The sequence below is a fragment of the Chiloscyllium plagiosum genome, unplaced genomic scaffold, assembly GCF_037043375.1.
Source record: "Chiloscyllium plagiosum isolate Xiang-an unplaced genomic scaffold, Cpla_swu_hap1 HiC_scaffold_35, whole genome shotgun sequence".
Classification (NCBI taxonomy): Eukaryota; Metazoa; Chordata; class Chondrichthyes; order Orectolobiformes; family Hemiscylliidae; genus Chiloscyllium; species Chiloscyllium plagiosum.
The window spans coordinates 10,331,906-10,403,994 of NW_028270173.1; the positions used below are offsets into that span (position 1 = coordinate 10,331,906).

The 72,089-nt window shown below is 44.3% G+C and overlaps 1 protein-coding gene across 2 annotated transcripts; it reads right to left on the reverse strand.

Annotated features, from left to right (window-relative positions):
• Window positions 1-6,855: 6,855 nt before the first annotated feature.
• Window positions 6,856-46,108, reverse strand: LOC122541475 (proline-rich transmembrane protein 1-like). 2 transcript variants are annotated; one of them, XM_043678262.2, is made up of 5 exons: window positions 45,955-46,108; window positions 23,993-24,291; window positions 14,913-15,098; window positions 10,797-10,988; window positions 6,856-9,552 (listed from the first exon to the last, which is right to left on the reverse strand). In XM_043678262.2, exons 1-4 carry the CDS (start codon window positions 45,971-45,973, stop codon window positions 10,812-10,814), a joined length of 681 nt encoding a protein of 226 aa, XP_043534197.2. In that variant the 5' UTR covers window positions 45,974-46,108; the 3' UTR covers window positions 6,856-9,552; window positions 10,797-10,811. The 2 variants fall into 2 exon arrangements, with proteins under 2 accessions (XP_043534197.2, XP_043534195.2); XM_043678260.2 differs by having other exon boundaries at window positions 6,856-10,988.
• Between the last annotated feature and the right edge of the window lie 25,981 nt (window positions 46,109-72,089).

Below are 72,089 nucleotides of genomic sequence, written 5' to 3' on the forward strand. Positions count from 1 at the left end.
GTTGAGAGGTTATGTTGCGGCTGTACAGGACATTGGTTAGGCCACTGCTGGAATATTGCATGCAATTCTGCTCTCTTTCCTATTGGAAGGATGGTGTGAAACTTGAAAGGGTTCAGAAAAGATTTACAAAGACATTGCCAGGGCTGGAGAGCTTTGAGCTATAAGGAGAGGCTGAATAGGCTGGGGCTGTTTTATCTGGAGTGTTGGAGGCTGAGGGGAGACCTTTTAGAGGTTTATAAAATTATGAGGGGCATGGATAGGATAAATAGACAAACTCTTTTCTCTGGGGTGGGGGAGTCCAAAACTAGAGGGCATAGCTTTAGGGTGAGAGGGGAAAGATATAAAAGAGACATAAAGGGCAACTTTTTCACACAGAGGGTGGTACGTGTATGCAATGAGCTGCCAGATGATGTGGTGGAGGCTGGTACAATTGGAACATTTAAGAGGCATTTGGATGGGTATATGAATAGGAAGGGTTTGGAGGGATATGGGCCGGGTGCTGGCAGGTGGGACTAGATTGTGTTGGGATATCTGGTCGGCATGGACGGGTTGGACCGAAGGGTCTGTTTCCATGCTGTATATTTCTTTGACACAATTACTGTATAAACAGATTTGGTGAGGGAGCTGGTGCTGGGGTAAAATATTTATATAGAGAAATCTTGAAAAAGATTGGCCTGAATCATCAACCATGCGTGTACTTTCCCTCCTCCCAGGAGGTGGGTGGTCAATTTAAAATACGTCACTAGCAGTCACTGGATAATGCAGAACTTAAATACTGATGAACATACAGACACATTGCTGAAAGGTTCTATTTAGATTCACCAGGATAAATGCAAGTCTGCTAAATTTTAATTTACCACAATAATTTAAAGTACAGAAGAAAAGTGTTAGTTGGTTGGTGAACTCTAGTTGGCTGAGATGTTGATTTTAAAAAACTCAGTAGGGACTATGGATTCTTCAAAGATGCTGGTAACAAACAAAACTTTATTTTTAAAAGTCATGATTTGGAGATGCCGGTGTTGGACTGGGGTGTACAAAGTTAAAAATCACACAACACCAGGTTATAGTCCAACAGGTTTAACTGGAAATTGGGTGCTTCCAATGAAACCTGTTGGGCTATAACCTGGTGTTGTGTGATTTTTTACTTTATTTTTAAAATGTATTCTTTCTCGTTGCAAAGAACAGGTCCTTGTGTACGATCGTATGTCACTTCTAATATAAATTAACCATTGTTTGGGCTAAACAAATGATCTTTAATTCATTATTATGAGCACACTCAAGCTTGAGCAGCAAGTGCTGCCCAATTGTAGACACTGGTTGAGGAATAAATAGTGACCAGGAAGGTGGTGGGGTGAGGGAGTTGTAAATCCCCTCCTCTTCCTCAAAATAGCCCAGACAGACAGACAGACACGCATTCTCTCAGTACTGCACTGGGTGATCAGTGGTCTTGTACCTGGATATTTCTGTTTATTTTACCATGGCCGGGATTCTTAAAGGGCTCCTGATAGAAAAAATGTCTCTACTTTGAAAAGTGGGCATACTCCTCTGTAAAGATGATATCCCAACCTAATCTAGTCCCACCTGCCAGCACCCGGCCCATATCCCTCCAAACTCTTCCTATTCATATACCCATCCAGATGCCTTTTAAATGTTGCAATTGTACCAGCCTCCACCACTTCCACTGGCAGCTCATTCCATACACGCACCACCCTCTGTGTGAAAAAGTTGCCCTTTAGGTCTCTTTTATATTAGATTTAGATTACCTACAGTGTGGAAACAGGCCCTTCGGCCCAACAAGTCCACACCGACCCGCCGAAGCGTAACCCACCCAGACCCATTCTCCTACATTTACCCCTTACCTAACACTACGGGCAATTTAGCGTGGCCAATTCACCTAACCTGCACATTTTTGGATTGTGGGAGGAAACCGGAGCACCCGGAGGAAACCCACGCAGTCACGGGGAGAACGTGCAAACTCCACACAGTCAGTCGCCTGAGGCGGGAATTGAACCCGGGTCTCTGGCGCTGTGAGGCTGCAGTGCTAACCACTGTGCCACCGTGCCTCCCCTCTCACCCTGAACCTATGCCTTCTAGTTCTGGACTCCCCCACTCCAGGGAAAAGACTTTGTCTATTTATCCTATCAATGCCCCTCATAATTTTGTATACCTCGATAAGGTCACCCCTCAGCCTCTGACGCTCCAGGGAAAATAGCCCTAGCCTATTCAGCCTCTCCCTATAGCTCAAATCCTCCAATCCTGGCAACATCCTTGTGAATATTTTCTGAACCCTTTCAAGTTTCACTACATCTTTCCAATAGGAAGGAAACCAGATTTGCACGCAATATTCCAACAGTGGCCTAACCAATGTCCTGTACAGCCGCAACATGACCTCCCAACTCCTGTACTCAATACCCTGACCGATAAAGGAAAGCATACCAAACGCTTTCTTCACTCTCCTATCTACCTGCGACTCCACTTTCAAGGAGCTATGAACCTGCACTCCAAGGTGTCTTTGTTCAGCAACACTCCCCAGGACCTTACCATTGAGTAAATAAGTCCTGCTAAGATTTGCTTTCCCAAGATTCAACACCTCGCATTTATCTAAATTAAACTCCATCTGCCACTTCTCAGCCCATTGGCCCATCTGGTCCAGATCCTGTTGTAATCTGAGGTAAGCTCCAATTTTGGTGTCATCTGCAAACTTACTAACTATACTTCTTATGCTCACATCCAAATCATTTATATAAATGACGAAAAGTAGTGGACCCAGCACCGATCCTTGTGGCACTCCACTGATCACAGGCCTCCAGTAAGAAAAACAACCCTCCCCCACCCACACTGTTTTCTACCTTTGAGTCAGTTCTGTATCTAAATGGCTAGTTCTCCCTGTATTCCATGAGATCTAACCTTGCTAACCAGTCTCCCATGGGGAACCTTGTTGAACACCTTACTGAAGTCCATATAGATCACGTCTACTGCTCTGCCCTCATCAATCCTCTTTGTTACTTTTTTAAAAAACTCAATCAAGTTTGTGAGACATGATTTCCCACGCATAAAGCCATGTTGACTATCCCTAATCAGTCCTTGCCTTTCCAAATACATGAACATCCTGTCCCTCACGATTCCCTCCAACAACTTGCCCACCACTGACATCAGGCTCACTGGCCTATAGTTCCCTGGTTTGTCCTTACCACCCTTCTTCAACAGTGCCACCACATTAGCCAACCTCCAGGCTTCCAGCACCTCACCTGTGACTATCGATGATACAACTATCGCAACAAGACATCCAGCAATCACTTCCCTAGCTTCCCACAGAGTTCTAGGGTATGCCTGATCAGTTCCTGGGGATTTATCCACCTTTACACGTTTCAAGACATCCAGCACTTCCTCATCTGTAATATGGACATTTTTCAAGATGTCACCATCTATTTCCCTACAGTCTATATCTTCCATGTCCTTTTCCACAGTAAAATACTGATGCAAAATACTCGTTTAGTATCTCCCCCATTTTCTCCGGCTCCACGCAAATCTTTGAGGGGCCCTATTCTCTCCCTCGTTACCCTTTTGTCCTTTAATGTATTTATAAAAACCCTTTGGATTCTCCTTAATTCTATTTGCCAAAGCTATCTCATGTCCCCCTTTTGCCCTCCTGATTTCCCTCTTAAATATACTCCTACTGCCTTTATACTCTTGTAAGGATTCACTCCATCTATCCTGACATATGCTTCCTTCTTTGTCTTAACCAAAACCACAATTTCTTTAGTCATCTAGCATTCCCTATACCTACTAGCCTTTCCTTTCACCCTGACAGGAATGTACTTTCTCTGGACTCTCATGATCTCATTCCCATTTTCCATCTGCCCCGAATCAGCTTTTGAAAGTTCTTATCTAATACCAATTTAGAATTCCTCCAATTTTGAACTTCAACTTTTAGATTTGGTCTCTCCTTTTACATCACTATTTTAAATCCAATAGAATTATGGTCGCTGGCCCCAAAGTACTCCCTCACTGACACCTCAATCACGTGCCCTGCCTTATTTCCCAAGAGTAGGTCAAGTTTTGCACCTTCTCTAGTCAGTCATACTGAATCAGAAAATTTTCTTGTACATTCTTAACAAATTCCTCTCCATCTAAACCCTTAATACTATGGCTGTTCCAGTCTATGTTTGGAAAGTTAAAATCCTTGACCATAACCACCCTATTATCCTTACAGATAGCTGAGATCTCCTTACAAATTTGTTTCTCAATTTCCCTCTGACTATTAGGGGGTCTATAATACAATCTGAATAAGGTGATCATCCCTTTCTTATTTCTCAGTTCCACCCTAATAACTTCCCTGGATGTATTTCGGGAATATCCTCCCTCAGTACAGCTGTAATGCTATCACTTATCAAAAACACCACTTTCCCTCTTCTCCTGCCTCCCTTTCTATCCTTCCTGTAGCATTTGTATCCTGGAACATTAAGCTGCCAGTCCTGGCCATCCCTGAGCCATGTTTCTGTAATTGCTATGATATCCCAGTCCCATGTTCCTAACCATGCCCTGAGTTCATCTGCCTTCCCTGTTAGGCCCCTTGCATTGAAATAAATGCAGTTTAATTTATCAGTCCTACCTTGCTCTGCTTTGTCCCTGCCTGCCCTGACTGTTTGACTTGCTTCTGTTCTCAACTGTACCAGTCTCAGATTGATCTCTTTCCTCACTATCTCCCTTTTCCCCCTTCCACTAACTACCATCCATCATATCCCCTTGCTGTTGCAAATCCCTCATTGCCTCTAACTGTCTCACCAACCGATCCATTTGATCTGATAGGGTTCACAACCAATGGCATTTATTGCAGATATAATCCTCAATAACATGTAAACTCTCCCTAAACTCCCACTTCCGTCAAGAAGTGCATATCACTCTACTAAAGGCCATTTTTGCTTCTTTCAATCTACAGACCCAGAAAATAACACAGTCTTATTCCTCTACAAAACACTACTCCAGGTTAAATTAATACTTATGGCATATATTTTAAATTTAATCAAGAGACATATAATCAAGAAAGAACCCACTGTACTCATTACTGCAGGCCATTCTTAAAAATATTCACTTTCCTGTTTCTGTGCTGTGACCTCACCCAAATAGATTCCTCGAAGAACAGTTGTGAATTTCACTGTTTGTTAATTTTTCCAGACGCACTCCGATATCCAGCGATACATGAATTCAAACAGCAAAGGCAGTAACTGTGCAGGTTCACTGTGGTGTGTTTTTTTCTCTCTCTGTCTCTCCTGCACTGACCTCACCATGTGCTTCCTTTGTCTGTTCCTCTCCCTTTTAAAAGTGCTGTTGTTTTGACTTTTTTTTTCTCCAAAGTTCCAAAACAATGCAATAGCATATGAAACAGTCATTGCTGCTCCCGGAATTTGAGGAAATCACCTCCAACACATAAATACCTCAAAAAAGGAGCAGCTGTTACAGCCAGAAATTTTTACCATCCTCCATCTTGGATTATCCAGAATCCTTTTCAAAGTGGGCATCTTTTGAAGGGACTTCACAGTGGTACAAACTTGGTTAGAGACAAAAAACTGCAGATGCTGGAATCCAAGGTAGACAAATATCAGAGCTTCCTCAGAGGGTCTCAGTGGGCCAGGGTTGGATCTGGAGGCAGGTGGGTGCAGAACTTTGTGCTTGTGCCCTCCTTCCCCAGCTCCAACTTGTACAAGGCTCTTTTCCTGGATTTGAGGTGGGTAGGGGAGATGTGGTGATTGGTTCAGGTGGTCCACCTGCCCACTAGCCCTACATATCCCTAGATGGCCAGCTGGTCCAATTGAAAGCCACTTAATGGAGGGCAACTGAGATTTCCCAGTCAGTCTTCTCCAGAGGCATGAGGGTAGGATAGATTCAGATTAATTGCCAGGAGATAGACCACTTGTATAGAGTCCCAGTACAGAGTTCCCTGATAACCTTCTCCCCAATCCTATCCTCAGAGATGGGTATCCTGCTGATGCTTTCCAGTGGGGAAAACCCAAATTGGCAGGTAAGCCTACCCTCTGGGCAGCAGTTGGCATCTCCCCGGAAAATCACATCGAGACTGTTCCACACAGTGTGGGATCCTCACCATCCCCACTTCCTCCAATCTGAAACTACCAGAGCAGTTCAGAACCCACCTCTCAGGAAAACCCTGCCTTTAGAAACATTGAAAATAGGAGCAGACTTCGAACAGTCAGCCCATCAAGCCTGTTCTGCCATTCAATATGATCATCCAAGTCAGCATCCCGTTCTTGTTTCACCCTCACATCCTTTGATCCCTTTAGCCCCAAGTGGGTTATCCAATTTCTTCTGGAATCATACATTGTTTTGACACCAACTGTGGTTTACGTGAGCAAATTCCACTCACTGGGTGAAGAGATTTCTCCTCAGCTCAGTCCGAAATTGATTACTCGGTAATCGGTGACCCTCCCGCAATGGATCTGGACTTCCCAGTTATCGGGAACATCCTTGCTGCGTTTACCCGGTCTAATCCTGCTGGAATTTAGGAGAGCAGAGTAGAAAATCAAAAGAAAAGAAATCCCAAAAGCAATATTTGTTTGCACGTCACCATGGCAACCAGCACCTCATGCATTTCCATTTTGATGTAGAGACTATAGGCACACTAGAGTTGGGAATGAACATTTGAAATTAACACACGCCATTCATTACAATTTGTTTCTCACTGCTACGTTAATGAAGGTGCTAATCCAATTAACCAAATTAAACATATTACTAATACTTCACTAGTGTCTGCTCATCCTCATTGGTTTGGAGATCTAGGCCCTGATTGTACAAAAAAATGACAGAGTAACTGGTTTAAGAGAAATAACATTGGAATATAGAAACAATTCAATCTATTGTATTGGAGTTGACAGTATATAAAACGTAGGATCAAACAGGATTATTATAAACAACCTCAAAGTACAGAATAAATAGATTTATGACAGGAACTTTCAGTATATAGAATATAGGAATAGATTAATTTATGATGTAGAAGTTCATGTACAAAATATATGGAAAATTTGACTTCTAACATACAGTGTTACTCTCTGAAATATAGGAATTATTCAACTTTTGGATACAGGAAACAATAGTATATACAATACAGGAGGAATTGAATTTATGGTGTAAGATCAATCATAAATACAATAGAGAAGGAATTCTGATTTATTATATGAGGTGTGACAGTATGCAACATCAAAGGAATTGTATTACTGACATAGCGGATAACAGATTATGGTCAAAGAATCAAAACAAGCCAAACTAGATTGGGTCAGCAAACACACATCTAACAAAGTATCTAGCTGACCATTCTGGTGCCATTCATACAGAGGATGGAGGGATTGGATGTTCCAAGGTTTATCCCTTGGCCATGCAAGAACAAAGCAGGAGGAGGGCATGCAGTTCCACAAGCCTGCTCTGTCAGTGAAGTAGCCCATGGCTAACCAAGCAATGGAGCCCACTACTGGTCTAGCAACCCGCCTGGTCTATTAGTTTCCAGTCCTGCACTTGTTCCGAACCATAGTGGAGAGAGTGGCATGTCCTTACATCGCACATTACTGCAAACCAACCACCCCAACCCCTGGGGTCAGTTTCTCACCATCATTTAACCAAAAGCACTCTGCACTCCTTCAATTCTGTTTTTGTTACTTCCAGACTCGACTATTCCAATGCATTCTCCAACCTTGAGTCGTTTTTGAATTTGAACCCATCTAGAACTCTGTTATCTGTGTGTGTGAACTCAAATCAATTTCTATACACGAATTACCCTGTGCTGGGTGACCTACATTTACATTCTATCGACATGTGCTTGCAATATGAAGGTACACACGGCCGAGTGTGGGAATATGGCAACAGAGTGCCTTCTCTTGTGCCATAGACCTTTACAACTCTCTGACTTTACATTAGCTTCCAGTCCAGTGATGCTTTGATTTTGAAATTCTTATCCCTGTATACAATTTGCTCTAGAAGCTCACCATTTCCTCTGGAATGTATTTGCTGCTCCAACTCCAGGCTCCTTAGGCATTCCCAATTTTATTTGATATATTCTGCCATGGGGACGGGGGCATTGCTGGCCAGGCAAATATTTGTTGCCCATCTCTAATTGTCTGGAAGTCAATGGCTTGCTCGGCCATTTGGTAGGGTTGGCAAGAGCCATCCACTTTTCTGTGGATCTGGAGTCACATGTAGGTCAGATCTGGTAAAGATGGCACACATACGGGCGGCACGGTGGCACAGTGGTTAGCACTGCTGCCTCACAGCACCAGAGATCTGGGTTCAATTCCCACCTCAGGCGACTGTCTGTGTGGAGTTTGCACATTCTCCCCGTGTCTGTGTGGGTTTCCTCCGGGTGCTCCAGTTTCCTCCCACAGTCCAAAAATGTGCAGGTTAGGTGAATTGGCCATGCTAAATTGCCTGTAGTGTTACGTGTAGGGGAATGGGTCTCCGTGGGTTACTCTCCGGAGGGTCGGTGTGGACTTGTTGGGCCGAAGGACCTGTTTCCACATTGTAAGTAATCTAATCTAATTTCCTTTCCTAAAGGGCATTAGTCAACTAGATGGGTTTTTAATGTCAATTAATGATGCTTAGCTGGTCACCACTACTGACACTAACTTGTAATTCCAGATCTTGTCTCCCCCATTGACTGGTTTGCTTACACTCATGTCGGTCCTGCATTCGGCTATCCCCTCAATTATCTTCACCTACCTATTTAACTTAACAAACACTGTTAGGCTGAATGGGACTCATAGAGGCATCATGCTTCACCACCTTATATAGCTCACTATCAGTTTTTGATCTTAGCTTCACTCCTATGTAACACGTTGGGGCCCCTTGCTACATTAAAGATAAATATAAATTGCTCCTGTTGTAAGGCAGGGAAGAAGTGGGTGCAACTGTCTGTAAATTCCAGGAACTTGCACAAAATCTCATCATTTACCTTGCAGCATATAGCAGGAAGTAGGTTGACCATGGCAGGAAGAGCAGGTATTACAGTGTATACAACTAATAACATGTCTTCACAGTGAATTATTGAAAAGTGTACCCCTTTTATATGAGCACATAAATCTAACTTTTCAATAATAAATTTGAACTGAAAGTTGCTTCGATTTTGGTGTCAGACCCTGTGAAAGCTGTTCAGGGAATTTTCAACATAAACTAACACAATGCTTGAAGGAACAAGTGCAGCCGAGAATACCTGAAGCACATTCTTCCTGAAGAACTGAAATATCTCGTAAACGCAAGGAAGAGAAACAATATTGTAAATGATATAAATGCTTGATTTGGTTAAGGTTTAGGTTTTTTGCATGCACAAGCCTTGTTTTACAACTGATTTCATAAGTATCTCTGAACACACTGATTTGAGATCGACACTCCTGTAATTTACCTAAATCACAATCACAGGATCTCCGAGACTGGAATCTCAAGCAGTCAGTGTGTTGATGCGAACATTTAAAGGGGCACTCCTGACCCAGTGCACAGAGACAGGAGTAGGGTCACCTTCATCAAGGTGCACTTCATAGAGATTCTTAAAAATTGATCCTGTGGATTAAATAGAGAGGTTTCATCAGGGCATTGTAGACAAATAGACACTGTTTGCTGTTGGGCAGTGTTTCAATAGACTCTATTTCCTTGTGGATGCAGTTTTTAAACAGATTTGGTTTGCTCTCGGGCAGCCTTTGATTGGACAGGAGGAGCAGAATTTAATACCTCCCTGGTGGTAAGCTTGGTGAGCTGAGGTGAGGTGGGGCTTTAAATTGGCAAATTTATGGGAACAGCCTTTAAACACCTTTTTCCAGCCAACTCTGATTGAGGCCTGTTAACGAGTACAAGTTATTCTACAATAACGAGCGTTTCGTTAACACAAACTCACTATAACACGATTGACGATTTGGGGACAATGTTTCTAAATTACAAAATTTTAAAGGGTGCATTATAACACAATGCTGGCCCCATTAGTTTAAATCGTGTTGCCATGACTTGATTTCCTTATAACACGGGACTGCACAAAAATGGAATGCTGTGTTAAAGCAGACCTGTCTGTCAATCACCCCAATTTAAGGAGGAATCTGCCACTGAGGAACACCAATAAGTTTGCTTATGGGTTTCCAGGGGCCAGTGTCTTATCCAAAGGCGCTGATCGAAGGATTTGGCATCGGAGTGGAGGGGGATGTCCGCTCTGAGCTGCACCTCACTTTGCCATTGCTGTTGACAAACCTCCTCCTCCGTGACCCCCACCTAACCACTCCCTCCCTCACACGCCTTGGGTCTGGGTCCCCTCGGCGATTCGGGGCCTCCCCGTGCATGCATTGCTGGCAGCCATCACTGTCACCAACAGAAAACAGCCAACCCCAGATTACCCATCAGCCCTCTGGCAGGGAACTGACGTGAGGGAGTGGGAATTATTTTGGCCCTTGGAATCCCTAATCTGATGGAAGACCTGTTGCAGTATAAATTTAAGGATTTGATGAGCACGAAATATCAGTGGGCCTTCTCCAACAGAGGCTCCCACTGGTTTTCGAGCTGGTGCTAAGATTTCCATGGCGAGTATTAAATTCTGCCCAAGCTCTTCCCCCCAGTACCCCCCACCCCAACTCCATGACCAATACCTTTGGATTAATAACTGAACATGCTCTGAGAAAAACAAGAAACCATTTTGTTCTTGGCACCCCCTAAGTGTTTCTTTTGTCCGTGTCACAGTGTCCAGAGGATTAATCTTTCACTCCTGGAGGTTTCAGAGGAATTCTGGAGGCTTTGGAACCTGATCAGAAGTGTGCCAGAGTTACCTGCCCTGACCCCCACTACGGGTCCCATTCAGAGTCGCGGTGTTTGGCCTCAATCACTATGACAATGACCAAGATGGCACAGAGGACCATAGCAGCAATGCCCACAGCCAGGCTGACGAAGGAGTAGTTACGAGCCTGTCGGGAGGCGATCTCCGCCGATAGGTGATCACCTCGTGTCACCGCTGCCCGTGTCTGCACAGGAGAGAATAAGGCTGGTTAGTGACTGTCCTGTGCCCATTGACCGTGCCCTGCTTCGTGCCAACTCCCACCCCCCTGCTCACTGGCCAGACGCTTGGACAACTTCCCGTGTTCCTCTCCAGGACTGGATTTTATTCACCTACCTAAGCAAGCATACAGGTCCAGTGTGATAAGCGCCCAGTAAAGACCACACCCGTGGGAGTACAGAACTAGCCCATTACTTCAGTAGGACTGCAGGTGTCAGAATGGGACTTGAACCTACAACTTTCTGATCCAGGAGATATGAAGTCTATCCACTGAGGCTGGGCTGATACAAGTTTCATCCCCTTCCAGAAAGAGTTCATTCTTGCTCCAGCCTTTTCCCCTTAATAATCATTCACTGCTTGGCCTCTCTCCGGCCAGAGGGAATTTGTTTTGTCAAATCTATCAATCCTGGGAGATATATTGACTCTGATGAGTACTGTCAGCAGGAACAAATCTGCTGTAAACTTTAGGCAGAGCTGTGGTTATTTCAGCTGCTGACAGGTATTGAAGTTAATGTTTTTGGTTTCAAAGGGAAATGTGCAGAGACATGAGTTTCTATTCATAGTAGCTGTCAGATGACCAGAAAATGAAAGGTGGTTCACCCTGTCACATACTAAACTTCATTAAACTTGATGAGAATCATATACTGTCCTGGAATCAAAGCTTCAGTCCAGACTTAGCAGAATAAACAGAGAGGAGCAGAAAGAGCAGAGATATTGATTTTGAAACATTGATTGCAATGAACAACCACAACATTTATTCACAGAACACCTCTAATCCGCTAAAACATATGAAGGCATTTCAAAGGAGTATTATAAATCAGATCAGACATATGTTGTTGGGACAAATGGCCAAGGAAATAGATATCAACTTATTTCAAGTAAGAAAAATGGATGTAATGCTAACAGGTTTAGGGAGGTAATTCTGGAGCTTAGGGACTCAACACTGAAGTCATTGCCACCAATGCAATTAAAATCATAGGTGCTCAAGATGCTAGACTTAGATGAGTGCAGAGGGCTGTGGAGTTGAAGGAGAGTACAGACACAGAGAATGGGTAAGATCATGGAAGAATTTGCAAACAAGCATGAGAATATTAAAGTCGAGATGACACTCGATGGGTCCTCACTACATGTCAGCAAGCACAGGGGTGAAAGGGACAAGTTAAAGCACAGAGTGCCACAATGTTAAATGGCTTTGTTTATAGAGATTGACATTTTCACAATTAGCAGTAACAAAGACAAACCTCAGGCTTTCAGATAAACTGATAAAGAACTGAAGTGAGGAGAGTTTGCAAAGTTAGAAATAGTGTTGCCTTTATTGGTCAGTGCATTGATTAAAGGAGTTGGAAGGTCATTTTGAGGCTGTACATGACATTGGTTAGGCCACTTTTGGAATTCTGGTCTTCCTGCTGAAGGATTTGTGAAACTTGAAAGGGCTTAGAAAAGATTTAAGGATGTTGCTGGGGTTGGAGGGTTTGAGCTATAGGGAGAGGCTGAATAGGCTGGAGGCTGAATAGGCTAGAGTATCAGTGGCTGAGGGGTGACCTTCAAGAGGTTTATAAAATCACAAGGAGCATGGATAGGGTAAATAGACAAGGTCTTTTCCAAAACTGGAGGGCATAGGTTTAGGAAAGATTTAAAAAGGACCTAAGGGGCAACATTTTCATGCAGAGGGTGGTGTGTGTATGGAATGAGCTGCCAGAAGAAGTGGTGGAAGCTAGTACAATTACAGCATTTAAAAGTCATCTGGATGGGTTTATGAATAGGAAGGGTTTAGTGGGATAGGAGCCAAGTGCTGACAAATGGGACTAGGTTCATTTCGGATATCTGGTCAGTATGGACGAGTTGGACTGAGGGGTTTGTTTCCGTGCAGTACAACTCTGTGACTTTATCGTGGCAATGTGGATATGCAGATGCTCACCTCGAGGTCAAAAGTGACACAAAGTGATAAAACTGCTGGGTTTAGTCTGAGACAGTTCAAGAAGGCAACTCACCACCAACTTCTGAAGGACAGGCAATAAATGCTGGCCCAGCCAGTGATGCCCACATCCCACAAGTGAATTTTACAAATTGCTCGAGAAGAGAGGTGCAGTTGGTTATTTGTGAATATATATTTGTAAGAAATTTCTGTTCAGCCTGTTTTGGATATCAGATGACTAATTTGATAATCAAAGCAAGGATACTCCTTTAATATACAGCAGAATATTCCATTACCTGCTATTTCAACAGATATGCTAACCGTTTTCCATAATCTGTTTCCAGCTCAGTAATACAGACATATTTACTTGTGATGAGTGATACATTTACACTTGCATGATAAAATACTGAAAATAAATCCATGAAAAAGCAAAATTGACTGTCCACCGATCCTGTAAAATGGCCAACCAATTTTAGTTGACAAAAATCATTTTATTGATTCAGAAAAGATTTACAAGGATGTTGCCAGGGTTGGAGGATTTGAGCGAAAGGGAGAGGCTGAACAGGATTGGGCTGTTTTCCCTGGAGCATCGGAGGCTGAGGGGTGACCTGCAGGGGCAGCACGGTGGCTCAGTGGTTAGCACTGCTGCCTCACAGCATCAGGGTCCCAGGTTTGATTCCAGCCTCGGGCAACTGTCTGTGTGGAGTTTGCACATTCTCCCTCTGTCTGTGTGGGTTTCCTCCGGGTGCTCTGGTTTCCTCCCACAGTCCAAAAATGTGCAGGCCAGGTGAATTGGCCATGATAAATTGCCCATAGTGATAGCTGCATTAGTCAGAGGGTGGGTTACTCTTCGGAGGGTCGGTGTGGACCTGTTGGGCTGAAGGGCCTGTTTCCATACTGTAGGGAATCTAATCTAATTTTGTAGAGGTTTACAAAATTATGAGGGGCATGGATAGGATAAATAGACAAAGTCTTTTCCCTGGGGTCGGGGAGTCCAGAACTAGAGGGCATAGGTTTAGGGTGAGAGGGGAAAGATATAAAAGAGACCTAAGGAGCAACGTTTTCACACAGAGAGTAGTACGGGTATGGAATGAGCTGCCAGAGGAAGTGGTGGAGGCTGGTACAATTGCAACATTTAAGAGGCATCTGGATGGGTATATGATTAGGAAATGTTTAGAGGGATATGGGCCGGGTGCTGGCAGGTGAGACTAGATTGGGTTGGGATATCTGGTCGGCATGGACAGGTTGGACCGAAGGGTCTGTTTCCATGCTGAACATCTCTATGACTCTATTTAGCATTGGGACCATTCTCCTAGAGCTTTTTGGTGCTTTCTTAGTTCAAAAGATTTTACCTTGTCAGGTGGGACTTTAATATTGGAGTCAGGTTGTGAATCAAATATAATAATTTCTACAATTTCAGATGTTACCAAATTGGGAGCAGAGGGAAATAGTCAATACTAAGAACAGCAAGAAAAGTTTGATCTTAAAAAGCGAATACTGAGAGATAATCAGCAAGAAATGCAATAGAGAACACAGACGCAACATCTTTACCCAAAAGGTGTGAGAGTATGGAACTTGTGAACGCAGGAAGTGGTTGAAGTGAACAACATGAATGCATTAAAAGGAAAGCTGGGCAAGGATTTGAAGGAGAATTGATTAAATTGTTTCAATGATAAATTTTGACAGGGAAAGATGGGAAAGAGACTTGAATAGTGCAGTAAGGATTGACTGGACAGAATGGCCTCTTGCTGTTCTATAAATCCTATATTGTCCAATGTCATTTTCATGTTGCGTTGTTGGATTTTAATATTGCAAGATCAAATTGTAATGGCAAACAAACTAAACGAAAACTCGATTAAACACAAACCATTGAAGCTGTCACTTGAATGTATCTCAGAGCTAGAATAAGGCCAACTGACAGGCTCTCTTTCCCTCTGAAAATTTGCTTCGAGTGAGTGGAGTGATGAAGACGTTTACCTCCAGTGCTTTAATAATAGCAATGATCCCGGTTGGCCAGAAGCAGCACACTGTGGTCAACACTGCGATTGGCAGGTAGTCATGAGGCGGCCTTTGCGGTTCCAAGATCCGGAATCCTGAAGGGATCTGAGACTGCTGCATGCCCGAAGTGATCCCAGTGTATCCCGGCAAGTAGGGCGGAGGATGCTGGAATGAAATAAGAAAGTGTCGTTTGATAACCTTTGCAGCTGTAATAACACTGCGGATGGATTCACTGTCAGGAGTCACACAAAGCATCGAGAGTTGTATTGATATGACAGGAGCCGGTGGGATCTCAGTTGTACAGCCCCAGCCTAATCTAACTATCCAGTGACTTTACTAAATCAGAGCAGGGTGTGAAGTCAGCAATGTACCCAATCCCGTCCCAAGGTGTGGGTCGGCTAAAGTGGCTTTTCAGTGAACCTGCTGCTCACTTCACACGGCTCATAAACCCCTCCTCTGACGGCAGGATTTGCTCTGGTTGACCTTGGAGGTATTTTGTGGATTCTGCAGGTCATTCGCGACGCTCCAGCTAACTCGCTTCCTCCTGGACATAGATTTTGTACGTTCAGTTAGAAAGAAAACACAGGCGCAGAGTGAAACAGGCTGCCAACACGTCAGAGGTCCATCTTGCAATCTGACCCGGTGGTGCCTGAAGTCAGAGTCAAAAAGTGTGGCACTGGAAAAGCGCAGCTGAACGGGCAGCATCCGGGGAGCAGGAAAGTCGTTGTTTCGAGCATAAGCTCTTCATCAGGAACTTTTTGACTCGGATCTCCACCATCCACAGTCCTGACTTTCTCCTGGGCCTGACGTCAGCCCAAGATAAATTGCTACAAAAGTAGAAACTGCTGAAGAAACTCTGCACCTATCGGAAAGATGTTCTAAAACTTGACAGGTGTCAGAAAAGATTTACAAGGATGTTGCCAGGATTGGAGGGTTTGAGCTACAGGGAGAGGCTGAATAGGCTGGAGCTGTTTTCCCGGGAGCATTGGAGGTTGAGGGATGACCTTATAGAGGTACATAAAGTCATGAGGGGCATGGATAGGGTAAATAGACAAAGTCTTTTCCCTGGGGTGGGGGAGTCCAGAACTAGAGGGCATAGGTTTAGGGTGAGAGGGGAAAGATATAAAAGAGACCTAAGGGGGAACTTTTTCACACAAGAGGGTGGTACGTGTATGGAATGAGCTTCCAGAGGAAGTGGTGGCGGCTGGTACAATTGCAACATTTAAAAGGCATCTGGAGGGTATATGAATAGGAAGGGTTTGGAGGGATATGGGTTGGGTGCTGGCAAGTGGGACTAGAATAAGTTAGGATATTGAGTTGGATCAAAGGGTCTGCTTCCGTACTGTACATCTCTATAACTCTATCTGTGGAGAGAAAGCAGAGTTAACATTTTGGGTCCAGCGATCCTTCTTCAGGATGACATTGCTACCTTGAATGGAAAGTTTTCCCTTCATTACAGGAACTCTTGACAATATGGAACCATGTGCAACAAATAAAATCCCATTCAGTTGTAATTTTGAGCAAGATCCAGAGCCAGATTTGTATTGTACATTCCTGCATATCCCCGATGCCCTGGGTCATCTAGAATGCATCTATCTCTGCCTTAAAAGTATTGAAAGACTCTGCATCCACAGCCTTTGAAGAAGGGAATTCCAAAGACAAACTGCTTTTTCCCAAAAATAATGTAACCTGCAACAAGAACAAATCTGTGATCCCTTCAGATTCTAAGAAACATCTCATATACAGTGTTTATAAATTGAATTGAACAAAATAGAAACATTTGAAAGTAAATCTAATCTTCTCACAGCGTTTCTGTTTGTATTCCTTCCTGTACCATCTCCCACTCTTCCAACCTCACTACTGCCTTGCTGAAAGGGACATTAGCTCTGCATCTGGAAAGTGAGGATGACAAGAGAAATACTTGTTGGCTTCATGTTTCCTCTCAAACTGAACAATCTTACTTCTCCCCAGAGGCAATTCACTTTTACAATCCATTAGACTGACATGACTGATGTAGTGTGTGGTCATCTCAGGTCAAAGACATCTCATCATGAAATGACAAACACCCATCTAAACATTTTTAATTGCAAAGCTATACTTTATTTATTAAAAAAAATTGATATACATAGACAGTCACTAGAGTGGCTCAATTCTGTACGTTTTTTGTATTAATGAGAAACAGACAAACAGTGGAATATAACTTTCCGGAGGTTCCAACAAAACAAACCCAAATCATGTCTTACCCAGGCAAGATAATAGTTACGTGAGGCACCGAGAGGATCCGAAAACTTAACGAACTCCCATTGTACTTGGGCCAAGACCTTGGACTGTGGTCTTTTCCCACTGTGCCTTGCCCCAGGCATTAGTGTGTCCCTCAGCACCTTGGAATGTGCCAGTCTGTATCACTAAATCAGGGTCAACTCCTTGGTCTGAAAGATCAACAAGTTTTGGTCAGACCAAAGAGCATTTTTCACTGAGTGGATGGTCCTGCAGGCGCAGTTGACGTTTGTCTCGGTGTGTGTCCCAGGGAACAGCCCATACAGCGCGGAGTTCCGTGTCACAGAGCTGCTCAGGTCAAACCACGACAGTAACCACTGCAAATTTCTCTCCCTCTCCGTCTCCCTCTCCCTCTGCCTCTCCCACATTCCTGAGGCCAACAAAGCTATGAGTGCACTCTCTCCTCCAGCCTAGCATGGTGTCTGCCCTCCCTCAGTTCACCAGCAATTACTCGGAACTCAGTGGCAGTGACTGGTGTCAGTCATTCCACGGAATGCAGACAGACGCTGCAGGCTGCTTGTTTCAACAAAACCTGCGGCAGGTTGGAGGAGGAAGCCTTCTCCTGCTGCTTTTCTCCCAGCCGCTTCATGTGGGAGGGTGAGGGATTTGCAATGAGAAGATTGCCCATTTGTTAAAACTGAGAAGTTATGGGGTGGGGGAGGCAGGTTTTATAGTCGAACACCTGCAGCCCCTATGTTGTGAAGTGACTGTTTACAGATTGCTCGGTCAGTTCACAGCTGCCAGCATCAACGAAGGAGAGCGTGGAGTACTATGTAGGCCAGACAAAGTGTGGTCTGACAGCTTTTCCTGCCCCCAGGAACATGACTGACTCAGTTTGTTTTATCTGACAATCTGGCTGTTGTTAATGATTTATTGCTTTCACTTTCATTACTTGTCAGTGTGGGTTTGGAATGCACAGCATCTGGGCTGCTCATCCAGTGCCACCATTGTACCATAACCCACACAGAAGATGTCGTGCTGGGTGAAATAAGCCAGTTAAATAAGCCATTTCACTGTACAAACTAAATGGACAAGTTCCTGAAACCCCTCCCCACTGAGATTGATTCCAAGTCGTCCATTTGTTGCTGCACTTGCTCAAACACCCTCCTTTCTTTGCAATCCCTTCACAGAGTCCCACATTTGTTCTGCAGCAAGGGGATGGCCATTCAGCCTATATTGTCTGTGCTAGCTCTACAAATGAGCATTATGACTTTGTGTAATTCCCCTGCCTTTGCTGTGCAATCTCGTTCATTGCTTCCACTCAAATAACCATCCTAAACCTTCTGATATCAGCCTTGATTGAACCTGCCTCCAGGAGAAAGTGAGGTCTGCAGATGCTGGAGATCAGAGCTGAAAATGTGTTGCTGGAAAAGCGCAACAGGTCAGGCAGCATCCAAGGAACAGGAGAATCGACGTTTCGGGCAGGAACCTGAAGAAGGGCTTATGCCCGAAACGTCGATTCTCCTGCTCCTTGGATGCTGCCTGACCTGTTGCGCTTTTCCAGCAACACATTTTCAGCTCTGAACCTGCCTCCACCAAAGTTCCTTTCAGTGAGTTCCAGATCCTAACTCCTCACGTTGCGATAAAGGAGTTTTTTCTCTCACGTCACATTAGCTCCTGTTGCAAACAACTTTAAATCTGCGTCCTCTAGTTCTTGATCTATTTACAAACAAGAACAGTTTTGTCCTCTCTACTCTAACCGGATTCCTCATGACCTTGACTGAAAACTTTGACTAAGTCTCATCTCAGTCTCCCCCTCCCCAAGGAACAGCCCAACTTCTTCCATCCATCCTCAGATTCAGTTACATGATTAAACATGATTTTCCTTAAGCAATCCCTAGTTGCTTTTCCTAATCAACCCACATTTGTCCATTTGACTATGGATTTTAAGCCAAATTGCTTTTTTCTTGCCTGTTTAAACTTTACTGAGGTTGTTATTAACCACTTAATACAGCGCACTTCATGCAAAGATTCAACTTTCCAACAATTAAACTGGACCTAAAATCACCAGACATGACAGAACTATTAGGAGAAAGTGAGGACTGCAAATGCTGGAGATCAGAGTCGAAGAGTGTGGTCCTGGAAAAGCACAGCAGGTCAGGCAGAGCTTATGCTCAAAATGGTGAATTTCCTGCTCCTTGGATGCTGCCTGACTGGCTGTGCTTTTTCAGCACCACACTCTTCAATGACAGAACAATTCCCAACCATAACTTCTTAACAGAGAGAAATAATTTTCCTGATTGTTTGGAGCCAATATGGATTTTCTGTGTCCAATGCCAACACAGGCCAAGAGATATAGGACAACACTCAGGGGATTGATAGGAGTCTATAACAGAAACGTTCATAAACCAGTTATAGAGTCATAGAGTCGTACGGAAACAGATCCTTCGGTCCAACCCATCCATGCCAAACATAATCCCAACTAAATTAGTCCCACCTGCCTACTCCTGACCCACCCCTCCGAACCTTTCCTATTTATGTATCCAACCAAATGTCTTTTAATTGCATCCACCAATTCCTCAGGAAGTTCATTCCACACGCGAACCACCCTTCATGTAAAAAAAATTGACTCTTATGTCTTTTTTAAATCTCTCTCCTCTCTTCTTAAAAGACTGGTGCTCCCAGTCTTGAAATTCCCCATTTGGAGAAATGACAACTACCATCAACTCTGCCTGTACCCCTCATGATTTTATAAGCTTCTATCAGGTCACCTCTCAATCTCCTACGCTCCAGTGAAAAAAGTACCAGCCTATCCAGCCTTTCTTTGTAACTCAAACCTTCCATACCCGGCAACATCCTGGTAAATCTCTTCTGTACTCTCTACAGCTCGATAATATCCTTCCTATAACTGGGCGACCAGAACTGGACGCAGTATTCCAGAAGAGGCCTCATCAATGTCATGCACAGCCTCAACATGACTTCCCAACTCCTATACTCAAATGACTGAGTGATAAGGGCAAGTGGGCCAAATGCCTTTTTAACCATCCTGTCCTTTTGTGACACAAACTTTAAGGAATTATGAAACTGCACCCTGAGATCCCTCTGTTCTACAACACTACCCAAGGCCCTCCCATTAATTGTATAAGCCCTACCCTTATTTGTTGTATCAAAATGCAATACCTCACATTTATCCAGATTGAACTCCATCTGCCATTTTTCAGTTCATTCAACTCAATTTAGCAGAAGGGTGACCACAGGAATGGAGTACAGAATTTCTTATAAACACATTAATTTTTAATTTCTCTTTCTTATTTCCAAATTCCATATGAACAAGAGTAGGTCCTTCAACCTTTGGGCCTTTCAATAAAGTTATGGCTAATCTGATTCTAACCTCAACTCTACATTCCTGTATATCCCCATCATCTTTCATCCCCTTGGTCATTAGGAATCTCTTCCTTAAAAATATTTCAAGATTATGCATTCGGTGCCTTCTGAGGAAGGAAATTCCAAAGATTCATGTCCCTCTAAGAGACCTTTTCCCACCGTATCTCTGAAACTCCCGCTGCAACTTGCACTCTCCTCTAATTCTGGTGTCTCAAGCGCCCCAATTTAATAATTTAACCACCCAACTTAACCACCTGTCATTGGTGGCTGCATCTTTAGTTCCCGAGGTATTAAAGAGTCATAGAGATGTACAGAACGGTCGAACTCATCCATGCCGACCAGATATCCTAGCCTAATCTAGTCCCATTTTCTAGCATTTTGCCCATATCCCTCTAAACCCTTCCTATTCATATACCCATCCAAATGCTTTTTAAAAGTTGTAATTGTACCAGCCTCCACCACTCCCTCTGGCAGCTCATTCCTTCACGCACCACCCTCTGTGTAAAAAGGTTGCTCCTAAGGACCTTTTAAATCTTTCCCATTTCACCTTAAACCTATGCCCTCTAGTTTTGGACTCCCCACCATGGGCAAAAGATCTTGCATATTGTAATGATGCTGCCCATTTAACAAGGTTATTGGTTTTTATCAAGAGCCCCGTAAAGGCAGAGGTGCCGATGTGTCTGGGTAGGTTTATTTTGAGCAATGGCAGGTTTTAATTTAGTTTGGTGTGTCTTAGTAAATGGTTGAAAACTGCTGGGGACCAAGAGAAGCAGATATGGTGAAAAAAGGTTCCATGCTTCATTGGAAGTATTATCTAAACTTTCTCTCTGAAATCTCTCCAGCCTGTAAGAACCTGTGTTTGAATTTAACATTTGCCAAGGGGCGTCTTTACGGGATGTTGCGGGGATTGGAACAGCTCCTTCATTAAGTTGCGATAGAGTTGGTTGGGTTATCAAATAAGTTAAGCTATTCTGAATTTTGTGTTTTTTTGTCATTTGTGTTTCATCCAAAGTGTTTAAATAAATTCTGTTTTGCTTAAAGCTGAGTGGTTTGACCAGCTGCATCTCTCCTGGAACATCCACATTATGTCTGCCTGAAAAAAATAAAACATTAGGGTCTGGGCTACCTTCTTAAAGCATTTGAGGGGGTCTGGCCTAGTCCATAACAATATTCATCCTATCCATGCCTCTCAAGATGTTATAAACCTCCATAAGGTCACCCCACAGCATCGATGCTCCAGCGAAATAGGTCCCAGCCTTTCAATTTCTCCCTATAACTCAAACCTTCCAGGCAACATCCTTGTTAGTCTTTATGCACCCTCTCAAGTTTAGCAACTATTTAAAGTTCAGGCATTTCCTCCCTCGACCTCAGTAGTTCTCCATCTATCTTTCCTCCATGAAGATGCTCCTTAAAACAGCCACCTTGTCATCAGATCTTCCCAAGTGTTCTTCCAGTGCCCTGTTTATATGCTCTGTATGAGAAATTGAATTGAATTGAATCAGCTTGATTGTCAGGCGAGACAGTGAAAAGTTTACAGGTTATCACTTACAGTGCCATCTTAGGTACAAAGATACCTAGGTACAAATTCTTGAAGACAAATTCTTAGGAAAGATAAATAGAAAAATAAAGAAATAAGAATTCCAGCATTACAGAACATCGAAAGTTCAAAACTTTGCAATAAATTAGAAAAGTAAAGAAATAAAATGTTCCGAATTACAGTCCTTCCATGATATTCTGCAAATTGGTGGTCTCTGAAGGGGCTTGAAACCTCTGACTGCAACAAATGTTTTGTATAACTGTAGATTAATTATTAATATTCATTCCCAATGCCCACTAGGAGTGTTACTGCGGAGAATTCCAATTATGGAATTTACAAAACTAAAAGATAGAGACTTCCCCAACCCCAACAGCTCATTGTGCAGCACTAATTCTGAATCTCTGATGTAGAGAAAGAGAGAGAGAGAGAAAGTACAGGTGAGTAGGAAGTGCTGGTTAAAGTCGGAAACAAATAACCGATGAATAATTCAGCATTTCTTACCAGCATTACCATCCTGAGCAATGACATTTGCAAAATAGAGCTGAATGAACTCCTTCTTTCAATTATACATTAGCAATCTCCAATCAGATGAAGGTGCTGAGTGGTTTCCAGGTGCACAAATGACCCACCCACTCTTCGCCTCCTCAGCCCCATTCACCACCTGCTACAATGGAGCATGAACATGTGAATTTTGTATTTAACAGGATGGTGAAATGTTAGCAGCAAGACCAAAGTGAGGACTGCAGATGCCGGAAATCAGAGTCTAGATTAGAGTGGTGCTGGAAAAGCACAGCAGGTCAGGCAGCATCCAAGGAACAGGAGAATCGACGTTTGATGAAGGGCTTATGCCCAAAATGTCAATTCTCCTGCTCCTCGGATGCTGCCTGACCTGCTGTGCTTTCCAAGCACCACTCTAATCTAGACAAATGTTAGCAGCAGCAAGGTGAATGCACTTAATACCAGTGTAAACATGCTAGTTTCGATAGTTATATGCAGAATACAACTGCTCAGTTTTAACACAGGAGACGCCCCCTCGATACAACAACCTGCATTTGTGTACCTGACCTTTCTTGTAGTAAATGTCTGAAAACAAATGTGCTGGAGATGACAGAGTGTCAGGCAGCATTCATGCAGAGAGAGTGCAAGATAATCTTTCGAGTCTAGATGACTCTTCACCAGAGCTGATGTGATGTGTGAAACGGGCAGCACTTATGCAGTCGTTGGCAGGTTGGAGTGCTGGGGAAGAAAGGATGTTGGAGACAATAAGGACTGCAGATGCTGCAAGTCAGAGTCAACAGATTTGGAGCTGGAAAAGCACAGCAGGTCAGACAGCATCCGGGGAGCAGGAATGTCAGCGTTTCGGGCCAAAATCCTTTATCAGGGCTTCAAAAAGATGTTGTTAGTTCAGATTAAGTGATCAAACTGTGAGAATGGCAGTACAATGGTGTGCCTAACCGCCAGACTGGAAAGGACAGACAGTCCCATTGGAAAGTACGGGAGAGAAGAGAGAGAGAGAGAGGACATGGTGACAGAGAATGAAACAAATAAAGAAAGGGAAGGAATGAGAGTGGGTTCACAATCTGTAGGTGTTGAACTCAATATTGAGCCCAGGAGACTGGCCTAACCAATGTCCTGTACAGACGTAACATGACCTCCCAACTCCAAAACTACATGCAGAACGAGATAGCAGAGGAGATAGCCCTCCTTCACTTTGATGGCTCACTCCTACTCCCACATCTATCAAGGTCTCAGGCATCACTGATAATGTGTACTATTCATGAACATAATGGGTCTTAATTCCCATTACATACGTGTGCTTGCTTTCCCGTATTAATTAATATTAACTTGACCAAATTTCAAAACTGAATGTAAATATCCATAGCAAACATGTTTTATAATTCCAAGATGGCAGAGTACTCACATTCCCTATGGGATATACAGGGACCAGTGTTGTGTAGGGTTGAAGCTGTACAGCGTAGCCTGGTGGGGAGATGTAGGTTCCCGGCCCCATGGCTCCATGTGGCATCACGGCAGTGTATCCTGGTGCTCTGCCGTGGAACTGCGTCTCCTGAACTGCGTAGCTCTGTACGCCCATAGGAAGGGGAGGCAGTTGTGCTGGCACGGAATATCCCGGTGACGTGGCGTCGTGATGTGTTTCGATGACTTGGCTGTAGGGAGGAGGTGAAGAGGGCTGTGTGGCTCCATCCGATGAACCTGAAACTGCACAGGAAGGGGAAGTGAGTTATGAGCTGGTCAGCCTATGTTTATTATCAAATGCGATGTATGTCATACCCAGTATACAGAGGAGCCCACATTCTACGTGCCAAGACTATGAACACCAATACTGCTGAAGGGAAATCTTGCTGAAGCCTTTTCATCCACCAGGACAAATGCAAAAGTGCCAAATTTCAAACGATCATAACTATTTAGACCACATGCCAAAAAGATGCTGATTGGCTGACAATTCAATTCTGATTGGCAAAGCACTGGGACAATGGGGTACTTGTGCTCCAAAGGTTTGATGGTAGATGTAAAGCTTGATGTATTCTTTTCATTTGGTGAGAACAGATCCCTATGTTTAAATATATGTCTTTCCAGCAATGTTAAATAAGTCATGCTCTGAGCTCCACTAAATACCCTAAATCAGTTGTGAGCACACTCAGGATTATGTGGCCCAGTATTGCTCAAGTGCAGAATCATGTCTAATATGTTGAGTATGGTCTGTATTCTGCCCCTTACGACCAATAGGAGCATGCTGTTTGGCTCAGTCAGCCAATCACTGGCTGGTATGACACTGGCACTGAAGTTCATACAGGACACTGCTCAATTCCGTGGTAAGCAGACCATTGTTTACAGACGTGGTAAAGATCTCTTATGTAGCCACTACATAATAATAATTCTCCTACACTGAACTGGAATCTAACAGCTTAGGATCACTTTCTGCTGCATGTGTATGCACCTGACTGTAGGTACAAATGTGCATTGGGTAAGATTAATGAAGTAGGTGAGACTGATAGACAGATAAACAGATATAAATACACATGGTCTCAACTGCGGCTCAGTGGGTAACATTTCTACTTTTGCGCCTGAAGAACCAGATGATTGTAAGGGTCCGGAAATCTCTCTATCAAAGGGCAGTAGAAGTAGCAACCCTTAAATGATTTAAAAGATGCCTGGTTATGCACCTGAATTCAGGTTCTGGGCCACACACCAAGTGGTGAAAGATGGGAGGAGGCTGTGTGGCACATTTTGTGGCAGGCACTGATGTGACGGACAGATTGGCCTTGTTCTAAATATTCAAAAGCTTTGAAGAGGAGGAATGTGCAGGAAGTGCACCTTTGAAGGTCCAGCGCAGGCACGACAATTCAAATGGCTTTCCTATTTGCAATAATAATTCTGTGAAGATTCTGGATTCAAGCGCTATTGCAGGACCTGGGCATAACGTCCAGCACTGATCCTCCCAGCCTAGTTCTGGGAGAGCACTGCATTGTTGGAGGTGCGTCTGCCTGTGAGATTTTAAAGCTGACTGCTTTTTCAGCTGGACAACAAAGATACAATGATGCTGCCCAAGAGGTCACCCAGAAGATGCTTGCCTTTATCACCTGGGACGTAGAATGGAGGAGGAGCATGGTGATACTGGAATTTTACAAACCACTAGCTTGGCTCTGGCTGCATGCATTCTGGTCATAGTGCATACTGAAGGTTTGACTGCAGTAGAGAGGGAGCAGAGGCGATTTATCAGGGTGTTGTTTACTCTGGAGAATTTTTGTTTTTAGTATGGTTAGTGTCGTTTATTTTGGGAAAGAGGAGGTTGAGGGGAGATCTAATTTAAATGTACAAAATTAAGAGGGGTTGCTATGCAGCGGATAGAAAGACCTTATTTCCTTTAGAGTCATAGAGATGTACAGCATGGAAACAGACCCTTCAGTCCAACCCGTCCATGCCAACCAGATATCCCAACACAATCTAGTCCCACCTGCCAGCACCCGGCCCATATCCCTCCAAACCCTTCCAAATGCCTCTTAAATGTTGCAATTGTACCAGCCTCCACCACATACTCTGGCAGCTCATTCCAAGGATAGATTAGATTAGATTACTTTACAGTGTGGAAACAGGCCCTTCAGCCCAACAAGTCCACACCGACCCACCGAAGCGCAAACCACCCATTCCCCCACATTTACCCCTTACCTAACACTACGGACAATTTAGCATGGCCAATTCACCTGACCTGCACATCTTTAGACTGTGGGAGGAAACCGGAGCACCCGGAGGAAACCCACGCAGACACGTGGAGAATGTGCAAACTCCACACAGTCAGTCGTCTGAGGCGGGAAGTGAATCCGGGTCTCTGGCGCTGTGAGGCATTAGTGTGCCACCGTGCCACCCACAACATTTTCTTTTAGATTGTATAAATTTGTAGACTGAATCTAGTTTATAGATTAGATTAGATTCCCTACATTCGGCCCAACATGTCCACACCGACCCTCCGAAGAGCAAACCAGCTAGACCCATTTCCCGCTGACTAATACACCTAACACTATGGACAATTTAGCATGGCCAATTCACTTGACCTGCACATCTTAGCACTGTGGAGGAAACCCACCCAGACACTGGGAGAATGTGCAAATTCCGAGGCTGGAATTGAACCTGGGACCCTGGTGCTGTGAGGCAGCAGTGCTAACCACTGAGCCACCATGCTGCCCATACACGTACCACCCGCTGCGTGAAAAATTTGCCCCTTAGGTCTCTTTTATAACTCTCCGTCTCACCTTAAACCTATGCCGTCTAGTTCTGGACTCCCCGGCCCCAGGGAAAAGACTTTGTCTATTTATCATATCCATGCCCCTCATAATTTTGTATAACTCGATAAGGTCACCCTCAGCCTCCGATACTTCAGGGAAAACAGCCTCAGCCTGTTCAGCCTCTCCCTGTAGCTCAGATCGTCCAACCCTGGCAACATCCTTGTAAATCTTTTCTGAACCCTTTCAAGTTTCACAACATCTTACTGATAGGAAGGAGACCAGATTTGCATGCAATATTCCAACAGTGGCCTAACCAATGTCCTGTACAGCCGCAACATGACCTCCCAACTCCTGTACTCAATACTCTGACCAATAAAGGAAAGCATACCAAATACCTTCTTCACTATCCTATCTACCTGCGACTCCACTTTCAAGGAGCTATGAACCTGCACTCCAAGGTCTCTTTGTTCAGCAAACCTCCCTAGGACCTTACCATTAAGTGTATAAGTCCTGCTAAGATTTGCTTTCCCAAAATGCAGCACCTCACATTTATCTGAATTAAACTCCATCTGCCACTTCTCAGCCCATTGGCCCATCTGGTCCAGGTCCTGTTGTAATCTGAGATAACCCTCTTCGCTGTCCACTACACCTCCAATTTTGGTGTCATCTGCAATCTTACTAACTGTACCTCTTATGCTCACATCCAAATCATTTATATAAATGAACAAAAAGTAGAGGACCCATTGAGGGATCCACAACGATTGGCCATTGATTCAGGATGAGATAGGAGGGGACTAAAGGAGAAATATTTACACCCAGAGAAGGGTAACTATCTGCAACGCACTCTCTAAAATAGTGGTACAAACAATGACTGCAGATGCTGGAAACCAGAGTCTAGATTAGAGTGGTGCTGGAAAAGCACAGCAGTTCAGGCAGCATCCGAGGAGCAGTAAAATCGACATTTCGGGCAAAAGCCCTTCATCAGGAATACAGGTCGAGAGCCTGAAGGGTGGAGAGATAAATGAGAGGAGGGTGCGGGTGGGGAGAAAATAGCATAGAGTACAATAGGTGAGTGGGGGAGGGGATGAAGGTGATAGGTCAGGGAGGAGGGTGGAGTGGATAGGTGGAAAAGAAGATAGGCAGGTAGGACAGGTTATGGGGCCAGTGCTTAGCTGGAAGTTTGGAACTGGGGTGAGGTGGGGGAAGGGGAAATGAGGAAACTGTTGAAGTCCACATTAATGCCCTGGGATTGAACTGTTCCGAGGTGGAAGATGAGGCGTTCTTCCTCCAAGCGTCTGGTGGTGAGGGAGTGGCGGTGAAGAAGGCCCAGGATCTCCATGTCCTCAGCAGAGTGGGAGGGGGAGTTGAAATGGGCCACAGGGCGGTGTTGTTAAAGATGCCCTCCAACGCATCTCGTCCACATCCCGCACCTCCGCCCTCAGACCCCACCCCTCCAACCGTAACAAGGACAGAACACCTCTGGTGCTCACCTTCTACCCTACCAACCTTCGCCTAAACCAAATCATCCGCCGACATTTCCGCCACCTCCAAACAGACCCCACCACCAGGGATATATTTCCCTCCCCAACCCTTTCCGCCTTCTGCAAAGACCATTCCCTCTGTGACTACCTGGTCAGGTCCACGTCCCCCTACAACCCTCCCTCCCATCTTGGCACCTTCCCCTGCCACCGCAGAAATTGCAAAGCCTGCGCCTACGCCTCCTCCCTCACCTCTATCCAAGGCCCTATAGGAGCCTTCCACATCCATCAAAGTTTTACCTGCACATCCACCAATATCATTTATTGTATCCGCTGCTCCCGATGCGGTCTCCTCTACATTGGGGAGACTGGACGCCTCCTAGCAGAGCGCTATAGGGAACATCTCTGGGACACCCGCACCAATCAACCACACCGCCCTGTGGCCCAACATTTCAACTCCCCCTCCCACTCTGCCGAGGACATGGAGGTCCTGGGCCTCCTTCACCGCCGCTCCCTCACCACCAGATGCCTGGAAGAAGAACGCCTCATCTTCCGCCTCAGAACACTTCAACCCCAGGGCATCAATGTGGAATTCAACAGTTTTCTCATTTCCCCTTCCCCCATTTCACCCCAGTTCCAAACTTCCAGCTCAGCACTGTCCCCATGACTTGTCCTACCTGCCTAGCTCCTTTTTCACCTACTCACTCCACCCTCCTCCCTGACCTATCACCTTCATCCCCTCCCCCACTCACCTATTGTACTCTATGCTACTTTCTCCCCACCCCCACCCTCCTCTCATTTATCTCTCCACCCTTCAGGCTCTCTGCCTGTATTCCTGATGAAGGGGTTTTGCCCGAAATGTCGATTTTACTGCTCCTCGGTTGCTGCCTGAACTGCTGTGCTTTTCCAGCACCACTCTAATCTGGACCCTGTCTAAAATAGTGATAGAAGCAGAAATGTTCATAGCATGGAAGAACTTGGATTATTTGCTTGAAGTATCGTAACCTACAAGGTCATGTACTAAAAACAAGGAAAATAGAGAGAGATGGCTACTTGGAGAGAGTGAGGACTGCAGATGCTGGAGGTCAAAGTTGAAAAGTGTGGTGCTGGAAAAGCACAACTAGTCAGGCAGCATCCGAGGAGCAGGAAAGTTGATGTTTCAAGCATAAGCTCACATTCCTGCTGAAGAGCTTAGGCTCAAAACATCAACTCTCCGGTTCCTCAGATGCTGCCTGACCGGCTGTGCCTTTCAGCACCACACTTTTCAACCATAAATGGCTACTTGCCCATTACATGGGCACAATGGGCCAAATGGCCTCCTTTGTGCATAGATTTTGATTAATTTATTTCGACAATCTATTTCAAAGAAGAGCAGCAGGATTTTCCTCTCAGTCCTAGGCAGTAGTTAGGCCGATAAAACAGATGATCTGGTTATCATCGCGTGATTGAAGGGGAATCTGCTGCGAGCAACTTGACTGGTACATTTCCTCCATTAGTCTATATTGCATGAGTGCTGCAGTGGTCAAAAAGCACTTCAGGATGCTCCGTGATCAGAAAAACAGAAATGCACATCTCTGCTTTCTCTGTATGGAGAAAGCTGCTGTAGTCATAGAGGATACTCATTTTGTAACAGACAGAGAGAGAGAAAGAGAACTGAAGGGGAGTTTATCCTGAGGATTAGCAAAGGGTGAGGACTAAGTAGCCTCAGGTAACTTCAGCCAGAACAGGAATTAACCATGTAGTGTTAGCAATTGCTCAGACATTGCAAACCAGGTCTCCAACTGACTGGGCTGACCAAACAGCCTGCCCGCCCCCTCCCCCCCCACCCCCCGCCCCCATCCATTAATGAGTGTATTATGTTAGCTAGGCAAATGAAAAGATAGTCAGTTGATAGAAATACTGTTTTGTTTGAGAAGGATCAAGAAAAAAATCATTCAAAAGGCAACTTCCAGTACATTGGAGTTCATTGTACAATATGTGTGTTTTGGAACCCAACAGGGAAGTAATTAGATTATGCTTCAGCCAGCCATCTCCCACTGCTCCTCTCTGGGTACAACATCCTCCAATCAATTATCACCTCTCTTCATCACTGGCACATCTCCATCAACAGCAGGCACTGCCATCACCTTCACAGAAAAAACAGGGAGGGCTCCCTCTGCAGCAATATGACAGCTGCTCCATGTTCAGTGCTCTCAGCGCACACAGGTTGAATCCTGTCATAGCTCACACTCATACCACTACTTCCCCTTCACTGGGCAAAACGAGTTTTATACTGAAATGGACATTTGTTAATGTTGTATTATCGACATCCCAATGCCAACGTTACTTCCTTGACAAATTTCAAATCATTTTTTTGTTTTAATTCGCTTGTGGATCAGCACTTATCGTCCATCCTTAATTCTCCTTGAGGAGGCAGTGGAGAGCCACCATCCTGAACTGCTGCAGTCAGTGTGGTACAGGTAGACTCTCTGTGCGGTGAGGGAGGGAGCTCCAGGATTTTTAATCTCGCAACAGTGACAGTGAAAGAATAGCCAGCAATACAACTCAAGTCAGGACGGTGAATAGTTTGGAAAGGAACTTGCAGTGGCCGTTGCTCCCATAAGTCTGCTGCCCTTGTCCTTCTCAATGGTTGGGGTCACGATTTTAGAAGGTGCTGCCGAAGAAACATTGGTAAGCTGCCACAATGTGTCTTGTTTGCCATACATACAGTACCCGAGATGGAGGAAACAGATGCTTCAGATGTTGGATAAGGTGCCAGTCCAACCGCCTGCTTTGTCCTGGATGGTATTGAATTGAATTAAATTGAATTGAATTAAATTTATTGTCACATGTACCAAGGCACAGTGAAAAGCTTTTTCTTGCAAGCAATGCAGGCAGATCACAGAGTTAACTAGCATAGATAGTAAATAATAGGTAAACAGCGGCAAAAACAAAAACACAGGTACAGGTGAATGTTAAGAGTTTGTAGTCCTTTCTAACAACAGTAGGGTAGAAAGTGTTTCGAAACCGGCTGGTGCGTGTGTTCAGGCTTCTGTACCTTTCCCCGATGGTAGAGGTTGTAGAAAAGCATTGCCAGGGTGGGATGGATCTTTGAGAATGCTGGTGGCCTTTCCTCGACAGCGGGCCTGGTGGATGGTTCTGTAGAAGGGAGGTTGGATTTTGTGATTGTCCGGGATGAGTTCATCACTCTCTGTAACTGTCTCCAATCTTGAATGGTACAGCTGCCATACCAGGTAGTGATACATCCAGACAGAATGCTTGAGCTTGTTGTGTGTTGCTGCAGCCATGCTTACTGGAGAGATACATTGGAAAATATCCCATCACATTGCTGACTTGTACCTTGTATATAACGTGTGGACAGCCGCCTCTGCGATGTGAGTCATTCACTGCAGAATTCTTCTGCCCTTTTCCAGTCACAATATTTCCATGTCTTCTCCAGCTTAGTTTCTAATCAACATTAACTCTTACCCCAGGATGTTGACAGGGTGCAGTGTAATATCACTAGACTAATATTCCTAAAGCACTCGGGATGAATGGTCAAATCCTACTGAGGAAGCTGGCAGAATTTATATTCAATTAACAAATAATTTTAAACATCATGAATTGCTGGCTAATTTCCTTAATGATGATTTTGAAACTCATCTGGTTGAGTAGTGAGCTTTAGGAAGGAAATCTACCATGTGAGAATATTCTGAGTTGAACATGACACTTCTACAGAACAGAAGCAGAGTTACATATGCTGTGAACTGCTAAATCTGTCTCTCTCCCCTCAGCTGCTCTAACACCTGCTGAGCACTTCCAACATGTCTTTTTTTCTCAAGGGGAGTTGAAAAAAATGATAGTCCTTCTGGCCTTTGAAGACTGTCCAGTGAGGGGGAGGTTGAGGGGAGAATGAAGACGGAACCCTATAGATTTTGCTTTCAATCTCGGCCACCCACCCCATGTAATACTGAGAGCGTGTGCTTTACTGTCAGAGAGGCTATCTTTCAGAGGAGATCTTAAACTGAGGCCCTGTCCATCCTTTCTGGTGGATGTAAAAGGTTCCATGATGATTGTGCCTTAAAAAGGGATTTGTTCTGTCCTGTTTCTCTTAAAAACAAATGTTATAAACCTGGCGCCAAGGTGTCTGCTCCATACAAAGTAGAGTAAATGGCTTTAAGTTCTTTTTGAAAAGTAGACAAAAGTACCATGAGTGAATGGAGTCAGGTTCAGGCAGACCCAGGGTTTGGGGTTTTATTTTCAGTTGTTGAAGCTGGGGCTTTTGTAGTTGGAGCTGTGAGATACAGCGTTCTATCTGCTGATAGACTGTTCTTTCAGTATTTCATTCTGTTAGATAGATTTAGATTACTTACAGTGTGGAAACAGGCCCTTCGGCCCAACAAGTCCACACCAACCCTCCAAAGAGCAAACCATCCAGACCCATTTCCCTACATTTACCCCTTCACCTAACACTACGGGCAATTTAGTGTGGCCAATTCACCTAACCTGCACATTTTTGGACTGTGGGAGAAAATCGGAGCACCCGGAGGAAACCCACGCAGACACAGGGAGCATGTGCAACCTCCACACAGACAGTTGCCTGAGGCGGGAATTGAACCCGGGTCACTGGTGCTGTGAAGCAGCAGTGCTAACCACTGTGTCACCATGCCGACCGGGCGCGGTTGGTTAGAGTGAGAAGACAGTATGTGAGAATAACACTATTTTGCTGAATTAGCCTTTGCCAAGGGTGTGTTTGTGGGCTGTTGCTATTTTGGAACAATTGATGAGTTGTAGTTAAATACATTATTTTCTTAAGTCTATTAATAGACTTAGGGTTATGCCATTTTTTGTTTGCATTTTAACTGTAAGTGTAAGCATTTTTGCTTAAAGCCTAATGGTTTGACGAATCTAATCACATCTGTAACACAGCGACTTACACTTGCCTTTAAATAAAAGTTAGAAGTTGAGTTATCTCCTTAATATGATTTGAAGGAATTTGGTCTGATCCATAACAATGCAAATTTAAAACAGAGTAAGGAAGATTACCCCAGGGTCCTGACCAATACTTATCCATCAATCAGCATCACTTAAAAAAAATGGTTGTCTGACTGTTGTAATGTTGTTGTTTGTGGGAGCTTGCTATGCACATACTGACTGCCATATTTTCCACCTTATACCAGTGACCGCACTAAGAGGTGGCCATGCTTTGTGACTTTCTGAGATTACTGAAAGGTTTTTATTTATAAAATGCATTTTCTTGGATGAATGAAGTCTGGCTGTATCCATTGATTTCACATTGCTACACTCACTGCCTGGGACCAAACATAATGAGTTTGAGAATTGCGGTAACCTCTGGAATTTTTTTCAGCATTAACCATTGACACCATAATATGAAGTGAAGAAATAGGAAAACCAGAGATGTCATTTTGCAGCCCGTGTATGATAAAATGTGAAGGAAATTTAAATTCAGTCCTTTATTCAATGTGAATGGAACCTATTTAAAGCAAAAACAAACAGTAAAATTTTGCCATTGGTTTTTTTCACCCACTTGTGGAATATTTAGAGTGGCAAAGTTCTTCACAGGAAGAGCTGAACCATTTGTTTGATAAAACAATCTGTCCGTATCACACTATTAAGCAAGGTGAATGTATTTTAATTTTTGAGCACTTATCCTGACGTCCCTTTGAAATTGGAAGCAGCTGAAGATAACCTTTAACTAAGGAAGGACTTACATTTATAAACACTTTTCAGCCAAATGTCTTCAGTGTCAATTCCGCACTTTTGCAGTGTTGTCATAATTTTAATCAGAACCAGTGCCTGTGACATTTTGTATTCTCAAAAGATGCTGGATAATTACAAGTTGCTGGAGCTGAATCAGTCAAATTGAATGTATTCCCACCAACAGCTAGAAGGTAATAATCATATTTAGTGACGTCGGTTGGGTGATGACCATTAGGCTGGGCACGAGGGAAAACTCACTCGCTCAACTTCATAATAAAACCACAGGATCAAACATCCAACTGACAGGGAAGACAGGACTGTCTATTTTATGTCTCATCTTATAAAACAGTATTTCCAACAGTACAGCACTCCATCCAAATGGCACTGTGAGTGCCAGCTTCGATTTAACTCTTTGAAGTGGCATCACTATTCTCCGACTCAGACACAAAAGTACAACCCAGACAGCTAACAGTGACCGCTATGATCCAAAGCACACATGTGGACTGAAAGGCAGTGAGTTCTTTATAATGATTCCTTTCTCAAACCACCCATTCTGTTTAGGATGAACATTTAGACCACAATCTATTACAAACACAGGAGCAGTAATTGATTACTCAGAGCAGCTCATCCTCTTCTGTTTGTTAGTATGACCTGTTCCTGTTGGGACATCATCTCCCTAACATGTACCTGTATAATGAGAGTTGGTTAGCTTGGATGGCTGGATTGCAATCCAGAGTTACACCAACAGTGTGGGCGCAATTCCCAAATCAGCTGAGGTCACCATGGAGGTCCTACCTTCTTCACCTTGTCTGAGCCATACTGACTGTCCAGTTAAATTCACCCACCGGTTGTCTTGCTCCAATGAGAGAGCAGACTAATGGGTCTCCTGCTGCCTCTATAACTCCACTTCCAGATTAAGGATCTACCTGTCACTCACATCCCCTTATTGTCTTTAAGTCTAAGGGATGATTTTATAAATCAGCAGGTGCTCACAAACAGCAATATCAGATGTGATATTCCAACAAGTTTAAATATAGCCTTGTTCGCCAGCAGTATGGAATCAAAGGGATTAAAATGGGCCACCCATCTATTCCAATGTTCAGTTTGAAAAATGACAGCGGAGTTGAGCATCAAGTGTGTGTTATTGAATGAGAGCTCATTTCAATCCTATAACATAAAGTCTCCAGGATGTCCTCTGACATCCACTTCAATATTCTCATTTCTGCAAAGAAGGATGTCTGAACACAAATTCTGAAACAAATTTATCCTTCTCAGTCCACTAAATCTATGGTTCTCTATGGAACACTCCAGTCTGGCCCTGTGCCCTGAGTTCTCTTCCCTGTGGCCAGAGCCTGGCATAAGCCTTCACTCATGTGCCCATCCAATTTCTTTTTGACATCATTCACTTTCTCCGATTCTGTCAAAATCCTACTTTCAAGTCATTACCCCCTCTGCATAAGAACCTTCTTCCTCACATTTTCTTGTACATCTAAAACCTTAAATCTTTGCCTCCCAATCCTTACACCACCAGCAAATGAAACAGGGTTTTCTGTGTCTACTTTATTTAAACTTGTCATAATCTTGCACACCTCTGTCAGATCCTGCCTCAACCTGCTCTACATCAAGGAGAACAATCCCAGCTTATTCACCTTGCCTTAGTCACTAAAAATCATCTCCAGAGCCATTCTGAAGAATCTGAGCTGTCAATGTCCAAGGACAGCAAGATCTGATAATACTCAAGCTTGGGCTGAAAAGTGATAAGCAACATTCACATCACAGAAAAACCATCTCCAATAAGACAGAATACAACCAACATCCATTGACTGACAATGGCAACATCTTCACTGAAACCCCCATTATCAACCCTCTGGGGGTAACCATTGACCAGAAACTGAACTGGACTAGCGATATAAATACAGTAGCTACGAGACCAGATCAGAGGCTAGGCACACTGCAAGCATATATTTCACCTTCAGACTCCCCAATACTTGTTCACCATCTGGAAGGCAGAAGACGGGCGTGTGATGGAATTTGCCAGGATGTATGCAGTTCCAACAACACTGAAGAATCTTGACACCAACCAGGACAAAGCAACCTGCTTGACTGGCACCAAATCCAAAAACATCCACTCCCCCACTACAGATGCTCAGTAGCAGCAGTGTGTACCATCTACAGGATGCACTGCAGAAATTCACCAAAGATCCTCAGACAGCACCTTCCAAAAGCACAATCACTTCCATCTAGAAGGACTAGCGCAGCAGATACATGGGAACACCACCACCTGCAAGTTCCCCTCCAAGCCACTCACCATTCTGACTTGAAAATACATTGCCGTTCCTTCACTGTCACTGGGTCAGAATCCTGGAATTCCCTCCCTAAGGGTATTGTGGGTCTACCTACAGCACATGGACTGCAGCAGTTCAAGAAGACAGCTCACCCCCACCTTCTCAAAGGGAAACTGGGGGTAGACACTTAATGCTGGCCCAGTCAGTGACGGCAGAGCCCTATGAATGAATAAACAAAATCTCAAGACATTTTCAAGGACATTCAAAGCTTCCTTAAATGTGAAGAATAGAACTGGACACAATACTTTAATTGCGGCGAACCCATTTCTTATATCATTTCAGCATAACCTTCTTATTATTCTTAAGCCTAATGGGCTTTGTTAACCACACTCTCAATATATCCTGCGACTTGTGCATTAATCCAAAGCGCCTCTACACTTACACACTCTTTAGATCTCTGCCGTTAAATTGATATTTCCTCTCCCTATCTTTCTGCCTTATTTTCTGTCTCACACTATCCTGTCTTAAATTGCCCATTTTCCAGCCGATGTACCATTGCAGTTGATTTTATAATGCTCACAATTTGTCACAGCTAATTGGTTTGGTAATATTGTCAAATTTTGAAATTTGATCCTGCACTCCTACATTCAAGTCATTTATAAATTTACAAACAATCTGACACTGAGTTCATGGTATACAGAGCTGCGGTGGTTCCCACCCCCCGCTACATAGCTCTGAGACATGGACTATCTACAGCAGACATCTCAAGGTGCTGGAGTGGTACCACTAACGCTGCCTGCGAATCCACTGGGAAGAAAGATGCATCAACCAGGCCAATATCCCCATCAACAAGGCACTGACCCTACCTTGATCAGCGGTGAGGGGCCCCATGACCGACACAAGACTCCGTACAGCAACCGTACAGATTCACCGAGTGGAAGAGAGTCATCCTTGTCTGCGAGGAACTGCTGCTGAATGAGTGATATCTCCAAAATTAAAAGGGTCATTCTTCAATGAACATGATACAAATCAAATTAACTTCCAGTGATTTACAAGTCAACAATTCTATCCAAGTCAGAAATGGAATTGCAAGCAAGGTACTTTCTGTGAAATATGCAGAAAGCCCATGATTTCATCTCCACTATTTAGTCCCACATTCAATGATGTTGAATGTCACAAGAGTAGTGGATTTGAAATCTTTTCTGAGATTTTTATTAGTAAATGGGAAATTATTATTTTTATTGCATTAGATCAGATATATCAGCACATGATGCTAATTAAACTAATTTGCATATTCAACTGAGGCACATTGGAAGATTGGCTGTGTGCATTGTCAAAGATGATTTCATTTCATTTGGGAAGTTTGATGTGTGAAACAACACAACAAATCCACAAATGATGCCTTTCCGGTCTTATGCTGATTTTACATCTTCAGTTCATTACAAAATAAAGGTATCTGCTCCAGTTCTTTAAATTTAACTCATTTCTTTCGAGTGCTGATTTCCCTGAGCCATGGGTATACAGTAAACAGAAAACATGAAGACCGTGTCATTCCTTCCAGTAGGCAGGTCTTGATGATGAATAAGTGAGGAGAGCTCAGGGCTGATGAATGAAACACTGTTCCACATTTAGGACTAAACACTGAGTTAAACACTCCTCCTACTCCTCTCCAAAAATCCCAACCTCCAAATAACACCACTATTGGTACTCAACGTCAGCTAGAAATTTCCATGACTGTCCATTCCTTTTTTTCAATTTCAAAAATATACATTAATCATAAATTATCCAGATGTAAAAAACAAGTATAATACAAAATCATGTAGACTTTGCAGAAAGTACAGTGGAATTTTGACATTCCCCATCCAGCTGCAACAAAAGGGCATTTTCTAACCATTAAAGAAAACTATTTACATTCCCATTCCCAATGAGGGTTTCTTGAAACTTAACAGATCCTTATAATTTCTTATACTTTGGCAGAAAGACCTTAAACACTGGTCTTGCCCACTGTGCCTTGGCACAAGTCATCCCAGGGAGATTTATGGCAGATTTATCCTGACCAATGTCGACTTTTTTCACAATTGGGGAGGCAATGACTTGTCAATCCGCAGACCAAGGTGATATGGGCTCAAATCCCATCCTGGCAGATGGTGGAATTTGAGTTCAATAAAAATGTAGAAGAGTCTAATGATGACCATTGTCAATTGTTGGAAAAACCCATCTGGTTCACTAATGTCCTTCAGGGAAGGAATTTGCCATTCTTACCTGGTCTGGACTACATGTGTTTCCAGACCCACAACAACGTGGGTTGGCTCTTAACTGCTCTCTGAGATGGGTAATAAATGCTAGCCTAGCCAGTGCTGCCCATATCCTGTGAATAAATAGAAAACAAAATTGCCTGTTTTCTGCCCATTCATTATCCAACCATCCTCTTTGACACCAGCACTATCCAAATCCAGCAGGACGTGGACAACACCCAGCTGTGAGCTGACAAGTAACATTTGTGCCACATAACTGGCAGGCAATTAGCATCTCAATAAAAAGAGGCTCTGGCCATCACCCCTTGACATTCGGAACCATGACCTAGCTGAATTCCCCACAGTCAGCATCCTGGGATGCTATTGACCAGAAATTAAAATGGACTTGCCATTTCAATATTGTGGCTACAGTAGCAGACCAGATGTTAGCAATATACAGCAAGTAACTCACCTCCTGACTCCCCAAAGCTTATCCACCATCTACAAGGCACAAATCGGGAGTATGATGGAGTACTTCCAACTTGCTTGGGTGGGTGCAGCTGTAACAACACTCAAAAAGCTTGACATCAGCCAGAACAAAGCAGCCCGCTTGAAGACACCACATTCACATTCACTTGCTCCACCACCGACGCTCAATAGCAGCAGCGTGCACTGTCTACATGACAGCATTTTCCAACTCACAACCAATACCACCTAAAAAGGACAAGGACATCAACATCACCCACAAGATCCCTTCCAAGCCACACACCATCCTGATATATTTGGAAACGTATCACCATTCCTTCAGTGTGAATGGGTCAAAATCCTAGAACTGACTCCTGAATAGCACTGTGGGTGTCACTACACCAAATAGACTGCAGCGGTTCAAAAAGGCAGCTCATCAGCAGCTTCTCAAGGGCAATTAGAGATGGAAATTAAATGCTGGTGATGACGTTGTGCTATTATTGCCGGACTGCCACTCCAGAGACCCAGATAATGTTTTGGGGATCTGGGTTCAAATTCCACCATAGCAGGTGGAATTCAATAAAATTTGAATTCAATAAAATAAAATCTGGATTAAGAGTCTAATGATGACCATGAACTCATTTTCGATTGCTGGAAAAACCCATTGGGGTTCAGTGTTATGAAGTTGAAGGCGTGTACTGTACCTTTAAGAGAGAGAGAATGCTGTTCTGAACTGAGAGATTACAAGCACCTGTTTTTATGACTAGTTAGCAGTCTCAGAGTGTACTGGAAAATTGAAAATATGTATTAATTGGTTGTGAAATGGATACATGAGTTTTGGTTGCTGTTTTGACAACAATTCGAATTTAATTAAATTATGCCCCAGGATCCTAAACCCAATCACCTTTGAATTTATTGTTTTGCCAAAATCGAACTAATGAGATGATCCAACATTGGGAGTATAAAAATGCAGAGTCGAGAGTGTGATGCTAGAAAAGCATAGCAGGTCAGGCAGCATCCGAGGAACAGGCGAATTGATATTTCCGGCATAAGCGCTTCATCAGGCCTTCCTGCTTGATACTCCTGCTCCTCGGATGCTGTCTGAACTGCTATGCTTTCCAGCACCACCCTCTCAACTCTGATCTCCAGCATCTGAAGTCCTCACTTTCTCCTAGTATAAAAATGCAAACATTTTGAAATTGGAGAGACAGCAACTGCCATTGCGAGAGAGACAAGAAATTAAGAAGCAATCAATCAAAGGTACATTTTCATTTGAAACAAAATCGCAATAAAAAGAAAGAAGACAACCCAGAGAATTCAGCAGCTGGAAGAGTGAAGTCACAGAAATGGCAGCAGCTGTGTGGTTTTTAAGATGATGTAATTTTAATAAGTGTATTATTGGAACATCAGATTGTTATAGAGTTGGAGGCGGATAATAAGCAGTTAAGAGAACGGGGGGGCTTAGAGTTGTGAATACTTGTTGGTTAATATTCACTTTCAGAGTTAAAAAAAAAACTGATCATAAAATCCTAACAGTGTGGAAACAGGCCCCTCAGCCAACAAGTCCATACTGACTCTCTGAAGAATAACCCACCCAGACTTATTCCTCTACCTTATATTTACCCCTGAATAATGAACCTAATCTCCACACCACTGAACAATGGACAATTTAGCACTCACCTAACCTGCACATCTTTGGACTGTAGGAGGAAACTGGAACACCTAGAGGAAACCCACTCAGACACGGGGAGAATGTGCAAACTCCACACAGACAGTCGCCAGAGGCTGGAATCAAACCTGTGTTCCTGGCGCTGTGAGGCAGAAGTGCTAACCACCAAGCCACCATGCCATTGTGATATTATTTTATTTAGATAGTAGAATTTAGGAGGTCTCTGTCACTCATATTTTAACAGATTATGAGATAAAGTGAGCTTTTCTGGGTGTTTGGTTTAATTAACAGAAGGGTTCACCACGTGTTGTACCATTCACTAATGACCTTTATGGAAGGAAACTGGCCTACCTTCGACTCCAGACTCATAGTAATACCCTCTGGCCCCTTAGGATTGGGCAATAAATGCTGGCCGAGCCAGTGAGGCCCACATCCCATGAATGAATTTTTTTAAAAACTGTGACCACTCACAACAAATCCCTGATTGACATCTTTAAGATGCTTTAGTCTATTTTTTCCCTTCCTCTGCAATCTCTTTTGCTGGTAATTTAATGTTTATTTCCATAAGATAAAGAAAATATATTTACAATTCTATTTGACACTTTATAGAGTGGTAATAACTTTTCTTTAACCACAGCGTTCACTGGTTTCGTACATAGTGCAGGCGGGAAGCATGACTTGGAAGTGTCATGAGTTGTCATGGAGACTGGGTGGGGTTTGAAGCTGTGTGAGCTGGAGGACCTAAAATATAACCAAATAAGTGACATGAAGAAGCAAAAAACACCACACACACCCCTTCCCTCCCCTACTGAACTGAGTGAAAATTGGGACTACAAGTTACTTTACTTTCTACAGTAAAGAATCTGCCAAGTCAGAAAATTTTCGTACTCAAGTTGCTTGTTTCTGATATGAAAATGCAGCCTCTGTTTCTGAATAACTATCTAACTGTTTCCACTGAAATTCCTTTCTCTATTTCTGCAGCAAATATCAATCTTAATCCATTGGAAATTTCCTCTCTGTCCTTCTGTCTATTTTCTCAACCATCACAAGATTGTCTCTACCTTTATTCTACATGGAGCAGAAATTTCCCTTTTGACTGTAATATAACTTTTATCTGAAATTTCTTTCTCTGCTTAACACATGCTTTTCCATGGCAAGGGAGAACAGGCTGACATAAAACCTGATGACAATTCTCTGGGACCCGTACAGCACACGATCCCAACTCTCTCATTCTCTGCAATACAGCCCCACTCTGTATGTGAACTTTCTGTCCTTCAGTTTCTGTTTTTTGGCAGAATATCTCTATCTTCCTCAATCTAAATTATTCTGTCATTCAGCAGTGAATCCCCATTTTTAAGGATCTAAAGTCTGTCTATCTACGGTATAGCTCCATCTGTACCTTACTAAACTCTTCCTGTACCTACATAAATTCCCTGTCTGTGCAATGTGTCTTACCTGTATCTAAAGTCTAAGTTTCTATCATATATTTCTACCTTCATTGATCTCAACTTTCCCTCTCTTTGCTGTACATCTCCATCCAAGGTCTCCCTCTATGCAGACTATCTCTACCTCCACCGAGCAAGAGTTACAGCTGGGGGAAGGGAAATTACGATGCAATTAGGAAAGATTTAGGAAGCGTAGAATGGGGAAGGAAACTGCAGGGGATGAGCACATTAAAAATGTGGAGCTTATTCAAGGAAAACCTCCTGTATGTCCTATATAAGTATGTACCTGTCAGGCAGGGAGGAAGATATAGAACGCGTGAGCCGTGGTTTACTAAGGAAGTGGAATCCCTGGTCAAGATGAAGAAGGCTTATGTTAGGACAAAATGTGAAAACTCAGTTAGGGTGCTTGAGGGTTACAAGGAAGTCAGGAAATACCTAAAAGGAGAGCTCAGAAGAGCCAGGAGGGGACATGAGAAGTTGTTGGCGGATAGGATCAGGGTTAACCCTAAGGCTTTCCATAGATATGTCAGGAATAAAAGAATGACGAGAGTTAAATTAGGGCCAATCAAGGATAATAGTGGGAAGTTGTGTGTGGAGTCAGAGAAGATAGGGGAAGCACTAAATAAATATTTTTCAACAGTGTTCACTATAGAAAATGAAAATGTTGGCGAAGAAGATACAGAGATACTTGCATCTAGACTAGAAGAGATTGAGGTTCACAAGGAAGAGATATTAGAAATACTGCAGAGTATGAAAATAGGCAAGTCCCCTGGACTGAGTGGGATCTATCCTAGGATCCTCTGGGAATCAAGGGAAGAGATTGCCGAGCCTTTGGCATTGATCTTCAAATCATCATTGTCTACAGGAATAGTGCCTGAGGACTGGAGGATAGCAAATGTGGTTCCCTTGTTCAAAAAGGGTAGTAGAGACAACCCTGGTAATTACAGACCAGTGAGTCTCACTTCAGTTGTTGGTAAAGTGTTGGAAAAGGTTATAAGAGATAGGATTTATAACCATCTAGAAAAGAGTTAACCTGATCAGGGACAGTCAGCACGGTTTTGTGAAGGGTAGGTCGAGCCTAATGAATCTCATTGAGTTTTTTGACAAAGTGACCAAACAGGTAGGTGAGAGTAAACCAGTTGATGTGGTGGATATGGATTTCAGCAAGGCGTTCGATAAGGTTCCCCACAGTAGGCTATTATACAAAATGCGGAGGAATGGGATTGTGGGAGAAATAGCAGTTTGGATCAGTAATTGGCTTGCTGAAAGAAAACAGAGGGTTGTAGTTGATGGAACATGTTCATCTTGGTGTCCAGTTACTAGCGGCGTACCGCAAGGGTCGGTGTTGGGTATAAATGACCTGGATGAGGGCTTAGAAGGATGGGTTAGTAAATTTGCAGACGACACGAAGGTCAGCGGAATTGTGGATCGTGACGAAGGATGTAGTAGGTTGCAGAGAGACATAGATAGGATGCAGAGCTGGGCTGAGAGGTGGCAAATGGAGTTTAATGTGGACAAGTGTGAGGTGATACACTTTGGCCGGAGTAATCAGAATGCAAATACTGGGCTAATGGTAGGATTCTTGGGAGTGCAGATGAGCAGAGAGATTTCGGTGTCCATGTACACAGATCCCTGATAGTTGCCACCCAGATTGACAGGGTTGTTAAGAAGGCATACAGTGTTTTGGCCTTTATTAATAGAGGGATTGAGTTCCGGAACCAGGAGGTTATGCTGCAGCTGTACAAAGCTCTGCTTCGGCCACACTTGGAGTATTGCGTACAGTTCTGGTCACCGCATTATAAGAAGGATGTGGAAGCTTTGGAAAGGATGCAGAGGAGATTTACTAGGATGTTGCCTGGTATGGAAGGAATGTCTTACGAGGAAAGGCTGACGGCCTTGAGGCTATTCTCGTTAGAGAGAAGAAGGTTGAGAGGTGACTTAATAGAGACATACAGGATAATCAGAGGGTTAGATAGGGTGGACAGGGAGAGCTTTTTTCCAAGTATGGGGACGGCAAACACGAGGGAACGCAACTTTAAAGTGAGGGGAGATAGGTATAAGACAGATGTCAGAGGTAGTTTCTTTACTCAGAGAGTAGTAAGGGTATGGAATGCTCTGCCTGCATCGGTAGTAGATTCACCAAGTTTAAGTGCATTTAAGTCATCATTGGACAGGCATATGGACCTACATGGAATAGTGTAGGTGGGATGGGCTTCAGATTAGTATGACAGGGCGACGCAACATCGAGGGCCGAAGGGCCTTGTACTGCACTGAAACAAAAAAAAAGTAGTCTGTCCCTTTCTCTCTCTCTCTCTGTAGTTTATCTCTATTTGTATCTGGTCTCTCTCTCTCTCTCTCTATGCAGTGTCCCTCTAACTGAGTCTAATATCTCTTTCTCTCAGTATGCAGTGTATCTAGATTTATAACTAAAGTCTTTCTCTCTCTCTCTCTCTCTCTCTCTATATATATATATACTTTGTGTATCTCTATCTGTATCCAATCTTTCTCTCTCTCCCTGCAGTGTATCTATCTAGTCTGGCTCTATGCAATGCATTTCAATCTCTATCTCCTCTCTCTCTCTCCCTCTCCCTCCCTCTCTTTCTGCAGTGTCCTTGCATGTAATCTGGCTCTATGCAGTGTATCTCGATCTGTATCTAGTCTCTCTCTATGTAGTGTAGTCTATCTGCAATTTCTCTCTATGCAGTGTACTCAATTTGTATCTAGTCTCTCTCCAACCTCCCTGCAGCATATCCATCTGTAAGTAAAATATCTCTCCGCAATATGCTTCTTTTTGTATCTAAAAGCCCATCTCTCCCTCCCTCTCCACCTGCAACATATCTCCCTTCCTGTAACTGACTAAAGTTTGCCTCCAGCTCATAATCTCTTTTCCTCTTGCACGGTTCTTCCTTCCAGTGAGCCAATCTTCTGTGCGGAGTGCTGCCACTCACATTGACCCTTTACACATACCCACACGTCAGACAGAATATAGCTTCTGGCGCGTTTCTGCATGACTGCATCAAAATGCAGATATCTGGCGTGCGACATTACATTTCAATAATCTCTTTAAGCACACACGCAGAGTCTCCCGATTTACACCGCGAACACAGAGTTTCGGGTTAAAGAACATCACCAGGACAGAGAGGGAGATCGTGGCGACAATTGAATCTCATTCCTTCCCCCCTCCCTCCCAGCATCCCTGCTTTTAAACTCCACACCTCACTGCAGTAATGATGTTTGTCGCCAGATGGAATGTCCTTGTTTTACATCGGGGATGCCTGCCCGTTTCGCCACAAGTATTCTGTGGCCCGTTTTCAATGGGTGGAAGATTAAAGCTTCATTGGAAACAGAACAAATTAAGAATGGATTAAAGTTGAGGGGAGGAATAATAGCCTTGCTGTCTATAACCTGAGCTGCTTATCCCTTCGCTGGTAAAGGGAGATGGGGGTGTTTGAGAGAACTGTTAATTCTGGGAGCCTCAGGATTCGTACCGTGCACCATCAATGCACAGCTTCCAGCTGGGCCATTACTGTGGGTAATAGCAATGAAACAGTGAACGGAAGGGGGAGAAAGCAGGAAAGGCACATGCCACACGCTTTGCACCCACTCAGTTCCGGCCTGCCCTGCTTTATCCCAGAACACAGGCAGACTCACAATAACGCCAAAACATTAATGCTATGAGCGGTTGCTCACATCGTGTTGCTCTGACGGATTGGTCTCATTTAAAAAGAAGTATATTGCTATACGTCAGGAGGCTCCCACTGACAATCCAGCACAACATCTCCACGCTCCGCTAACACGCAAACATAAATAATTGTTGGGTTTGCAACACAACTAGCGTCACTCGGATAAGGGAAAACAATTTTACCTGCTTTCTCAGTAGCCATGGTCTGTGTTAAAATTAAACTAAAGTAAAATTACCGGAAGCCTCACATTTATTGAAACAGAGGCAAAGGAAAACAATAATCAAATTAAACCAGCAAGATAGGCTGCTTTTGCATTAGCATCCCCCAGCAGTTGGACCCGTGCAGAGTTGCTCTTTCAATGCATCTCTGGTTCCGCCTTCTCCACCTCTTGGAGGCTGCTTATTGGTGTTAACGGCAGAACGACACGCCCTCTCCGGCGCATGTCCCTCACTGATTGCTCAGTCACTGTGTCAATCAGAGCGGAGGGGTCGTTCGGCTTCCTGGTGGTTACCCAGCGGGGGCTGCCCACTGTAACTCCTTTGCAGCTTCAGCGTGGAATCTGAAAGCAGATCCCACCATTGGAACAAGCCGTGAGGCTGCAGAATGAGCGTCCCTTCAGGACGCTGAGCAAAATACTGCGGGTGTTGGAGATCTCAAATAAAGACAGAAAAGGAGGTCTTGACAGGATCTGTGGGGAGAGAAGCAGAGTTAGAAGTGCAATTTGACTCTTCTTCGGGACAGACACAAAGCTAGATCGGTTAGCCATGCTAATGCACTGATAATTACTAATCCTGGTTATTGGAGATTATTCCAGTGAATATCCCTGACCTGCTGCCTAATCTAGCCTGGGGAGTGATGTCAGCACAATGGCTTATACAGTGAACATGCTAACAGCAGCAATATTTATTCACATTCTGACTTTTAATGTGGCAAAACAATTCACAGAAGCACTTATAGTGAGGACAAATGACCAAAAACGTGGACAAGGAGATACTTTTCATCATTGTCTTAATGAGAGAAAGGAGAGATTTAGCAAAAAGAGCCAGACCTCAGTGCCTAGATAGCTGAAGGACCATTAATGATGAAGTGATTAAAATTAGGGATGATCAAGAGGCTGAAATGGAGGCTATTTCAGAGACCTGCAGGGCTGGAAGGTGCAACAGTAGAGGAAATGTGAAAACTGGAATTGGTCTCATACTAGGAGAAAGTGAGGACTGCAGATGCTGGAGATCAGAGCTGAAAATGTGTTGCTGGAAAAGCGCAGCAGGTCAGGCAGCATCCAAGGTGCAGGAGAATCGACTTTTCGGGCATTAGCCCTTCTTCAGAAATGAGTAAAGTGTGCCAAGCAGGCTAAGATAAAAGGTAGGGAGGAGGGACTTGGGGGAGGGGCGTTGGAAATGCGATAGGTGGAAGGAGGTTAAGGTGAGGGTGATAGGCCGGAGTGGGGGTGGGGGCGGAGAGGTCAGGAAGAAGATTGCAGGTTAGGAAGGTAGTGCTGAGTTCGAGGGTTGGGACTGAGACAAGGTCGGGGGAGGGGAAATGAGGAAACTGGAGAAATCTGAGTTCATCCCTAGTGGTTGGAGGGTTCCTAGGCGGAAGATGAGGCGGTCTTCCTCCAACCGTCATGTTGCTATGGTCTAGCGATGGAGGAGTCCAAGGACCTGCATGTCCTTGGTGGAGTGGGAGGGGGAGTTGAAGTGTTGAGCCACGGGGTGGTTGGGTTGGTTGGTCCGGGTGTCCCAGAGGTGTTCTCTGAAACGTTCCGCAAGTAGGCGGCCTGTCTCCCCAACATAGAGGAGGCCACATCGGGTGCAGCGGATGCAATAAATGATGTGTGTGGAGTTGCAGGTGAATTTGTGGCAGATATGGAAGGATCCCTTGGAGCCTTGGAGGGAAGTGAGGGGGGAGGTGTGGGTGCAAGGTTTGCATTTCTTGCGGTTGCAGGGGAAGGTGCCAGGAGTGGAAGTTAGGTTGGTGGGGGAGTAATTCTGATAATGCATTATGTCAATAAGTTACCAGATCCAGATGATTTGCATTGCAGGTAATTGAAAGAACGGAGAGTTCAGCAGAAGAGCTTACTTCAATCTATCACCTTCCCTGGAAATGGGGGAGTGCCAGATGATCGGAGAATGGCAAATTTGGCATCCTTATTCAAGAAAAGGTACAATAATGGTCCTGGCAACTGCAGGCCAGTTAAGGCTTCAAAATCAATCACCAGGGAAGATATCAAGGGGCGTTTGAAGAGATCTGAGTTAATTATGGAGAGAGACAACACAGCTTTGTCAAATGCAGATAGTGCTCAACTGATCAAAATGTACTTTTTTAAATGAAGTAACAGAGAAGGCTGAAGAAAGGAATGCAATGGGAACTGTTGATGTGGATTTTCCATCAGTGTTTACTGTGGAAAAAGATGTGGAAAATATAAAATGTAGGGAAATAGATGGTAATGTCTTGAAAATGTCAATATTACAGAGGAGGAGTTGCTGGATGTCTTAAAATGCATAATATTGGATTAAATCCCCAGGACATGATCAGATGTACCCTAGAACTCTGTGGGAAACTAGGGAAGTGATTACTGGGCCACTTGCTGACATATTTGTATCATCAATAGTCACAGGTGAGGTGCCGGAAGATTGGAGGTTGGCAAATGTACTGCCCACTTTTTAAGAAAGCTGGTAAGAAAAAGCCATGGAACTAAGATTTATCAGGATGTTGCCTGGTCTGGAGGGAAGGTCTTATGAGGAAAGGCTGAGAGACTTGGGTCTGTTCTCATTGGAATGAAAAAGGCTAAGAGGGGATTTGATAGAGACATACAAGATGATCAGAGGATTAGATAGGGTAGACAGCGAAATCAGCTTGTATAGGGAGCATAACTCCCTATTAGTGTTAGGTAAAAAGGGGTACATGTAGGGGTATGGGTGGGTTGCGCTTCGGCGGGTCGGTGTGGACTTGTTGGGCCGAAGGGCCTGTTTCCACATGTAAGTAATCTAAAATTGGTAATGAACGGGGACAAGTGATGGGATTGTTAGTGGGTGAACATTTTGGTGATGGTGACCACAATTCTGTGACTTTCACCTTGGTTATGGAGAGAGATAGGTGCGTGCAACAGGGTAGGTTTTACAGTTGGGGGAAGGGTAATTACGATGCTGTAAGACAAGATCTGAGGAGCATAAGTTGGGAGCATAGGCTGTCAGGGAAGGATGTCGTGGAAATGTGGAACTTTTTCAAGGAACAGATACGACGTGTCCTTGATATGTATGTACCTGTCAGGCAGGAAAGAAATGGTCGTGTGAGGGAACCTTGGTTGACGAGGGAGGTTGAATGTCTTGTAAAGAGGAAGAAGGAGGCTTACATAAGGTTGAGGAAACAGGGTTCAGACAGAGCAGTGGAGGGATACAGGATAGCCAGAAGGGACCTGAAGAAAGGGATTAGGAGAGCTAAGAGAGGGCATGAAAAATCTTTGGCGGATAGGATCAAGGATAACCCCAAGGCATTTTATGCGTATGTGAGAAACATGAGAATGACGAGAACGAGGGTAGGTCCGATCAAGGACAGTAGTGGGAGACTGTGTATTGAGTCGGAAGAGATAGGAGAGTTCTTGAATGAGTACTTTTCTTCAGTATTTACGAACGAGAGGGACCGCATTGTTAAAGAGGAGAGTGTGAAACGGACTGGTAAGCTAGAGGAGATACTTGTTAGGAAGGAAGATGTGTTGGACATTTTGAACAACTTGAGGATAGACAAGTCCCCCGGGCCTGACGGGATATATCCTAGGATTATGTGGGAAGCAAGAGAGGAAATTGCAGAGCCGTTGGCAATGATCTTTTCGTCTTCGCTGTCAACGGGGGTGGTACCAGGGAATTGGAGAGTGGCGAATGTTGTGCCCCTGTTCAAAAAAGGAAATAGGGATAACCCCGGGAATTACAGGCCAGTTAGTCTTACTTCGGTGGTAGGCAAAGTAATGGAAAGGGTACTGAGGAATAGGATTTATGAGTATCTGAAAAGACACTGCTTGATTAGGGACAACCAGCACGGATTTGTGAAGGGTAAGTCTTGCCTTACAAGTCTTATTGAATTCTTTGAGGAGGTGACCAAGCATGTGGATGAGGGTAGAGCAGTGGATGTAGTATACATGGATTTTAGTAAGGCATTTGATAAGGTTCCCCATGGTAGGCTTATGCGGAAAGTCAGGAGGCATGGGATAGAGGGAAATTTGGCCAATTGGATAGAAAACTGGCTAACCGGTCGAAGTCAGAGAGTGGTGGTAGATGGTAAATATTCAGCCTGGAGCCCAGTTACAAGTGGAGTTCCGCAGGGATCAGTTCTGGGTCCTCTGCTGTTTGTAATTTTTATTAATGACTTGGATGAGGGAGTCGAAGGGTGGGTCAGTAAATTTGCAGATGATACGAAGATTGGTGGAGTTGTGGATAGTGAGGAGGGCTGTTGTCGGCTGCAAAGGGACTTAGATATGATGCAGAGCTGGGCTGAAGAGTGGCAGATGGAGTTCAACCCTGCCAAGTGTGAGGTTGTCCATTTTGGAAAGACAAATAAGAATGCGGAATACAGGGTTAATGGTAGGGTTCTTAGTGAGGTGAAGGAACAGAGGGATCTTGGGGTCTATGTTCATAGATCTGGAATGGAGAATAGGTCGTACGAGGATAGGTTGAGAGTGCTAGGCCTTTTCTCGTTGGAACGGCGAAGGATGAGGGGTGACTTGATAGAGGTTTATAAGATGATCAGAGGAATAGATAGAGTAGACAGTCAGAAACTTTTTCCCCGGGTACAACAGAGTGGTACAAGGGGACATAAATTTAAGGTGAAGGGTGGAAGGTATAGGGGAGATGTCAGGGGTGGGTTCTTTACCCAGAGAGTGGTGGGGGCATGGAATGCGCTACCTGTGGGAGTGGTAGAGTCAGAATCATTGGTGACCTTTAAGTGGCAATTGGATAGGTACATGGATGGGTGCTTAAGCTAGGACAAATGTTCGGCACAACATCGTGGGCCGAAGGGCCTGTTCTGTGCTGTATTGTTCTATGTTCTATGTTCTATAACTACAAATTGAGGAATGATAGATTTAAGACAGATGTCAGAGGCAGGTTCTTTACTCAGAGAGTGGTAAGGGCGTGGAATGCCCTACCTGCCAATGTAGTTAACTCAGCCACATTAGGGAGATTTAAACAATCCTTGGATAAGCACATGGATGATGATGAGATAGTGTGGGGGAATGAGCTGAGAATAGTTCACAGGTCAGCGCAACATCGAGGGCCAACGGGCCTGTTCTGTGCTGTATTGTTCTATGTTCTATAGACCGGTGAGCCTGATGCAGGTGGTGGGCAAATTGTTGGTGGGAATTCTGAGGAACAGGATGTGCACGTAAAGGGTGACCCCCATATCTGCAGAATTGTTTCCCACAGTTTCAGATACCTGCAGTTGACTACAGCCCATACATATCATAGGGAACCTTCTAGAACCAGGGGGCTGCCAGGAAGGTACATTTCCCATTTAAATGAATGGGTTCACTCCTATCCGCAGTTTTGAGCTTCTGCGGTAGGACTTGGAACATATCCCCCACAGGTCCGGAGGGACTACTGTATTTGGAAAGGCAAGGACTGATTAGGGATAGTCAAGATAGATTTGTGCATGGGAAATTATGTCTCTTGAACTTGATTGAATTTTTTGAAGATGCAACAAAGAGGATTGATGAGGGCAGAATGATGGACGTGATCTATATGGACTTCAGGAAGGTGTTCGACAAGGTTCCTCATTGTTGCGTGGTTAACAAGGTTTGATCTCATGGAGTACGGGGAGAACTAGCCATTTGGATACAGAACAGGCTCAAAGGTAGAAGACAGAGGTTGGTGATGGAGGATTGGCTTTCATACTGGATGCCTGTGACCAGTGGTGTACCAGAAGGTTTGGTGCTTGGTCCACTGCTTTTCATCATTTATATAAATGGGGTGACCTTATAGAGGTTTATAAAATCATGAGGGGCATGGATAAGGTAAATACACAAGCTCTTTTCCTTGGGATGGGAGAGTCCAGAACCAGAGGGCATAGGTTTAGGGAGAGAGAGGAAAAATTTAAAAGGGACCTAAGGGGCAACTTTTTCACACAGAGGGTGGTGCGTGTGTGGAATGAGCTGCCAGAGGAAGTGGTGGAGGCTGGTACAATTACAGCATTTAGAAGGCATCTGGATGGGTATATGAACAGGAGGGTTTAGAGGGATATGCACCAAGTGCTGACAAACAGGACCAGATTAATTTTGGATTTCTGATCGGCATGGACAAGTTGGACCTAAGGATCTGTTCCCGTGCTATACATCTCTATGACTCTATGACTCCATGAATATTGCTTTGAGTTCCGGTCATATCTTCTCAAGATCCTTGACAGGATGCGAAGCATATTTCATGGAATTCTTCCTGGCATGGAATGTTTTTGTGACAAGGTACAATTGGAAGAGCTGGGGTTGTTTTCCATGGAGCAAGACTGATTGAGGTGAGATTCGATGGATGTGTACACAATTCTATCAGGTCCAGATAAGATAGGCTCCGAAAAGCTTTTCCCAAGGTCTGGGGGATGAAGATTTTAAAAGTGCAGTGGTAATGTGAGGACAAACATTTTTACATAAGAAATGGTCATTGCCTGGAACTCACTGCACATAGCAATGACAGAAGTGGAACCAATTCATGACTTTTCAAGGAAATGGAATGGTCACTTCAAGGAAATAAACAGGGAAACAAAAAACAGAAAATGCTGGATAAACTCAGCATATCTTGCAGCATCTGTGGAGAGATAGCAGAGTCAATGTTTCCATTCCAGTGACCCTTCCTCAGAACTGATTGCAACTAAGATACAGGTTGGATTTTGAGGGGTACAGAGGATCAGGATGCGAATCATAGGATCCAGCTGTGAAAATAGAGGCCATTCAACCCATCAAGTTTGCACCAACTCTCCAAAGAAGACCTCAACATCTTCACCCCCACCCCACCCCCACAATAATCTCACAGCTAACCCACCTAGCCTGTACAACCCACTTAACCTGGACATCTTTGGACAGTGGGAAGAAACCAAAGCATCCAGAGGAAACCCGCACAGAGAGAACGTGCAAAATCTACATAGACAGTCACCCGAGACCAGAATTCAACCCAGAACCCTGGTGTTGTGAGAAGTTGTGTTAACCACTGAGCCATCATGCCACTCCTGTCAGTGCAATCAGTGGGACTAAAAGAGAAAATGCTGGAAAATCTCAGCAGGTCTGGCAGCATCTGTAAGGAGAGAAAAGAGCTGACATTTCAAGTGTAACTGACCCTTTGTCAAACCCTTTTTCAATCTGTGGGACTGCCTGGATTGCACTGCAGGGAGCTGGCTTGGACTGAAATTGCATGAATGGCCTCCTTCTGTGCTGTAAATTACTCTACTACTCTACGTAGGAGGTTGGCTCAGGACCTGCCTCCTTACTCTGCTCCTGAGAATAAGGCAAATTGCAACTGCCATTGAAAATCAACCAAGAAAATGGCTTAGGATGAAGCTTCAGCAGATAATGAGCTAAAGAGCTGCCTTCCAGGCACAGCACATATGAATGAATAAATGGAGGACATTACAGATATAGGGAGGATTTGACCTATTTAAAATAAGCTGGCTAATGACTATGTTAAAAGGCTGTACTGAAAATGGGTTAAATGTAACAATCACAGGAACTTTGAGGCTCAAAACTAAAATAAAATAGGTTCCTAATCTGTGTCACTTTAATCATAAATGTCTCATTTAACTTAACATGATGTTGACAACTCATTCATCCATTTATTTCTATTTGCATCCAGTCACTGGCCTGTTGTTAATGGGCAATATTAACCCCTTCATACATCTAATCTTCTTAACAGTCTGTCGGTGTCAGAATGATATTTTCACCTACAGAGCCAGCAGGTTTGGCCCTATAACCCATAGCCTCTTTTTGTAATTCAACAATGTGTGCATTAATGGCAAAGGCAGCTTTTATTATTGCGCATTCTGCCTCAAGAAGTTTCTAATTAAAACATGACAGAGAGAAACTAGTAGAATGGGCAGTCAAGTGTTGGATGGAATTTAATAAAATGAAGAGTTGGGTGATACATTTTGGCAGAAGGGTTAGGGAGAGACAAATATAGACTTGATCACAAAAATGTCAAACATCTCAGGGTTCATGTGCAGAGATCTTCAGAGTTGGCATAACAGATTGAGAGAATGGTTCTCCAAGTTTATAGATTCCTGGACTGGATCAGTTTAAAATTCTAATCATAGCTCGAGTTGAAAACTTTCTTTTGTTCGACTGTCAGACTGTAAAGCAGTATTCCTCTTAATTATAGCAATTTATTGTTGATATCTCAAAAAGCTTTATGTACATGTTTGCCTCTATATCGTTGTCAATTTGTAGATAGCTAATGCACCAGATTCGTGTCTCCTTTTGTATAAATCCAAGATGTGGAGAGAGAGGATAATTATTAATGGTTTCCAGTCAGTGATGGTCAAATGGCCAAATTAGATGAATCTATTATTTTTATCTCGACCTACTTGATTAATTGGTGAGACAGCTAACCACCAGGGTAATTAAATAATACAGTGACCTGACAAAGCATGTTTCTATAAAGATTTCATTGTTTAAATGTGATAGTTTGCACCAACAGCCATTTCTGGTCTATTTCCTCAGTATCAGCTACATCAGGCAACCATTGGACCTGATGGATCAATCACAGTCAGACCACATTCTGTTCTGAAGTCGGCATTAAGGTACTGAATGATTGATCAGCTTTGGAATTCATTGATATCTCTCCTCCCCTGTCTGAGATCAAGTCATGAGATCAAAGCCGAAAAAATCTTAGCTCATCTAACCGTTGATGGGTAGTTTTGTTTTCTGCAAAGAGATACTGAGTCACCTCCAATTCAAACTCCCCATGATACCAGGTCTTGACTCATCAACTTGTTCAAATGCAAGACATTTGGATTCACAATGGTGCTGCATTTTGATTTTTGCTATTTTCCTTTTGAAGGTTTATATTGTTCCATAATGTGGTTTCTGAGTTACCTTCTTTCAAAGAAAGAACTTGCATATTTATAGCCCTTTCTATGATCTCAGGCCACAGATTCACTGGAGCACTGCTGAAATGAGACCGTTGTTTCAGTGTAGGAACCAGCCACAGCAACCTCCTTTGAACTGTACAGAGGTAAAGCTGGACCATCTCATTTTAATGATTGCGGTGTTGGAGGGATAAATTTTGGGCATGTTACTGAACACCTATGCTCAGTTTTGAGCAGTAATACTGGATTGAGTAGTTTCAATGGAGGAGACAGACAGGACAAAGATTGCGTCCAACAATGTCAGTTCTGACAGTACAATCAGCACCCACTCAGCACAGCCTGGGACTTGAATTCAACCTTCTAATGAAAAAATCAAATTACATCACCACAAACAAGCTCTCTAGGGCTGGACCCCAAGGATCTCACATGAGGTGGCTCAGTAGTTAGCACAGCTGTCTCACAGTGCCAGGAACCCAGGTTCAATTCCACCCTTGGGTGACTGTCTGGAGTTTGCTTATTCTCCCCATGTCTGTATGGATTTTCTCCAGGCGCTCCAGTTTCCTCCCACAGTCCAAAGATATCTGGGTTAGATGGCTTGGCCACACTAAATTGTCCATAGTGTTCAGGTATGTGTAGGGTTAGGTGGATCAGCCATAGGGAATGCAGGGTGATTGGGTGGAATGCTGTTCAGAGGGTTGGTGTGGACTCAATGGGCCAAATGGCCTGCTCTATGCAGTAGTACATTCTCTGAAATTACTAATTAACCCCTTCTCATTACACAATATCAAATCTAGGGCAGCCAGTTTTTAATCGATTCCTCAAAAAACTAGTCTAAAAGAAATTTTGCATGCACTCCACAAATTATTTTGCCAGTGTATTATTGCTAATGTAGTTTTCCCCCAGTCTACATATAGATGTAAGTCACCCAGGATCATCATGACTGATATAATTCGTGGTCCCCTGAGTTCCTGCTTAATGACAACCCCTACCTTACTACTACTGTTTGAACGTCTTTAGACAATGTGAGGTGCTGCATTTTGGAAAGGCAATCAGGGCATGACTTATACACTTAATGGTAAGGTCCTGGGGAATGTTGCTGAACGAAGAGACCTTGGAGTGCAGGTTCACAGTTCCTTGAAAGTGGAGTCGCAGGTCGATACGATAGTGAAGAAGTCTTATATTATGCTTACCTTTATTGGTCAATGCATTGAGTATAGGAGTTGGGAGGTCTTGTTGCAGCTGTACAGGACATTGGTTAGGCCATTTATGGAATATTGCATGCAGTTCTGGTCTCCCTGCTGTAGGAAGGATATTATGAAACTTGAAAGGGTTCAGAAAAGATTTACAAGGATATTGCCAGTGTTGGAGGGTTTGAGCCATAGGGAGAGGCTGAATAGGCTGGGTCTGTTTTCACTAGAGTGCCGGAGGCTGAGGGCTGACCTTTTGGAGGTTTATAAGATCATGAGAGGTTTGGATAGGATAAGTAGACAAGATCCTTTCACGGGGGGTCCAAAACTGGAGGGCATAGGTTAAGGTGAGAGGGGAAAGATTAAAAAGGGACCTGAGGGGCAACATTTTCATGCAGAGGGTGGTGCTTGTATGGAATGAGTTGCCAGAGGAAGTGGTAGAGGCTGGTACAATTGCAACATTTAAAAGCATCTGGATGGGTATATGAATAGGAAGGGTTTGGAGGTATACGGGCAAGTGCCGGCAAATGGGAGTAGACTTATTAAGGATATCTGGTCGGCATGGACAAAGGGTCTACTTCTGTGCTGTGCATTTCTGTGACTCTATAATAAAGCCCACTTGTGTTTTTTGCTTTGCTGCTTCTTAGCTCGACCTAGACTGGCTATACATTTCGATTTTCTGCATCAATATGCTTACTGACATTATCATGATTGCACTGACATTATCTTTTACTAACAATACCATCCCAGCTCTCTTGCTGATTTGCCTGTCCTTCCTAAGGATTGAACAGCCTTGAATAATTTGTTCCCAGCCCTAGTCAACCCAGAGCTATGTCTTTGTAAACCCAAACAGATTGTGCCCAGGGGTGTAGTTTGCTCGCTGAGCTGTAGGTTTGATATCCAGACGTTTCATTACCTGGCTAGGTAACATCATCAGTGGCGACCTCCAAGTGAAGTGAAGCTGTTGTCTCCTGCTTTCTATTTATATGTTTGTCCTGGATGGGGTTCCTGAGGTTTGTGGTGATGTCATTTCCTGTTCGTTTTCTGAGGGATTGATAGACGGTATCTAGATCTATGTGTTTGTTTATGGCATTGTGGTTGGAGTGCCAGGCCTCTAGGAATTCTCTGGCATGCCTTTGCTAGCCTGTCCCAGGATAGATGTGTTGTCCCAGTCGAAATGGTGGTGTTCGTGTATCCTGTATTCCATGCAAGGACTGCCACAAACACTACGTAGGACAAACAGGAAGAAAGTTAGCCACCAGGATACACGAACACCAGCTAGCAACAAAAAGACACGACCCTCTCTCCCTCGTAGCCCTACACACGGATGAAACAAAACCACCATTTCGAATTTGGCAACCCCAAAAGAAGAAATACTGGATCCATGTTAATTTCAATCCCCAGGATGTCCTTTATCTCCCTTACTAGAGCACTCCAGCATCTCTGGATCTTATAACAGGACCAGTAGCAGTGTGTAAGAGTGCCTATACTAATTTTACATTTGGGACACCCTGATGACACTCCTCTCTGGAACTTAGCTAGCCTCTCTGGCACCATATGAGCCCTGTGTAAGATCTTCAATTGCATGGCCTGCGTTCTGTTACTTACGGAGATTTTCCTTACATTCCCCCAGGTGTCTTTCCATACCTCTGATGAAATATCCTCTCCTAACTCTCCATTCCACATCCTACACAATCCTTCCATAATCACCCAAGGCGCAATCTTTCTGTAAATGATATAAAGTACTGAGTGAAAGAGCACCCGTACACCGGAGTACTCTTTTCTCCATGTCTGATTCGTAACATTAAACCAGGAGCGGGGTCTTCTTCTGTATATAGTCCCTTATCTGGAAATATCCCCTTTGAGACAATCCATATTTCTGACTTAACTGACTAAATGACATCAGGACCTCCCCCTCGAATAAGTCTCCCAGGCAGAAGATTCCCTTATTCTCCCATGCCTTAAAGCCGGAGTCCATTGCCCCAAGTTTAAATCCTTGGGCTCCCACCAACGGGGTAAATGGCGAAATCTTAGACCAATTGCCTTCATCTTACCTCATTATCCTCCAGGTTTTCACCGTATTTAAAATAATTGGACATTGCTGGGTCACGGATTTCATCTTGTCTATGAATAATAAATAAATTAATTAAAGGACATCTCGACTGCGAGGCTTCAATATCTAAATACACTGACGCATGATGCGAAACAGCTATATTCCCAATTTTGCATATCAATGTTCTGCCCAGACCGTCAGTTGGCATATAAAAAAAATGTCAGTTTTTGTATGGCACTTGTGTGGTTTGGAATAGAATGTGAAGTCTCTTCCATTAGGGTGGAGATACCTCCACACAACCACTCGTCCCAACTCATCGCACATGTCCACCAACTGCTTAGACTGCGTGGGCGTTCCTGCCAGGCCTTTTGGCAACCTGTCAATCTCTGGATCTATTAGGTGATTAAAATCCCCTCTTATCATCATATGGCGAATCAATTAGCCACTGCATCAATTAGAAATTTAAGAAGGTGCCCCAGGGGACAAAATACATTCAAAACGCCATTCAAAACTCCATGTATTAGGGCTTTAAGAGTGATAAATTGTCCATGTTTATTCCTTAATCTGCTTTGTTACCTGGAAAGGGAGGTTCCTTCTTATCACTCCTCTACACTTAGAGAAAAATACCCTGCCATACCCCCCTGCTGCAGTTTCAAATGTTCCTTATCAGTTAGATGCGTCTCCTGCAGCAGGGCAATGTCCACCCTTTCCTTGCTGAGGCTACTTTTTTTTAAAAAATGGCTCCCTTTTATATTCCAGGTGGACCACCTGAACAAGTCATTAGCCATGGTCATCTAGGGCAGGAGGAGGGAGCTTATCGGAGGTGTGATGAGTTACAAAGATATTAACTCTGAGATCTAAAAACTATTCCTATAAAAACAATTACAACTAAAATAATAAACACTACATTTAACTGAAGCAAACACCCAAATAACCCCCAACTTGAGATCTTCCTCTTTGCCCATAGAGGGCACCCATCCCAATCCTTACTACCATCATAACTCCCCTCTAGCTGAGGTCGTGCCCTCACCCCAGGTCATTCACAAATGAGGAAAACCTGTAATTTACATTCTGAAAGTTAACAATGGATTCCCAGCACACCACCCCCCCAAAACACTCATCTTAACCACAGATATAGCCACCCCAATACAAAATCAATAGGACAACAGTATAAAAAAGGAGCCCTAGATAATACCCAATCGACTGAGATCTAAAATAATGCCAATTTTACATTTTTACAATGAAACTGTACATATAAAGCCAATAACCACAAAAAAAGGGGAGAGGGAAGTAAAAAAAGGGGGTAACAAACACCCCCCCCCCCCAAACCATTGTCTGCAATGATGCCCCCTCCACTCCCACCCCAACTCAGGTCCTTCAATTCAAAGACTTCACAAAGTCCTGCGCCTTTTCTATGGCCTCGAAGTTATATATCGTACCCCTCTATGGGCGAAACGTAACACGGCTGGATACCTCAAGGAGTATTGAATGTTCAGGTCTCTTAATTCTTTCTGGACATCAACAAATGTTCTACTCTTCTTAATTAGAGCTCCCGAAAAGTCCTGAAAAAACATTATCTTTAAGCCTTTGTATATTAAGGCTTGTGAATTCCTTCCCAGTCTTCCTTCTGTTTCATCTGTTAACTGTTTTACTTTATAATACAGGACGTGCACTAGGACTGCGTGGGGGCACAGGTCTGCTCCAGACCTGCGCATTGCGATCCGGTGGCCCCACTCCACGCTTACCAGGCCCAACTCCAACTCCAACCCCAGGAACCTGTATTGGGGCAGCATGGTGGCTCAGCAGTGAGCACTGCTGCCTCACAGCACCAGGGTCCCAGGTTCAATTCCAACCTTGAGTGACTGTCTGTGTGGAGTTTGCACATTCTCCCTGTGTCTGCATGGGTTTCCTCCCACAGTCCAAAAATGTGCAGGTCAGGTGAATTGGCCATGCTAAATTGCCAATAATGTTAGCTGCATTAGTCAGAGGGAAATGGGTCAGGGTGGGTTACTCTTCAGAGGGTCAGTGTGGACTTGTTGGGCCGAAGGGCCGGTTTCCACGTTGTAGGGAATCTAATAAAAAAAAATTCAGGAGCCACCCCTGCAAAAAGCTGACGAGGTCCTCGCATTCCGGGAGAACCACGATCCATAAGTTTTTCCTTTTATTTTGCTTTTCCAGATCATCGACTTGATCCTGAAGGACCCGAACCTGGTCTTCCAGTGTTCGGATTCTTCCTCCCAAGACCTCCATCAGGGTCTCCGACGCAGTGGTCCTTTCCTCTACTGCCTCCAACCTTTGTTCCAGTAGCTGGAATTCCTGCTCATGCTTTTTTAGCTCCTGCTCAGGCTCAACTGCTGCTTGAATCTACTCTTGGAGTTTGGCAAACTCCGAGAGTAAATGTTGGATCGAAAGGGGTCGATCTGGGGATCTTCCATCCCCGATGGAGTGGTGGGGGGCGCCCTGTGCTCCTTTAGGCCCCTTTTCTTTATTGGACTTCATCCTGGTCTTAAACTGTCCCAGACGATTTCAGCAGCTCCAAATTAATACTTTTTTCTCCTGGATGTGGTGGATGGGGGTGGGGGGGGGGGAGGTGGTGGATGGGGGGGGTGGGGTAAAGGTTCACCATACCGGGGTTGTGGGGGTGGGGGGAGGGTATGGCACATAGCCCAGCACAGAAGACCACTCAGACAGCTGCCATCTTGGATCACTCAATGTCTGCTTTATTAATTACTTTCTCCACCTGCTTTTCTACCCTCAATGACTACTGCTTATGTAAACCCAGACCTCTCTGCTCCTGCACCCCTTTAGAATTGTGAACCCTATCTTGAATTGCCTTTCAATGATGTTCCTATAAAAATCCATCACCTGAGATTTTTCTGCCTTGAACTTCATCTACCCACTCCATGAACTTGTCTGTGTCCATTCAAAGTTGTACATTGTCCTCCTCACAATTTACAATACTTAAAGCTTCATATCATCCACAAACTCTTTATGCTTAACTCAAGTCTAAAGAATATTAGATAAAGACTGGATACTTTGCCTCAGTTCTTATACCTTACAAACTTTTTAAACTTAACACCATTTTTTACTTTAAATACTGTACAGTAGAAATACTCATCAGTATCCCAGTGACTATGTCTCAGAATCCTTTGGTCTCCAAATCCTCACTCCATGATCTTGAGGTTTTCTTAGAATGTCACTCTTTCATTTTCTTTCTATCTCAGCCTGCTCCTGACAAGAGGTGTCCCTTGCAGTTCCTGTTCTCTCCACTCCCCAAGGGTATAAGGTAATAAATTTTTATATCACATATTGTGGGCGGCACGGTGGCCCAGTGGTTAGCACTGCTGCCTCACAGCGCCTGTAGACCCGGGTTCAATTCCCGACTCAGGCGACTGACTGTGTGGAGTTTGCACATTCTCCCCGTGTCTGCGTGGGTTTCCTCCGGGTGCTCCGGTTTCCTCCCACAGTCCAAAGATGTGCGGGTCAGGTGAATTGGCCATGCTAAATTGCCCGTAGTGTTAGGTTAAAGGGGTAAAGGTAGGGGTATGGGTGGGTTGCGCTTCGGCGGGTCGGTGTGGACTTGTTGGGCCGAAGGGCCTGTTTCCACACTGTAAGTAATCTAATCTAATCTAATATTGGTGACGTTGTACTGCCAGAGCTACCTGTTGATGATGCAATAGTCAAAGTTGGTATTAATGAAAACAAAAATGGCTGGAGGAACTCAGCACCAACAGCCAGGAGGCTGGAAGAACACAGCAAGCCAGGCAGCAACAGAAGGTGGAGAAGTCAACATTTCAGGTGTAGCCCTTCTTCAGAATCTCAGCAGGCATTTATTGGCTTTTTAGTTCTGGAGGTCACCTTTTGATGATGTAATGACACAGGTGGTCACCTGTTGATGATGTAGTAACACAAGGTGGCTCCTGTTATAGGTTTAATCGTGTTAGAGGTCATTTTTTTGATAATGTAATACTATTAGAGGTCACTTGATGATGTCATAGTTCTATGACAGACGTTGTCTGTTCATGATGTAATAATGCAAATTAATTTATTGATCAAGGTCTCATCAATGAAAATTTTATATGGATTCGACAATGAGTCCCCAGCAGACCATCATTGAATTTTTGTCATGTTGTTGTGGGATGGTTGATGTTGAAATTGTTACTTGTTTAATTCCCATTAAAAATTCAAGGTTAATTTTATAATTCATTATTCTTTTCTAAGTTAATCTCCAACGGAGTAGTAGGAATAAGGAGGAGAAGAGAAAGAGGGAGTGAGAAAGAGATGTGGAAATTTTTCAACAATGAAACAATACCACATAGAGTTTTGTTGTGGAAAGTGGAAGCATATTGCTCTATTGTGACAGAGAGCACTCATTTGATGTCAAAGTAAAGTTGAGCCAGAATAGTAAGCTATTTCTCCATGTCTGGCTACTGGGGCAATATATCAGCTCTAGCAGTGCTTGATGCTGACACTGTTAGCTACAAGTGGGCTGTGTTTAATTGCCAACAATAATATTTGTCATTGCACTGATGGCAAATGTATCTGCATATGCAATTTTTAAAAAGTTGTTTTTTGTTCATTTGCCAGTTGTGATAAGCTTCCTGATCTCCCCCGAGAAGCATATTCTCCCTAAATCATCGATCAGTGTTGAGTGTCTGAGCTTTAACAGCCAACTGCTTAAATAAAGCAAAGAACTGTGGGGTGTTGGAAGATCTGAAATGAGAACAGAAATTGCTGCAGAAATTCAGCAGGTCTGTCAGCATCTGTGAGACAGAAAGCATAGTTAATGTTTCAAGTCCTGTGACCCTTTTTCAGATCTATGCTTTTAGCTGATCCACTTGGTTAATGGTGATCAGACCATCATCCCATTTGGGGTACATTGCATCAAGTTCATATCTTGCTCCCGAGCATGTGACTGGGTTATCTGTTTAGCTGTGTGACACAGTATCGAGAGAGAGATGCAAAGTGATGCTAATGATCTATCTGACATCAAAGTAACTGTGTCCATGGTAATGCTTGTTGAAGCACTGTGATTGGTCAACAGAAACAAATCATCTTTTCAGTCATTTGTCCCTGGTAAAGGTTGGGAGAGCTGGAGGTAGTGAGGAGGATTGCCAAAGCATACAGCAGGATTTAGACAGCTGGAGACTTGGATGGAGAAATGACAGATGGTGTTTAATACAGACAAATGTGAGGTGATGCATTTTGGAATATCTAATGCAGGAAGGGAAGTATACAGTAAATGGTAGAACTCTTAGTAGCATCAATGTACAGAGGGATCTAGGTGTACAGGTCCAAATCTGAAAATATGTTGCTGGAAACGCGCAGCATCCAAGGAACAGGAGAATCGACGTTTCGGGCATAAGCCCTTCAGGGAGCCCTCACTTTCTCCTACAGGTCCAAATTCCATGAAAGTGGATAAGGTGGTCAAGAAGGCACATGGCATGCTTGCTTTCACCGGTCAGTGCACAGAGTATCAAAATTAGGAGATTATGTTGCAGCAGTATAGAACTTTAGTTAGGCCACATTTGAAATATTGTATATGGTTCTGATCACCACACTACCAGAAGGATGTAGAGGCTTCAAAGAGAGTACAGAAATAATTTATCAGGATGTTGCCTGATTTGGAGGGTATTATCTCTGAGGAGAGATTGGATAAACTTGATTTGTTTTCACTTGAGTGTTAGGGGATGAGGGGCACACTGATAGAAGTTTACAAAATTATGAGAGGCTTGGATAGAATGGATAGTCAGAGTGTTTTCTTTTCCCCCAGGGCAGATATGTCAATTACTGGGTGACATAGTTTGAAGGTAAAAGGGGAAAGTTTAAAGGAGATGTGAGAGGCAGGTTTTTTTACATAGAGAGTGGTAAGTGCCTGGGATGTGCTGCCAGAGGAGATGGTGGGAGGTGGATACAATGGTTAAGAGGCACCTGGACAGATATATGAATAGGCAGGGAGTAGAGGGATATGGATAGATCAGAGGTAAAAGGTTTTTAGTTTAGAAAGACATCGTGTGTCGGCACAGTTTTGGTGGGCCGAAGGGCCTGTTCCTGTGTTGTACTGTCCTTTATCACATGTCATGATTCTGACAGGGTGACGTCATGGTCTTGAAACTGCTACATAGTAACAGACCACTCAGTGACTGGTCAATATTGATGTTCTGTTTCACATGATTGGGAGATGCCGGTGTTGGACTGGGGTGGACAAAGTTAAAAATCACACAACACCAGGTTATAGTCCAACAGGTGCTTCCAATTAAACCTGTTGGACTATAACGTGGTGTTGTGTGATTTTTAACTGTTTCACATGAGCCTCCTCCAATCTGATTATCTCCATCTCCATCAGCATATCCTTTTATTTCTTTCTCCCCCATGTTAATCTGGATTAGTCTTAAATGCCCTTCTTTGCAATTGTTGTTGTGAATTCCACATTCTTAAGTTGGCCTCATTGAAGGAGTAATTTCTTCTGGATTCTGTCAAGAGGCTGCAATGTTTGGAAAATACTATTTCTAACCGTCTTTAATCTGGTTGGATTTTTGGAAAAGAACTGAGAGCCTCTACCATTGTGGGGTTTCAAGGGCAGTCGTACAGACTAGTCATAGAGTCATATAGCATGGAAACACAGCCTCCTGTCCAACTGGTCCAAGCCAACTCTGTTCCCAAACTAGTTCCACTTGCCTGCATTTGGCCCATATTCCCTCCAAACCTTTCCTATTCATGTACTTATCCAAATGTCGTTTAAGCATTGTAACTGTAACGGCATCCACCGCTTCCTCTGGAAGTTCATTCCACACACGAACCACTCTCTTTGTGAAAAATTTGCCTCTTGTGTCCTTTTTAAATCTTTCTCCCTTCATCTTAAAAAGATGCCCCCTAGTTTTGAACTCTCCCACCTTAAAGAAAAGACCTTTGCTATTCATTTTATCTGTGCCCCTCCCCCAATGATTTTATGAACTTCAGATTACACAATTCAGAATTCCTCTCAGTGGTGTGAAACCAGATTATCGCACCCGTTCAGAGGGTGAAAGAGCCCCATCTCCTATAATAGTCATATTGATTTTCGACTCCCTAAAACTTCTCAAATATTTCAGAGATAAGCTATCCAAATGCAATACACATCTTGAATCAATAACTGCTGCAGACACAATCTCTGTGGAATATACAAATGAGCTGGATGTGTGAAGAAATTCAGGTGTGTGAGTGTGTCTGTCTGTCTATCTGTGTGTGTGTGTCTGTGTGGGTGGGTGTCTGTGTGTGTGAGAGAGAGTGTGTGTGAAAGAGTGAGTCTGTGTGTGTGTCTGTGTGTGTGTCTATGTGTGTGTGAGAGAGAGAGTCTATGTGTGAGAGAGTGTCTGTGTGTGAGTGAGAGAGTTTGTGCGTGTGTGAGAGAGAAAGAGTCTGTGTGTGAGAGAGAGAGTGTCTGTGTGTGTGTGTGTCTGTCTATCTGTCTGTGTGTGTGTGAGTGTCTGTGTGTGAGAGAGAGAGAGTCTGTGTGTGTGTGTCTGTGTGGGTGGGTGTCTGTGTGTGTGAGAGAGAGTGTGTGTGTGAGAGAGAGAGTCTATGTGTGAGAGAGTGTCTGTGTGTGAGTGAGAGAGTTTGTGCGTGTGTGAGAGAGAGTCAGTGTGTGTGTGTGTGTGCCAGAGAGTCTGTGTGTGTGTGTGTGTGTGTGTGTCTGTGTATGTGTGTGTGTGTGTGAGAGAGAGAGTGTCTGTGTGTGTGAGAAAGAGAGAGTCTGTGTGTGTCTGTGTGTGAGAGAGAGAGAGTCTGTGTGTGTATTTGTGTGAGAGAGAGAGAGTCTGTGTGTGTGTAAGAGAGAGAGAGTCTGTGTGTATGAGAGAGAGAGTCTATGTGTGTGTGGGTGTGTGTGTGAGAGAGAGAGTCTGTGTGTGGGGGGGGGACTGTGTGGGTGTGTGTGTGAGAAAGAGTCTGTGTGTATGTGATAGAGTCTGTGTGTGTGTGAGAGTCTGTGTGTGTGTGAATGTCTGTGTGTGAGAGAGAGAGAATCTGTGTGTGTGTGTGAGAGAGAGAATCTGTGTGTGTGTGTGAGAGAGAGAGTCTGTGTGTGTGAGTGAGAGTCTGTGTGAGAGAGAGGGTCTGTGTCTGTGTGTGTGAGTGAGAGTCTGTGTCTGTGTGTGAGGGAGAAGGTCTGTGTGTGTGTGTGTGTGTGAGAGAGAGAGTCTGTGTGTGAGAGAGTCTGTGTGTGTGAGTGTGTGTGAGTGAGAGAGAGAAAGTGTGTGTGTCAGTGTGTGTGTGTGAGAGAAAGAGTCTGTGTGCGCGTGTGTGTGTGTGTGAGAGAGTGAGAGTGTGTGTGTGTGTGAGTGAGAGTGTGTGTGTGTGTGAGTGAGAGTGTGTGTGTGAGAGAGTCTGTGTCTGTCTGTGTGTGAGTGAGAGAGAGTCTGTGTCTGTGTGTGCCTGTGTGTGTGTGTGAGAGAGAGAGAGAGAGAGTCTGTCTGTGTGTGTGTGAGTGAGAGACAGTCTGTGTCTGTGTCTGTGTGTGTGAGGGAGAGGGTCTGTGTGTGTGTGCGTGAGAGAGAGTCTGTGTGTGTGAGTGTGTGTGCGTGAGAGAAAGTGTGTGTGTCAGTGTGTGTGAGAGAAAGAATCTGTGTGTGTGAGAGACTGTGTGTGTGTCTGTGTGTGTATGTGAGAGAAAGAGTCTGTGTGCGCGTGTGTGTGAGAGAGATTGTGTGTGTGTGAGAGAGAGAGAGTCTGTGTGTGAGTGAGAGTGAGAGTGTGTGTGTGTGAGTGAGAGTGTGTGTGTGTGTGTGAGTGAGAGTGTGTGTGAGAGAGAGTCTGTGTCTGTCTGTGTGTGAGTGAGAGAGAGTCTGTGTCTGTGTGTGCCTGTGTGTGTGTGTGTGTGTGAGAGAGAGAGAGAGAGAGTCTGTCTGTGTGTGTGTGAGTGAGAGACAGTCTGTGTCTGTGTGTGTGAGGGAGAGGGTCTGTGTGTGTGTGCGTGAGAGAGAGTCTGTGTGTGTGAGTGTGTGTGCGTGAGAGAAAGTGTGTGTCAGTGTGTGTGAGAGAAAGAATCTGTGTGTGTGAGAGACTGTGTGTGTGTCTGTGTGTGTATGTGAGAGAGAGAGTCTGTGTATGTGTGAGAGAGAGAGTCTGTGTGTGTGTGAGAGAGAGTCTGTGTGTGTGTGTGTGAGAGAGAGAGAGGGTCTGTGTGTGTGTGTATGAGAGAGAGAGCCTGTGTGTATGTGTGTGAGTGAGAGAGTCTGTGTGTGTGTGCGTGTGTCTGTCCCTTTCTCTCTTTGTAAGTGATGTGACTCATAAAGCAAAATCAATCATCTAAGTGAAAACTGACTGTGTGGGGAACCTGTTCATTACAACTTTTTGCTGAATGGTTGAACAAAGTGACTGCAAAACTGAACTCACTGCTTCAAGGCCAGTTGAGGTACAGTTAATCTTAAACTCCTTGTTTTGACTTCCATGGATTGTCAAATCCTTGTAAGCCTCTGCTGTTACTCTGTAAACTGCACATGTGCAGGCCCAGGCTAAAGTGTGTGTCTGTATGGACAGTGTCAGGTTGCCCATGGGGAACCTTTCCAGACCCTGAATGATGTGGGCAGTGGTGAGCCCACTGATAAAAATATAGCAAGGTCAAAAAAAATAAGATTCTTGACATTGAGGAAAAAAATCTGATTTTTCACCCAATTTTTTTTAATGAGGAGATGAGAATTTCACTAGTGAGTGAGAGGAGGCTGATTTGCTTGCAATAACAACTCTTATTACCAATTCTCACTTCAGTTGCATGCAGTCTGCTATTCTCCCAGGCTGTGGAGAGAACCTAGCGGGTGACAATTCCAGTCCTGAAAATCTGAGCAGGTTCCTGGTGACTCCAACTCACTGGTTGCTCCTCTGGGCGAGAGAGCAGGGCTGTCAGGGTACAGGTGTAGAGAAAACAAGGTGAGACGGGGGGCAACTGATCAAGGTAACTCACTGCAGCTCATTTAGAGAAACCTCCATGAAACTTCCCGAAATTGACACCTAAGCCAACTTTTCACAAAATTCCACCTCTACTATGATTAACTTGGTTGGGTTGGTTCAGTAAATTTTCAGTTGAAACTTTATTGCTGGAACAGCACAGCAGGTCAGGCAGCATCCAGGGAACAGGAGATTCGACGTTTCGGGCACAGGCCCTCCTGAAGAAGGGCCTGTGCCCGAAACGTCGAATCTCCTGTTCCCTGGATGCTGCCTGACCTGCTGCGCTGTTCCAGCAATAAAGTTTCAACTTTGATCTCCAGCATCTGCAGACCTCACTTTCTCCTCAGTAAATTTTCAACAGACAGTTTCAGTGGATTTTCATGCTTAGTTTAACCTGAGGAAGCCAGTCCCAGTAAATTCTTCACAGCCACAAAACATCAATAGCAGGATGCTATTTGCAGGGAACATTCATTTTTTACCCACTTGCAGGAGAGAGATATCACTGGCCAAGCCAACACTTACTGCCCATCCCTAATTGGCCAGAGGTCAGTTAAGAGTTAACGCACACTATTGGGGGCTTGCACGAAGGCCAGACCAGCCAAGGATGGCTGTTTCATTCCCTGAAGGGCAGTGAGTCAGATGGGTTTTTCCAACAATGGTCTCATGGTCATTGTTAGACTCTTAATTCCAATCATTTTTGGAAACTGAGTTCAAGTTCCACCATCTGTCATGGCAGGATTTGAACCCTGATGCTCAGTACATTACTTGAGTTTTGGGAGTAATAGGTTAGTGATAATACCACTAGGCCATCACCTCTCCATCAAAGTCTAAGCTCAAACCCGTCTGGTTAAGCAGGAGGGAAGTGACTTAAGGGGGTCAGTTCACCCGTCCTCACCTGACCATAACAAATTCTCATTAGGTTTATTAATGCCTATCTTACAAGTGTGGTTTTTTTGTACTGATCTCACTCCTAAGAAGAAACATCTCTGCATTCTAGGCTTTTGAACTCTGTTGTCATTTTAAAAAGCCTCTATCAGATCATCTCACAGTCTCTCTCTTCCAGGCAAAATCACTGTAGCTCATCCAGTCTTTGTCAACAGCACTCTTAGCTCAAGTATCACTCATGATAACCAGAACGTTGGAGGCAGGAAAGGTTCAAGATTATCATCCCACTTATAACATTATGAAATGTGCAGTCCAGGTGACTGTACAATGGAACAGCAGAAGATATGGACAGTACATTATGTGTCCTCAGTCTGTCCTTATAGAAAGTGCACAATTCCTATGTACTTGCTTGCAGTCAGATTTTGACCATCAAACTTTCAGCTGCTTTACCTCGCTCTTCAGGAGTAATGCAGTAAATGTACCTTTCACTGTGAGACCACAGGACATCAACTTGCCTTAAAGTGTATCCTCTCCCTGACCCACATTATGCTTTTTGCTGGAAAGAGCAGGCAGGATACCAAGGTAACAAGTGGTACAAATTTTTAAAGGTTTATTATTTTAATGTTCCCGAAGCTGGAGTCCACTGAAATTGCGATAGCTCTTTGCTTGTATTCATCTTATTATTTACCAAATATCACATGTCTCCCTTTCAGGATTGGACACAGGCAAATATATCCACTGACATATACATATACACAGAAACTAACATGCAGTCAGACACACTGACACACACATTCACAGACACGTTCATTCACAGACACACTCACCCAGTCAGACACACACATTCACAGACACGCTCACACAGTCAGACACACACATTCACAGACACGTTCATTCACAGACACACTCACCCAGTCGGACGCACACATTCACAGACACGCTCATTCACAGACACACTCACCCAGTCAGATGCACACATTCACAGACATGCTCACACAGTCAGACACACACATTCACAGACACGCTCATTCACAGACACACTTACCCAGTCAGATGCACAAATTCACAGACACGCTCACACAGTAAGACACACACATTCACAGACACACTCACACAGACACACACATTCACAGACACACTCATTCACACTGAGACACAAACATTCACAGACACACTCATACACACTGAGACACATTCACACACATTCAGACAATCAGATGCACACACACAGACATCCCAAACACAGTCAACAGATGCTGCATGAAGGTGTCTTTTCAAGGACTCATATAAAAATGAGCTGAAAACAGGAACCAGATTTATTCTGGCCTTGTGTGTTGGTGTATAATGGGATCACGGGTGCAATGTAAATGCAGGAAGACCAGGCACGGATTCATCCAATTTTTATACAATTATCAGATAGCAGGTGCGTGGTTTCCCTGTATTGGCCAATCGAGGTGATCCGATAGTTCCCAAAGAGGATATTCTGCCCCAGTGTCAAGGCCATAACACACAGTGTGTGTGAGGGGGAGGGTAGTGAGTGTGTGTGTGGGGAGGGTTGTGAGTGTGTGAGGGGGAGGGTAGTGAGTGTGTGTGAGGGGGAGGGTAGTGAGTGGGTGTGTGTGGGGGAGGGTAGTGAGTGTGTGTGAGGAGGAGGGTAGTGAGTGTGTGGGGGGGGGAGAGTAGTGAGTGTGTCTGAGGGGGAGGGTAGTGAGTGGGTGTGTGTGGGGGAGGGTAGTGAGTGTGTGTTTGAAGGGGAGGGTAGTGAGTGGGTGTGTGTGGGGGGAGGGTAGTGAGTGGGTGTGTGTGGGGGGAGGGTAGTGAGTGGGTGTGTGTGGGGGGAGGGTAGTGAGTGGGTGTGAGGAGGAGGGTAGTGAGTGTGTGTGAGGGGGAGGGTAGTGAGTGTGTGTGGGGGTGAGAGTAGTGAGTGTGTGTGAGGGGGAGGGTAGTGAGTGGGTGTGTGTGGGGGGAGGGTAGTGAGTGTGTGTTTGAAGGGGAGGGTAGTGAGTGTGTGTGGGGGGAGGGTAGTGAGTGTGTGTGAGGGGGAGGGTAGTGAGTGTGTGTGGGGGGAGAGTAGTGAGTGTGTGTGAGGGGGAGGTTAGTGAGTGTGTATGTGGGGGAGGGTAGTGAGTGTGTGTGAGGGGGAGGGTAGTGAGTGTATGTGAGGGGGAGGGTAGTGAGTGTGTGGGGGGAGAGTAGTGAGTGTATGTGAGGGGGAGGGTAGTGGGTGTGTGTGAGGGGGAGGGTAGTGCGTGTGTGTGTGAGGGGGAGGGTAGTGAGTGTGTGTGAGGGGAAGGGTAGTGAGTGTGTGTGAGGGGAAAGCGTAGTGAGTGTGTGTGGGTGAGGGTAGTGAGTGTGTGTGATGGGGAAGGTAGTGAGTGTGTGTGTGTGAGGATGAAGATAGTGAGTGTGTGTATGAGGGGGGAGAGTAGTGAGTGTGTGTGAGGGGGAGGGTAGTGAGTGTGTGTGAGGGGGAGGGTTGTGAATGTGTGTGTATGGGGGAGGGTAGTGAGTGTGTGTTGGGGAGGGTAGTGAGTGTGTGTGTGGGGGAGGGTAGTGAGTGTGTGTGGGGGAGGATAGTGAGTGTGTGTGTTGGAGGAGTGTAGTGAGTGTGTGTGTTGGAGGAGTGTAGTGAGTGTGTGTGAGGGGAAGGGTAGTGAGTGTGTGTGTGAAGGGGAGGGTAGTGAGTGTGTGTGAGGGGGAGGATAGTGAGTGTGTGTGGGGGAGGGTAGTGAGTGTGTGTGGGGGAGGGTGGTGAGTGTGTGTGGGGGGAGGGTAGTGAGTGTGTGTGGGGGAGGGTAGTGAGTGTGTGTGGGGGAGTGTAGTGAGTGTGTGTGAGGGGGGAGGGTAGTGAGTGTGTGTGAGGGGAGGGTAGTGAGAGTGTGTGTGAGGGGGAGGGTAGTGAGTGTGAGGGGGAGGGTAGTGAGTGTATGTGAGGGGGGATGGTAGTGAGTGAGTGTGAGGGGGAGGATAGTGAGTGTGTGTGAGGGGGAAGGGTAGTGAGTGTGTGAGGGGGAGGGTGGTGAGTGTGTGTGAGGGGGAGGATAGTGAGTGTGTGTGAGGAGGGAGGGTAGTGAGTGTGTGTATGAGTGGGAGGGTAGTGAGTGTGTGTGAGGGGAGGGTAGTGTGTGTGTGTGAGGGCGAGGGTAGTGAGTGTGTGTGAGGGGGAGGGTAGTGAGGGTGTTTGCGGGGGAGGGTAGTGAGGGTGTGTGAGGGGGAGGAT

Excerpts from the sequence above, each read along its gene's own strand:
- LOC122541475 (XM_043678262.2), bottom strand. Across the intron at positions 15,099-23,992 it reads CTGTATATCCCATAGGGAAT|CATCCTCCGCCCTACTTGCC; the intron begins GTGAGTACTCTG and ends ATTTCATTCCAG. Across the intron at positions 10,989-14,912 it reads CTATTATTAAAGCACTGGAG|ACACGGGCAGCGGTGACACG; the intron begins GTAAACGTCTTC and ends TCTCCTGTGCAG.